Source organism: Taurulus bubalis, assembly GCF_910589615.1.
Source record: "Taurulus bubalis genome assembly, chromosome: 20".
Classification (NCBI taxonomy): Eukaryota; Metazoa; Chordata; class Actinopteri; order Perciformes; family Cottidae; genus Taurulus; species Taurulus bubalis.
Window position 1 is genome coordinate 8,849,863 of NC_136608.1, and position 54,722 is coordinate 8,904,584.

The 54,722-nt window shown below is 41.3% G+C and overlaps 2 protein-coding genes across 3 annotated transcripts; one reads left to right on the forward strand and one right to left on the reverse strand.

The window, feature by feature from the left end:
* Positions 1-2,877: 2,877 nt before the first annotated feature.
* Positions 2,878-20,008, reverse strand: fgl2a (fibrinogen-like 2a; the record flags this gene model as incomplete). Of its 2 annotated transcripts, XM_079235840.1 has the most annotated exons (6): positions 2,878-3,002; positions 12,356-12,679; positions 12,776-12,946; positions 13,606-13,825; positions 18,387-18,591; positions 19,400-20,008. In XM_079235840.1, the coding sequence occupies 5 exons, from the start codon at positions 20,006-20,008 to the stop codon at positions 12,364-12,366; spliced, it is 1,521 nt and encodes a 506-aa protein (XP_079091966.1). In that variant the 3' UTR covers positions 2,878-3,002; positions 12,356-12,363. The 2 variants fall into 2 exon arrangements, with proteins under 2 accessions (XP_079091966.1, XP_079091965.1); XM_079235839.1 differs by lacking the exon at positions 2,878-3,002 and having other exon boundaries at positions 10,993-12,679.
* On the forward strand, positions 9,734-51,504 carry ccdc146 (coiled-coil domain containing 146; the record flags this gene model as incomplete). The annotated part of the gene is made up of 23 exons (XM_079236084.1): positions 9,734-9,737; positions 10,239-10,435; positions 24,258-24,340; positions 25,208-25,423; positions 28,038-28,095; positions 30,101-30,183; positions 30,432-30,525; positions 30,634-30,707; positions 31,557-31,784; positions 31,906-31,995; positions 32,333-32,429; positions 33,997-34,089; positions 34,498-34,665; positions 35,351-35,439; positions 36,771-36,935; positions 37,201-37,276; positions 38,081-38,229; positions 38,364-38,592; positions 46,823-46,933; positions 47,116-47,253; positions 47,811-47,936; positions 49,873-49,995; positions 51,304-51,504. The coding sequence occupies 23 exons, from the start codon at positions 9,734-9,736 to the stop codon at positions 51,502-51,504; spliced, it is 2,892 nt and encodes a 963-aa protein (XP_079092210.1).
* Positions 51,505-54,722: the final 3,218 nt, after the last annotated feature.

Below are 54,722 nucleotides of genomic sequence, written 5' to 3' on the forward strand. Positions count from 1 at the left end.
TCTGTCCTCCATGTGAAGATGCAACAGGTTAACTTTGTTTGGGCATTTTGTCTCAAATATTTTTCTCAGGTTGACCAAATCATCTCTGGACTTAGTTTACTGGAACTATACTTCTCTCTGTATTCAGCTGGTGGGAAGCCACAACAGCAGTAACAGCCCTTTGGATCCTTTTTAAAGTAATTTACTGTACATGCCTCCATATTTGTGGTCCACCAATGACACCACAGGAGAGCAGCTGATTGGAACAAGGTTGTAATGATGTCAAGACACAAGTTTCCATGCTTGTTGATGGAAAGCAGTACAGGCAGACCGAGAGGATCGAAGTGAAGGAAACTCCACTTGGTATTGTTTTGTAAGCATCGTTGAGTAAAAATATATAAAAACAAGTGAAAGAGGGCAAAGGATATTTTTCAAAATGAGGGTTAGTTCAAATGTGCAGCAGTATTTGAACAAAACCATAACAAATGTAAGTCACATGTCTGCAGCTGTATGGTACACTTCCTAAAGTTACAACCCAAAAGGTCTGAGAGAAATACCCAAGCCAAACAAAGCCAAACAAACCCGGAGAGAATCCTCCATAAAATCTTCCTGTGAGTGAAAAATTGGACTCTTTTTGCAAAGGATCAGCATTACAAGTTAAAACAGTTTTACACAGATCACAGAAACGAGTCCCGCGGGTTACCGGTTGAGGCAGTGTTTTCATCGCTATCTTTAATAGAGTTTGTGAACACACAGAAAGGCACACACACACAGACATGTGCACACAGTAAACTTTTACAACCTCTACAAGTCAGGAATTTCACAGAGTTTGGGCTGACAGCAGTGTTATGGTACGAACTAGGTTACAAGTGACGAGAAAGCAGTGTAGCATTTGTTTTGAGGCACAATTACAGCTGACTATATAATAACAGTTCCTGCTATGACTGCTTGTTTCATTAAACACTGATCCAAATAATGTTTTAAATATCAATGATGTTTTAATCATCTATGAACCCAGACAGGCTTGCATCTTGTGTCTGAATGCAGACCATTCAATTCAATGCATGGAGAATTGCACAGCCATCACACACATGCTCACACTCTGGCCGTCCTCCCACACAGTTGAAAGAGGGTTCAAAGGTCACAGAGAGATCCCGTAGCTGACCCCGGAGCTGAATATCTTCACCATGATCTGCAGCATCTGCTCAGTCTTACTCACCTTCAATCACCAACTGAGCACATGTGTTATCTTGTTGACTTGCTCATGAAATTGATGTGTCATTAGTAGCTTTTCAAGAACTTTTTTTTTAATGTTAATGTCCATTTTTCATTCTTTTTCCCTGTTTTAGCGTTCACTGGTTTGAGTCATCCGGAGGGCCTTTGCCCCTGTTATGGTTCCCCTGTTATCACTTCATTTCACTATGGCAAGGTTTAAAGACCTGGCCATTAATAGTGGAGTCTGGAGGATTTGAGAATGTGGGGGTGGGTTTGAGGTCTAAACTGCAATGGCTTTGCTGAGACCCGGCAGACACAGAGACAGAGTGAGTCATGACCTCTTTTCAACAAACCCCTGAACTCTGAACAGAAATATGTAGACACACACGTTTCTTCAATGGGGGCTGTTTTCAAGAAAGGCAGATTCATTGCTTTTCATGGACTTCAGATGTTTAAAGGAGCTTTATTGTTGTTTGACAGTTTGAAGACGTGTTCATCATTGTAGTTGCCTATATCCGACTACCTCTTCCTCAATCCTCGCTCTCTCTCTCTACTCTGTAATTTTGGTTTTGGGGTGTAGGCTTCTTCCGGAGGACTAAACAGAAAACCCTCCGTACTACATAGAAACGGTCTCTGACCACAGACAGGGGAAAAATACAGAATCCAGTTGTGGATATAGCATATCATGCAATAATAATTAACTGTGCCTTCTTCAGGATGGCAGCAAAATCCATGGAAAATTATAGTCTGTCTCTGTGGTTTGTACATTTAGTAAAAATCTACATAGCTTCATAGCCGCTTTATAGCTCATTGTTTTGGTTTTCTGACCAACAAATGTACTGTGTGGGCTCAGTCTCACAGGCCTGGTGGAGTTGTTGGAGTATTATCTGACCTAAAAAAAATAGCAATAAAAGCAAATAGTGAAATTATGTTTTTCTCGTGGCCAAAACACAACTCTAAATGAACGCTAATGTTGCTGCTTGTCTGCTAAATGTGTAGATAGGCAACAGTGTAGTGTTCATGTGTTGTTTCTGCTGCCTGCAAGTTATTGCAGTTTTAAATAAAAAAATGTTTTTAATTAGTCCTTCATGTTATTGGTCCAGTCAAAATCTGAGTGCTTTTAATGCTGCTCTACTGAAAAACCTCATAAAATATTGTATGATTACATTTAATAAGAGCTATTACTGTATGACTGTGTGGCCACTGTGCTGAAGACACAAACACATATTTCTACAATACTAAACATTAGTTTTCCAATAGAAACCTCAGCCAATACAGATTTTAATATAAGTTTAATATAGTTACTCCGAGAATTTGAAATGTCTGTTTTCCCTCTGATATGTTGCTGTTATTATTACGTTGGCAATGTGGTGTGTGTGTGTGTGTGTGTGTGTGTGTGTGTGTGTGTGTGTGTGTGTGTGTGTAAGAGTGTGTGTGTGTGTGTGTGTGTGTGTGTGTGTGTGTGTGTGTGTGTGTGTGTGTGTGTGTGTGTGTGTGTGGTGGTGTTTGTATGTGTACAAGCACTACAAGTGTAAATGAAAGACAGTGATGTATGATGATAAAGCAAGATGTGTTCAAAAACACAGAAGAAAGAGTAAACGAGAGAAATAGAAGATAAAACTTGAGAAAAAGATAGAGCATTTTGTAGAAACAGACCAAAATAGAAAGAAACAGAGAAAGTGGGAGATGATTTCATGCGTATATGTTCAATCTTAACCGCAGAGGGCTGCGTTTCCAAGGATGTGGATGGCTGTGGTTAGGATGAAAGAGAAGGAAGCCAAGTGGCCCTGAAGGAGTTCTCCCAGGATCTGTAGGGTACACGCACACACAAACACACACACATACGCACAAAGTCAACATGTATGTAAATGAGCGGCTATCCAGATCTGGTGAACAGATGTAGTTAATTATTTCCATCCCTCTCAACAGGCTATGAGCAACTCTCGGAGAAATCAACTTACACTGCACACATCATAGAGCTTTTCTTTCTTTCCTTCCTTCCTTCATTCTCTTCTCAGCAGACATTCCAGAGAGGTTAATAATCGCAATGATAGGTCAGCTACAGATGTTTGTAGGAGATTACATCTCCTCTGACGTGATGTAACATGCATGCGCGTCTCGCTTTCTATCTTTTTCTTCTATCTATCTTTTATGTCTTATATTATACTGTACAGATACATGAAAAGAGTGATCCATGTGTGACATTTCTACTTAAAAATTGTTTATTTTGTTATTTAAAACTTTATATTGTTGTTTTTTTGTTTATCTAGGATAAGTGTCAGGGAACCCTCTGACCTTCACCTGCATAATATCACTCATAATGTCCAAAAAGAGATGCATGATAACTGCAGAAAGGGGCAACACAACCACAATGAGACACACAGTGACCACAAAGAGACACAAGACTACAACAAAAAGAGGCTAAACAACAAGACTGTGTGTCTTGCTCCTATGTGAGAGAGTTTATGGGACCGGTTCTATGTCTGTGCCCAGGGGCCCTTTGTCTGATGTTTAATCCGCTCATGATTGAACAGCAATAGTCTGGTGGTATGCTAGTTTTGAAGGAATGTAGAGCTTGCATCCGGGAAGTAAATCCTCTTTGTATAGATACAGATTGAGAAGGAAAACAGTCTTGGCACAGCTGCAAAAATAGCCACGGTGCCACATGGATCAACTTTGAGCCAAAGCCAAACAAAACGATGTTTATGTAACTTGAGTGCATCGCCGTGAGAATCAAGTCAAAGTGACTCATCACTTGTGACGGATTGATTTGCTTTTGCTGCAGTGCGGTAAAACAACCTGACCCGCTATGTTAATTTCGATTCACCATTTAAACTCTCTTCAGTCTGACCTGTGTGACCCTTTGAGGTACTGCAATACACCCCCCTAATCCATGACCATGAAATCCTTACAGGTTTGTGGAGCACAGTAAAATATATACAGGACTCTATCCTTTTCCTCAAGGGAAACAAGAAGGTGGTGGTAATTTTACTCTAATCCCCAGGGACATTTGTAGGGTGTCCTTGGATTAATTCCACCTCAAAGGTCAAGGAGGATCACAACCTGGAATCAATTAACTTTCTTCACTACCAGTGACAGAGTTTAAAGATACTAGCTGGGTTTTATCTGACAGTAATTGAATATTAATAGAGTGTTTCTCTTGTTTTTGTGTTTGCGACAGTAGTCTCTTTTTTTGCCACTCATGGCTCGACTTTGTTCAGCTGGTTACAATCCAAAATCATCCATGTGAACAAAGACAGTGATTCAGTCAGTTCCAGGAAACTATAATTTGACTGGGCATTAAAGGTGAACAGCATTAGCTTAAATTGATTCAGCTTTTCATTTAGCATGGAGCTCTAGACTCCCCAAATTATTTGCAATTATCTTTTACAGGATGTTTTTTTCCATAGATTGTCTCCAGGAATTAGGATTTATGTACGCTGACAATAAATAAAGTCATTGTTTCATGGGTCAAAATTCATAATAACCTCAAATTTGTTTGGAAGCAGAATCATTCATTTTGGAGACACAATGGGAACACAAACACAATAATACTGACGGGAAAAAACACACTGAAGAAAATAAGAACAATCTAGTTCTGTAAAGTGCATCAGTAAAGTGGCTCTTAGGCTGAAAGTGTATAATAAAAACCAATTGTAGCTTAAAAAACAGAAGTAAGCCTCCACTTCCTCTCAGCTTATACAATGCAAGTGTATGTGAAGCAGTTGGCAATTTGTTTAATTGTATTGGACATCAACCAGGTGCATGTATGGGATAAACCATAGATGATTAGTTACTTGTTGCAGCACGTATACTTCCATTAGAAGTGTATTTGGCCTTGTGAGGAACAGAGTCCGGCTCTGTGAAACAAAAATAAAAAGATCACATCCAAGGTAGAAGGAGGAAAAGAGGCCTTTTCAATTGGTTGGTTCTCATATTGGAGCAAATATACTGACTCAGACTGATAACATGGAGAAGATCAGTGTGTGACCAGTGAGGGCAAGAACAATTTGTTTCAATACAACTTTATCAGTATTTAAAATATATCATCAACGCATACTTCTTGACCTTCATTGTCCGTTAAACCTTCTCCTTCTTCTTTTGGAACTGCAGGAACACCATAAAAATGGCCATAAAGTGCCATAAAATGAATATATTTTCTTCCTGACTTCCTGAACAAGGAAAGGTATGAAAACATTACTTTATCCAAGAGATCTGCACTGGAAAATCTCAACAATCAAGGGCTTAAAAAATCTAACGTCCAAAGAATTTGTCCCTGCATACACTCGTTATTAAACATGCACAAACACACACACACACACACACACACACACACACACACACACACACACACACACACACACACACACACACACATGGCAAAAGGTGACATGATATGATGCAAAATGGTCCAAAATGCTGTCATATTTTTAGATTATGCAAAACAAAAGAACAGCGTCATTTACTCCAGTCAAATCTGATACATGACATTACAATACAACACAGTGTGTCCATTCATTGTGTTCTCATCATTCATTGGGTTCACGCTTGAAGTAATTGAAGATCTAAACACCCTTCAAAGTTTAGGATTTGTTCCAAATGAGTGAAGAAATTGTTTAGAAAATGGGTACAGATGTTCTCACACACATGGCTTTCGTTGATAATTCTTAAATGCAAGGATACTGAAAACACAGACACAGCTGTCCAGTATCTGTTTGTTTTTTTTGTCTGGGAGAACTATGGACAGTGGTGAGTCAGAGGAGTCCCACCGGAGGGGGTCTGATGCCTCTGGTCTGCCCACTGACACACCAAGGAACACTGCTCTGGATTCTCCACAGAGGTCTAACGAATGACATCACACTCACAGTTTGCCAAAAGCACTTCTCAATTTCTCAGTGAGTTATGTTTTAGGTAGTGCACTAAATTCAGATTTGATGGTGCAAAATATTTATACAGAATGTCAACTCAGCAATATGAAGTCTGATCCAATAATGAGGAGTTGTATCTTAAGTTTCACGTTTCCATCCCTCTGGTGAAATGACTTAACGGTAATCATAACATCTCATACAGTTTCATCTCTTGTTTTCTATTGTACCTTCGAATACTAAGGGAAAGCTTTCTCACAGACACAAAAATACTATTAGAGAAGTACACAAAAGATTCAGACCGGGATTCAATAAAAAAGCTGGTTTCCAGGTTTTAAGAGCCTTTAAACATCTGTTTATAAACTCCCTCCAGACGCCTTGTCTGAAGGACAAAGTCTTTGAAAAGAAACGTTGGAACAGCAGATTTTGAGCATGGAAAAAGAACACTGCACTGTGTGTGTGTGCGTGTGTGTGTGTGTGCGTGTGTGTGTGTGTGTGTGCGTGTGTGTGTGTGTGTGTGTGTGTGTGTGTGTGTGTGTGTGTGTGTGTGTGTGTGTGTGTGTGTGTGTGGAGGGGGGTAATTAAGACATTTTAAACAGTAAAATCCCAACAACCAACCACACATGAAAGAGAGGAACCTGGAGGTGGTCGAGGTTGTGAAAAAAAATACCCCCAATCACCATTTGTGATGAACAATACAGCAGTAAGCCTGTTTTGTGCACAAGCTAGTAAGCTAACAAACACATGTGGGACATACACTCACACAACGTGACACTCGTGGTTGCTTTGGTTCTCAAGCTACTCTTAGAGTTCAGAAGATAAGAGTAGCAGCAGATCAGCATGCTGTTTGGATAAAAAACGGCTTTCAGGACGAATCTCAAACTATAGGTACAGCCATACTTTGACATACATGCTAACGTCGGCATGCTAATGGTATAACAATGATAAAGATGCCATGCAGGTGTATAGGAGGTATAATGTTCACCATCTTAGTTTGGCGTGTAACAGGCTAACATGTGGCACTAAATACAAAGTAAAGCTGAGGCTGATGTCAATGTCATTAGTTTTGCAGCTATTTACTCGTGAATTCAAAAATTGGCAGACGAATAGTAAAAGGATCTCTTTAGTTGCTCCCGTAAAAAGGGCATGAATAACAAACAGACCCAAATTGAGCTCCATAAAGCCGTGCCACTACATGCACATACACATCATCTGTTCAACATGCTGTATGAATGTCCCAGTCCTCAACCCTGCTAACTGCCCCTCGTGACAGATTCAACAAGCATCATCAACATCTGCTGCAAATTGTTAAACTTCACAGCTCTGCAAGAAACTCATGTGAATTCACGAATCTCATGTCAGCAATTTTGGGTGAAAATAAAACATAGTCATCAGATTTAATCAGGTTAACTGAGGTGAAAAGGTAAAGCAACATCAGAAAATGTGTATTTAGGGATTACAATTGTACAGTGTATGCATTTCAATGACTGGCTGATTAAGAAACAAATATTAACCTGAAGCAAAAACACTTTCAGGGTCCTTCTATTATTCCCACATACGTTTGCATAGGGTTGTCTAACCCAAAATAGCTATTCAACTGTGCTTTGTGCTTTATTTAGCCAAAAGTGGTAATACTAGGGGCACACGAAGGGGCATATTTTCAACACAAGGTAAGCAGGAGTCTGCCAGGATTCAGAACTTAGCATATTGACTTTTGGAACGGATTAAATGTTAATTTTGGAAACTTCCCCAAAAGAATATTCAACCCAAAGGCCTGGGAGATTTGTTCGGCTTTAACAATGGGTGGTAATATTAGGTCTACATAATGAATAGGTTTAATAAAAGACTTTCAGTTTTTCAAAAGTCTTTTTAAAGTAATTCTTTACAAGGAGGATCTCTCTTGCATTTCCTGCCTTCATTCTGATGGAGTTTTTGCCAAACATTAAAAAACAAAATGAGCCATTATAACAGACGCCAATCTATGAATAGAGTGTCAAACTAAATTGCAATCACTGGAAGATCAATTTTTGGTGTGTTAGTCAGTTGTTGACTTTGCGCACAAATACATTGCATAATCTTCTCTGCCACAACAACCAAATTGCATGGGAGTGTATCCTCAGCTGGTCCAGGTTAAGGGGAATTGAAGTTGCATAATAGCAAAAGGCATTACTGTAATGATGCCAGCTGAACTCAGCAAGATCATGTAAACATGCAAGCCAATGCAAACATTAACACTCAATCAATGCATGTGTTGTATGCATATTCATTTACATGCCTTTCTTCCTGCACATGATGATCCACTCATCTTCAAAACATTGTAAACGCACTCTGGACCAAATGTTAAGCCCTATGGTTTTGTGAACTTTTGTCGACAAAAAAATAAGTAACTCTGAAAACAACCTTTGAAGAGAAGGGTAATTTGTGCACCAGACAGTAAACCCAAGGTAAATCAGGGAAGTAGAATACAGTTTAGCCTCCCATAATTCATCACAAACAGAGATTCAAGGCTGACCGTACTATTAAGGAGAAGGTGCTTCTTGCTTTTCAGCACCCAGCCTTTCAAAAAATAAATATAGTTCCATGTCTGCTTTTACTTATGATAATGTTAAATGAAAAAAACTTAAAGGGATTTCTATCTTGTTCCTACACATTGTATGCGTAGTACACACATATTGGGTTGCACACACATACATTGCTGCGATAAAACATCCCTGCAGCTGTTTCTGTTGCAGAAAGTGAGTAATGGGTCGTGCCAGCTCCCAGAGTGCACTGTGGGGAGGAAGTGAACAGGAGAACAGCAGTGTTGCATCATCACCACCCCATTCACCTTGGATTCAGGTCAGATGAATCCAATTAAATGTTAGTACTTCCATGCAGCGTGTTCAGGGTCAGCTGACCTTTGATGCTGGTCTCTGTTGGCAGTGCAGGACACATGTTGAGCAGTAACGTGTACAGTAAGACCACAGTTAATTACTATGTCACGCCACCTGCTGGACAGTCACTGCAAGTGTAGGTTTGGGATATTTGTTTGGGTTGTTTTAAACTCCTACATATTTTGTATATTATCAACTCGTAACTTTAAGAAACAACAGCTAAACGTTGATTTATTTATAGATAAGTCATGTGAAAATACTGGAGGACTTCACCTGACGTTATTAGGGACGTAAAGCTATGACTGTGTTGCTAAGGAAAACACAACAAGCCGTCCAGCCAAAGAGAAGTCTGTGATTGAGTTTCTGCAAACACGAACTACTCAATGCGAGTGTAGGTCTTGAAGTTAATAGGACTGAGGGACGGAGTCGTGAAGACGAGGGCGAGGAGTCAAGACATTCAAAAGTAAGACTTTTGCACAACTCATTATTTCTTTTGTCCAAGCAGATACGAACACCGACACAAACTCAGTGACGTTACATGCAAATGAAAGTCGTAAAAGCTCGCGCGTAAAGGTTTCAACTCACGGCTTGTGCACACGTCCCAACTGTAGGACACACACCCGCCAAGAGAAATGTCACACAACATTTTACAGGTGACTGTTTAGGGCTTTTAAATGTGTGAAAGTGCTCGCCAGTTTCGCTGTCTCTGCTTCAAAGACACTTCGAACATTAAAGCTATGTGTGTTAGGCCCCCGATAAAGGCCGCAATATAACAAACGACACATTTGATGTTGGCCCAACATGGGTTTGTTTCTTTTCCAACTCGAATGTTTCTCATTAAAAGGAAAAAAAGGAGCACAACGCTATGTATTTAGTGATACCCGTTTTTTTTTACTCTTCCTGTAGTTCATCGTCATATCATTATTATTATTTATTATGGGTTTCTGTTTCATGCAAAGAAGACTTCAATCCCTAAAATTCCACTTTAAATGTACCTATACTCTCATGTACCAGTGTGCCTTGCTAGTATTTTCGGTTTGCTAATATTTCCAGGATGTTGAGTGGCAGCACCTTTTGCTTCAAATGACCTCTCCTGATTTTTTTGAGCTCACCTCTGATACAATTACAGAGAGAGTACAATTTTGCAAGATACCCATAATGCATTGCCTATTGCTGATATTTGTTTAGTGTCCTCGCATCGCTCTTTCTCTCCTCTTGCTGTTCATCTTCCTCCAATCATCGACCCCTCTATGTGGTTATATAAGATTGGTTGATCGACTGTATCTTTCTCTATGTTTTGCATTAGTGAGTCTATTTGAGGAGCAGCAGGATAGTAGGAATCCCAATGGAGGAGGAGTGGAGATGGAAGAACAAGAGGAGGAGGAAAGGGGGATGGAGGAAAACCCTCTCGTGGCTCTTGCACCTGATGCTGCACTCCCAGAGGAGCAACCCTCTGCTGGTACTGATGTCACTGCTAGCCCTGCTTTCCAGTGCCTAGATGAGGTAAGACTCATGCATGTTGATAAAGGATCACATTTCTTGTGAGTGGCATTTCGGAGGTTTAATAGACATTTGAAAGTTGCAGAGACATTATTTACTCAAAAAAACAACTAAATATTTTTATTTTTCCAGCTGGCACTGGCTTTGTGTGCCTCACAACGTTTCCTTTAAAGCTTAATGTTTCAATAAAAGTGAAGACTTGGAAATTGAAATTATCATGTGGATGAGCACAATACGGTTTTATTAACTTGATTGTCACATACAGTAAACAGACATTAAAGTCACAGGCCCACAATTTGGTCATTCATCTTCTCTGATGTCGATATGAACTCATTCTTTGAGTCGTTTTATTGAGTCAGCACCTCATTAACCCATTTATTATGGGCCTCATCCCTCAATTTTTACAGGCGTCCAATAGCCCACACCTCTGGGATTTATCCTCCTGGATACTCATTCTAAATGTGTATACATCTTTGTATACATTCATTAAGACGCTTGCATAAAGATGAATGGACATCGATTTGGTTGCAACCTACCAAACACTGCAATGTACACAGCCGTGTAGTTAGAACTTTATTATTTTTTTATATAAAAAGTGCATATCTTTTGGCATGACAGTGGAATATGAATGATATAAAAGATCAATAATGTACACACAAAGCTCCAAATACACACATAATTACTATAAATGGTCACAATAATGCACACTTTATCATTGCTCAAATGTCAACACATTAGACCTTGTACTTTATGACCTATGTATTATATAAAAGCTATCATACCTCACAAAATAAAATAAATACTGTACACGTCCTTAAAGTGAAACATTTCTTTCCCCATCCTTCTCCTTCACAGTGTGTATAGAATGGATTAAATGATGCTATACAGTTTTCTAACATTAGGCGGCAGTATTGTACAAGTGGTGATTCAGGGATGGGTTTTTTTCAACATGTGAAAACTGGTGTATGACGTCCAGAGATGAGCAGTAGTTCAATGCCGCTAGAGATAATGGTCGAAATACAATTGGAACAGTTTTTCTTGCAGCAGTGTCCGGCTGCTGTCAAGAAGAATTTACTCGAGCATCAATAATGCAGAATGTAGTTGGAAATGATCCAATAGAAATGTATCTCAGTCTGGATATTCATACTGGGATGTTTTATATTGTATAGGATGACAGTATTTTAGCAAAGTGCCCCAGTGTAATTAAACAAACGACTCAGAAGCTGTTACTAGTGAGCTGCTGCCCAAAGTGTGTAGTATATCACCTCCGGTAGTTATTATTTTGAACGGTTTGACTCTGACCCCAGCATGAAGTCGTTTACAATGAATTTCAGAGCCACTCAAAACTGTATCATCAGCTCTCATATCCCTCACTTGAGTGGCTGCTGTTAATTATGAAACCATTTAGAGCGGAGAAAATGACAGCTCATTAGTTTTTACTACTACTGTGTGCTGTGCTGTGTCTCAGCAGGGTTTATAGCAGGAGGCAGCAGGACACCAAGTGGAGAAATGGCAGAGAAACAGTGAAAAATCTTTCACAGTAACCCTCCGTATAATATTATAGCCCCTGCAGGAGGCTGGCTTTTACACTGCATGTGTTTCTTTTTTTATTATTAGTCCATCATCATTCATAGTCCATTGTCCTTTAGTATCATCATTTTAATCCAACATTTTGAAGGCCACACTCACTGCAGTGGGAAAAAGTAATAGCACAGTTACATTGTTTTCTCAATTATTTTGGTGGCGACTGCATTCAAACGTTCTAAAGGGCTTAAAGTCGTTTTCGGTGTACTTGTGTGCATGTGTAAATGTGTGCAAATGCTCGACTATTCTCATGTGTATGAGTTTCTGAGTCTACATTTTCTGACCGCCTTTGTTTGTGTTCATCCATCTATCTGTTTGTCTGACTATATTAATATTCACCTGTCCTCTTAAGGAGCATAGTTCTTGGGCCGCATCATCATCTTGACAGTTTTGAAGGCCTGCCTGTAGTTAGTCGGGTAGTACTCTGTCGACATGTTGTGCCACGTTCCCCAGAAGATCCCGTTCCTCACTCCCTTGTATCTCTTGTGATAGTACTTCCCGTTGAGGTTGGCGGACATGCAGGCATCAAACCACCAGCCGGAGCTGTAGTAGGTGCCGCAGTTTCCGGAGGGGTACATGTCGTTGTCTCGGTCGGGCGTGGAGAAAAACTTCTGGTCATGGTTGAAGTGCTTGTTGAAACTTATGGCGTTCCCAGCTGTCCCGCTACAATAACACATGGATATATAGATATAAAAAATGTATTCCTACTTCTGAATATTTGATCACTCATGCATCCACACACAGAATCTCATATTTTACCTGTATCCACTGACAGACAGCCGGTAGCGAAGGAATTCATTGGCCACATAGAACTGGTCGAACTTTGCATACTCCCGAACCCCCTCGAAGTCCTCCAGCTCAATGCGCAGGACCATGTCTTTGGCTTTTGTCATCAAGTGGATGTGGTCATTGCCCAGCCAGAACTCACTTCTACAGCAGAGGGAGGAGGGGACAGGACAAAGTCAAACGAGAGATTAATAACAAGCTCACATGCTTGTATACTTGATGAGAAAGTGGTTACAGTTACTCCATCTAAATTAATTTATCACCAGAGGGGAGGAGAGGACAGCAGCAGATGCAAGGGGAGAGTGGTGTGTCAGTAAAAGAAGGATGAGAGAAGACATTATTCTTTCAGTGGAAGGTTACACAAGATCTGGAGGCGGGCTTATCAAGAGGTAATTATTGGGTAATTCCTACTGAAGTAGAAAGGAGAATAGAGAACAATTTGCTTGGGTTTATTTATTTTTCTTAAAGATGTACTCTGGTGTTTTTGTATTTCCCTTCCATAAATGTGGGAGACTTACAAGAAACAAATAAAAACATGACCTTCACATTTTCTCAGACTTTAAGTTTTCCAGTTCCTCACATTAACCGCCCTGCAATGTGACCGTTTTGTGGTCATATTTCAACTCTACCACCTTCTACCTACTGTATGTGGTATTTGAGCCTCCTATTGTTTATAAAAATATAATAAAGTTCAGCTTTAGCTTTTTCCATTAAAGTTTGTAAAATACCTACAACCACCTTCACATTTTTTCATAAAGAATCAGACCAAAAATATACCAGTGTAGATTGTACAGACTCATTACCTTAGGTTCCCGAAGCCTTTCTTATACTCGGCCCAGGTGCGGTTGAAGCTGACAGACCCATCGAGCCGTTGCTGTATCAAGGTCCATCCACCTCCAAAGGACTCCATGTCACAGAAGACCTCAAATGTGCCGTTGCGGGGATCAGGGGTCACCCGATACACACCGTTCTTGCTCGCCTCCAGCACATTGTAGTCTGAACAATCCCGAGGAGCTAAGATGACTGCTGGGAGAAACAGGCAAAGTGAGGGGGTAGAGAAAAAGAGAGCTGTTTTAATGAGATGTTACAGGATGATATTAAATAGTCTTTTCACTTTTCTCTGCCCAACCAAGAGACAGTACTAGAAACAGCTCCTGAGGCTGACAAAGAGTGAAGAAAGGAAAAGAAAATGTGTTAAATTAGCAGGAAATCCAGCTTTAACCAAGTTCCCATTCCTGCATACATTTCCGGGGCAGTGTATTCAAGCACAAAACAGTTCAGCATGTTCCATAACCAACGTGTCACCAGGTTATTCCCCAGCTCCACGTGTGGATCGAACTGAAGTTCAACACGTCATCAAGCATAAAACCCAGTTTAGTCTACTATCTTTCAGTCAGCAGAACGCTCTAAGCCATGCTCTGCTTCTCAACATGATGCTCCCCTTTCTGGAAATCACAAGCAGGACTCCAACATCAAAGAAAGTAAACGAAAGACTAAGGGCCACTGCTGAAGGATAAAAGTCAGTGACCTTCCCCTGTGCTGCACCACAGGCCCAGTCCATACAGCTCCACCACTTTATAAGATTTCTTCCCCCATATTTTTATACCTGCCCACTTATTTTTCAAACTCTTGCTCCTGTCCCCTGTGTCGCGCTGCAGGCTGCTGACCCCATCCGAAACCAAGGACCAAAGGCTGCTGTCAGTTAGCATTTGGGATTTGAAAGGAACAGATTTGTCAAAAACGTGGGAAAGTGTAAAACTGGATTAGAGAGGCGTACCCCCTCCCCACACGTTCGGCACCTGGGGTCTAAATCATCCTGACATTGGGCAGGCAGCATGTGGACTCCTGCTGAGTCTGTTTGACGCAGTCTTTTGCTGATACAGTTTTGTCATACTGTTAAATCAGTGGAGTGGCTTGGTAGATTATTAGAAAGCAAAGGCAGTGGGGAACCATAATTACAGAGGGCCAGACGTCAGGTGTCTTGAAGTGCGGGGAGGGGTGAGCACTAATGCTACTTACTGTCACTGTTAGTACAAAGTCAGTTTGGGGTTTTCTTCTCTCGTGATTCTCTGATGATTTGGTTGCGATTTTTGGTTGCTTTGCCTTTGCAGCCATCTTCTAAATGTCCCTGTCAAAATACGCAGAACGGTGTGTGTGCAAAATGGCTGCAGACGGGAGATCAGTCCATGTGGAGAGCAGTGTGGGAGACAAGCGTGAAGTTAAAAAGTTTATCCCTGTCACGTCAACGGCTCTGTCTGCACTTCAACAGCGTTGTCTTGTAAATTCTCCCAACGTCTCCTTCACTTGAAGTGACTGTAGTTCCTTCACTTCACATCTCGCTCTCCTTATTTGTCGTCATCTGTTTGGGCAGCTGGTATTCTCAGGCAGACAAGAGCCATCTCATTTGACTTCCTCTGGCACCGAGCCTGCCCTAAATAACTCTAATATCAGCCACTTACTGATGCTTTGACTGCTCTCATTCTTGCTTACCAACTTCCATAAACAACGGTAGCCTGCTCTCTTAAAGGCTGACAGCTGACATGCTTTCATAGACGACTCCCTGACCAAGCCTACCGCATTGTGTGTTTGGCTGACTGCACACAGATACATGATTGGCGTGAGAGGAAGACAACCGTGTTGTCAAGGAACCATACTCAACCAGTGACAACCAGTCAGCTAAGATTAGCACCTGTAATGGAAGGAAATGTGTATACAAAGTGATAGTATAATCTTCCCCAACGATAGCAGCTTAAATAGACGACTGTCTGTTTTGACAGAAAGAAATTCTCATCAAAAAGCAACACCCTTCCTTTGAGGAAGTTGTATGTCATCACATTTCAGACAAGCAGTTCCTGACAGCGTAGCGGACCGGGCATCCAATTCTTTGTTTATAATTGAGTTAATGTAGCTGAACAGAAACATGAATTACTCTCCAGTCACCTCAAGGCCCGTATAAGTCTTACAGGAGGAGTGAGAGTGAAGATTAGTGCTTGCAGCAGGGCAAAGTGGGTGAAATGAATGCTCACAGCAGTGAGCTGTGAGTGATAACAGCATCTTGACAAACGAACCGTTAGTCTTGCTTGAAGGTGATATTGCAATTATACATTGGCCTAAAATGTCTGGGTAATGTCTGTTTTATTAGCTCTTTCCTCATCAGCTGCTGTATTTTTGAGCTTGGAACAAATATGTTTTGGGATGAAAAATATGCCTTTTTTTAAACCCTCTTTGAGTGTAAATGTTGTTTGAACCGGGTAGTGTCGGCTAATGAGCCGTATGCCAGTGTGGCTGGATTATAAATCCCTGTGCCTGTGTGAGTGGTTATTAACATTTGCTTGCCAAGGCGCCATCACTACAACTCCTATCTGGATGAAAATACACATCTGTCTCATATAATATCTCCTGGAAATATTATCTTGATATGATCTTCAGACGACGTTGTCACCTTAGGTCTGCTTGCTTTGGATGAAAACTGACTTTTAAATTAGGTTTGTGCAATGCTACACTGATTTACCTCCAACTTGGCAGGGAAATCATTTAATCATGATTTGCTTCACTAAGCACTTCTGACTTCAGTGTCCATCGCATGAACTGTGGAGGGACACATCCATTAAGCATCTGCTGTGGCAATTTTAGGATTACGTGACTTCACATTGTAAATAAAATAGGATTGGTGTGACGTGAGTGGCATGAGGAAAACCTCTCAAAAAGATCTGAAGTGCTAATTTCATATCAATTGTTAATCAAAACAGCCATTACTGCAACTGTTTACTCATGTTGCGAAACTGCAAAGGTCTTATCATTACAGAACGTTTATTTCCATGGTAACAACAGCTGTCTCTTGTCTTTCTTTTTTTTGGATGAACGTCAGACACCATCAGGCACGATTTCCTAATTTGCGGCGGAATAATTTGCCAGCGCTTGAGTGTAACATGACAGATTGATGTACAAAGACAAGTGTTACTGACCCTGCGTGCCATCCGTGACGAATGTTGGGGAAACCGCCCACATTACTTCTTGTGTTGTTGTCAAGAGATAATGAGAGCTCGTTACTTAATGCCGGAATGAGCACTCAAGAGCATGACCTCCAGAGGAAGCGAGAGGTAGGGGGAGAGGCAAGCTCTTTTAAAAGGGGATTAAAAGAGAGAGGGAGACAGGGAAGCCAAGAGAAGAAGTGAAAACGAGTGGAGATGAAGGAGAGATGCCGAGCAGGTAAACTGAGGGTAGACATTTGAGGGAGAGAGGACAGCCTTGGAAGGGGAGCTTGAAGGAGAAAGTGGCAAGTTTTTGGGGAGAGAAAGCTGGGATTCCCTTCACACCACTGTCCCAGCTAATCTACTTAGAAATAAGCTCACATCTGTTTTCGACATAAAAGCCACAATATGGTGTCACATTCACATTCACTCATGCAATACTGGGATATTATTCAGTTTCAGTCTGAAAAGAGGGCCGCATTTCAACTGTGCCCTCATCCAAATAAGCTTTTCCATCAATGCAAAGCGGAATGTTTGGTATGCTCGGCTAGTTTGCGATCCCTCCTGGTACCATTTTATACATTCTCCATGATGGCGTTCCACTCCCATTAATCGCTGGGCTTCCTCTTCATAGAACTGAACCTGAATCGTCAAACTGTTGCCCTTTTTCAAAGTTCACACGATGTAGTAGCGTAGGCGCCAAGTATCTGTCTCTCTTGCTCCCTCCCGCCCCCCCTTCTCTGAGTTTCTGCGTATGGATAGTAGTGGAATGTCATGGCACTTGAATTTGTTATATAAGAGATAATTAGAATCCTCACTTTCCCCCTACTTGTCATATTGCTTCACTCATGTACAGTATGACCTCAGCCTCAAGCTATTTTGGTGTGGTCATTTTTGTTATGGCTGCACTTAGCCGAATGAGGCTTTGTAACCGTAATGTAGTGGACATGGGAAGCTTTTGCAGACCATTCTTTAGCAAAGTGTGACGTTGATGGAAAATTCCTCTTCTCATGATTTTTACATAATCTTTTTCACATCGGTAACAGAGAGCACATTTCGCAACCAGTTGTCAATGTCCTTGTCAGCCTGGAAGATTTCATTCCTCATTTCCCAGAAAGCAAGGTCTCAATGGGTGAAGGTGACCACCCAGAGTCGGGTTGCTTATAGTGATTACAAGTCGCCATGGCCACTTGGGCATGATTGGATAGATCCCATGCCAGGAAATTTACCTCACTTTAACCTCAAACTGCTGGACGTGTATGGTGCGCCGACATTACCATATCAACATCTGGTGATTTTGAGATAGTAGAAGAGAATAGAAGAGAAGAGATAGAAGAGAGAGAGAGGTCTTCTTGATCATGCTCGGAATGATTGCAAAAGTAGAAAAGATGGATGGAATGGAATATAAAACAATAGAATATTGTATTATAAAACAGAGGGGGGGTTTCAGTCAAAAGAGAATACATGTATAGTAAATAGCTGAGGAGATGGAGAGGTTTTTCAGAGTCAGTGTCGAACAGCAAAAGACGGTTTGCAGCATTCCATAAAGCAAAAAAAAAGCTATATGGAGAGAGAGAATGCTTCCAAAGTACTCTCAGTGAGAGCAGGCTTACACTGGGGGGTGTTCTGCACTGCACACTGGTTCGTGCACGTGGAGCTGAGTTTGTTCACCACTCCTGTGATGTTCTCCACCCGCCTATCCACCATAGCCTGCACATTGTCCATGTTGAGCAGATTGAGCCCCTCGAGACGCCCCTGCACAGACGAGATCTGGTTCCTCGCGTTGCGCAAGCTGGCTGACATCCTATTCAGCTTCACCTGGGAAGGGCCAGAGGAAGGAAATTATTCCCCTGCACAGAATACAAAGCAGGTGGATTACTGAAGTCACCAGCCCCCTTCATTGTTTCACCAGCCAATTTGAATTTTAGAATAGAAGTGCGTCTGCGCGCTGGTTGGACGTCTGCCAAAGTGCCTGTGAGAGTCAACAAACTTTGCGGCCGTTTGGCTGGTGTCTCACGCCGACACCGTGTTTACAGTACCAGGAATTTTCCCTGGTGGATTGGTGCCATGCAGGACTTTACATGTCTTTTAACATCTTGCCGGCTTTACATTCCAGCTGAGTACATTTGACTGGGAAAATGTATGTTGATAAAGCACACTCTAGTTCAGTTTGTTCAGGTCAGTGTCACTAAAACCTTCACAAGCCTGACAGTGACACTGGCTTATAGGAAATGACATGGCTTTGATGGAAATACAGAATTGGTGCAGTGCCCCTATTGCACTGTTTAGTACAGACCTCTAAATAATGTGCTTCTGGCACAGAATGTGTACTGACTTAAACAGTTTGAACAATGATTAAACTATTACGATATATGTGAATTTAGATTAGGCTGACAAAACATACACTCAAATTGTACTGACATCATTCATGAGAAATTCAAAGAAAGATTTTCTGAATATACATACTGGCGCTATATACCCAGAGGTTTTACCTTGTCTATTTGTAAAAAAGAAAAAAAAAGAAAAGGGAAAGAAAGCACTCATTCCTTGGTGAAGTGCTGCATTTTCCAATTAAAAGTGTTAAAAAAGTGTCTCTTTTTTCGTGAGACTGAACTGCGCCTCTTACCTGCATCTCCTGCATACTGCTCGGGCTCGGTGCAATTTTCCCCAAAATAGAACCATGCCCCACTCCAGCAGCGTCCACAGTAGCTCCAGGGACCATCCCATCTCCCCTCTCCTCTTGGCTGGACCCACCTTGCACGTCCTGTACTGTCAGGTCCAGCCTCACTTCTCCCTCAGCATCCCTCTGAATGGGGACCTGCGTCTGTCCCTGGTCCGCTTGCTGATGTCCAAAAGCTCCATTGCCCCGTGCCCCACGGCACTCCTGGCACCCGCTTTTCAGCTTGTTGACCACCTCCTTCAGACTCTGCAGCTCCTTCATCGTCTTCTCCAGCAGCCTGAACTGCTTGGGCAGCTGGATGGTGAGGGGAGGCAGGGTGAGCTGGTAAGGGCAGTCCTCCCCCTCCTCTGCCCCGGCACCGGAGCTCCCACACTGGCCCGAGGGTCTCAGTTTAATGGGGCAGGAGGTGGGAGTCCCAGATTCAGATCCTGGAGCATAGGATCCTTTCGCATCCCATCTCTGGTGTGAGGGGAAGTCCGCCGCCCGGATGGTGCGCGGCACCAAGGTGGCTGTGAGCAGGAGACTGGCACAAACGCAAAGCACAATTGTCCTCATTTTTTTCCCCTTCTGTGTGAGATTTCTAAAAGAGAAATAAGTGCATGTAAAGTAAAAGTGTCTGCAACTGCCTCTGATATGAACTCAAAGTGTCTGAATGTGTATAGTGGTGTATGTCTGTGCCCGCGGCTGTGAGTGTATGTCCAGTGTCCTATTGGTTAAAGAGTGTGTGTGTGTATGAGCACAGCCTACGGGAGGGAGAGTGCAGGGGAACTGCCGCTGCCTCAGATAGCTGTGTCATTAATATCAGGACGAGTGAGGGAGGGAGGGATGGAGAGAGAGAGGGAGAGGGAGGGTGCTGAGATAGAGAGGATGGGAGGGGCAGCACTATTGCGTAATGCAAAACACCATATCAGCAGCATTGTGTGAGAGAGAGAGAGAGAGAGAGAGAGAGAGAGAGAGAGAGAGAGAGAGAGAGAGAGAGAGAGAGAGAGAGAGAGAGGGAGAGAGAGAGAGAGGAAAGGTACTTTGCCTGCAGTCAGCGCATGGTGCCGTCCTGCCTCACTCTCGAGTCTGCTCATTTCCCCGAAGAGCGAAATGACTCAGTGCACAGGCACTTTCCACGTAACTAAATTCTAGGGTGATGTTTTTTTTCACGCTATGTTGTTTTGTAACTTTTATATGTCCGCAGCACACAAAAAGAAAGTCCTTGTCTTCTGACCCAGCTCAGATTCCTAAGTAGACTTAGTTGGGGACAAATAATGTAAAATCCATGGTTAGCCAACAGCAGCGGTAAAGAGGGTTGGTTTCAATCAGTACAAACAACGTGTCTTTCTGAATTTCCAAGCATAGACTGTATATATTATGTAAACTAAGTCATTGTGGACTCCATCTGGAAGCCTTGAGTTTTGACGGTCGCCATCTTGGTTTTTGGCCAAAAAAGACACTGTGAAAACAGCGAAGGTTCTAAAACAAAAACACGGACAACTCTTAGACCAGACAACGCGGTGGTGGCGACCTGTCAATCACAAGGCCTCTCTGTAATATCATGTGGAAATTCAAAAGTGATTTCATCCCAAAAGCAGGAAGGTACACCTGCAACATGTCCCTGAAATTAGATGCAAATTAGGCTCTCGTTTTTAAACCCCAAATGGTTCTGCTCGCCTCACAGGCTGTCAGTGGATATCATTAATTGAAACTGCTGGCTGCTCTTTATTTATTTTTGTTCTGCTTAATGATTCTTTCTTCGTGGAGTAGGGTCTAGTTTTTTAATGAAGGGAAGACATTGGTTGCACAGATTGTTACAATACACAAAGCATCATAAATGTCTTGTTTCGGGACCTCCTTGAAATGAGATGAAATCATCCGCTGCGTCCCAAAATATACATCAATCTTAATGTTGTGTTGACGTTCATATTTTGTTATTATGCACTATCCAAATATTTGGACAATTTGTGTGTTGATGCTTTGGCAACATTGTTGAAACGTTCATGCAAATATGGAGAGTATAATAATATATTTGATTTATATAGCGCTTTTCATTGTACTCAAAGACACTTTACAAACATTTTAAAATAATCATAAAATACTTATTCATATCCATTTTAGAAACTAGCCCAGGACATGCTTTGCCCAAAAACTTAATTTCCACAAATGACAATTCTTAATTCACTTATTATTCATACATATCCAGAAAACTGGAATATTTTCCTCATGGAGCATCTGAAAGAAATGATTAAGCAATACAAGCTATTCAAGTTGTTTATTCTGCATAGTAAACAATTGATTTTTCCATTTGCAGTCTGGATGTTGCCCTACTTGGAGTCTTGTTGTAAACTCATAGAACAATCCTTAACGGGGCACTGATCATTTGTTTTTGGGACATGGCTATTGTTGCAGTATACTGTGTGATTCATGTAATTGGATTTTCTTTCCGGGGCGTTGGATGTCTCATGCACATGTCCCGTTTCTAGAAAAGTGACACAATTTCTGATAATTGATTTCATCACCCGAAGTGGCTCTCAGTCCTGATGGGGGAAGGCACCAGGAAGGAAAACATTACAGCGCGAAACTTCTTCGAACAAAGTGATTCAATCTAGCTGGAGGCTCGATTACAGTTCAAACCGCCAATATAAGGACATACAGGTAGGGCTACACACAGAGAGGGATGATGGTCCTCTTCATCACGCAGTGAATCCAGTGCTGTGCCTCACTGGTCATTATTTTTTTCCCCCTGAGGGTGCCGAGTATTGAAGCCCACAGGTTGCTTTTGTTATACACTTCACATACCTGCAGCGCCACACACTCATATCACTGGGAGGTTTATTGCTGCTCTGCAGTACAGATCACATGCTCGAGGGGGAGGGGAGGAGTAGATGTACAGGTATGTGTGTCCACGTGTGGCTGCACAAATATCTTCCAGCGATTGTCTCTATCACACTTCAAAGATAGTCTGACACATGTGAGCCGTATGCAGCCGCCCCATAAAGGAAAAGACTCCAACGCTCTATACGGCTGAAGATAAGTCTTGGCTCCATAATTAGAGCGGCTGTCTGAAACCGCTTCAGGCTGCTTCCCTCAGATAAATGCCCAGCGTATGTCTGTTGCATCTCCGTTGTGTCCTCTGCGTGGTTGAAAACACAACATATTTGATGTGTTATTCAGCCTATTCAAGACGACGCAATATTAGATTACACGACAGTGAAAGAGATCAATCCGAACCAGATGACCCACTTACCATTCCAAGATGCAAAAGGGAGAGATTTAACCACACTTCAAACGTTTTAAACACAGATCATGGAGCACTTGTCAGGTGTTTTTGCTTGTAGTGGCGTGACCTTGGGCGACTGCTAACGCAAAGTGACTGAAAAACATCTGAGTAAATCATATTAACGAGAGCCCTAATCTACATTATTCACAACAGTCCTATCTATGTCCTTTCAGCCCTTGGAACGTGGTCAGCCACTTGTTAGACCATTTGACAATAGTCTGATAAACAAAATAATTAAATTAATCTAAAAACATAATCGGCTATCCCTAATGTTTGAAGTCTGGGTGAGTTATCAGTCCGTGTGTGTGTGTGTGTGTGTGTGTGTGTGTGTTTATAATCGGAGCGTTTGTGTGTGTTCATTGCCATTAGATTACCTGCTACACAGTCTGACCTGAGATATCCTCAGTTCTGCAGCTCTTTGATACAGACGAGGCTATCCCTCATTTCTCCCAACTCGACCAACCTGGTTCTGAAGATAAGAGGAAACAACACCGTTTCTATCACTGTTTACACACACAGAACTGCGTTGCCACAGAGAGAAATTCCTAGTGATAATTTTCCCTTTTTTTCCAACGCTGTTGTTCTCTTTGCTGTGTTCTCTTTTCTTTCACCAAGGTTTCACAGCTGCGTGTCTTTTCCTATCAACTTTTAAAAGTCATTCAGCGATAATGGTACCTGTAATCTAAAGGGCTGCAGTTACTTATCGTTATGTATGGGCCATTCTCAATGATTTTTCTTCTCTTTTTCAGATTGCAGATAGTTGGGGTTAGTTTTTCATGCAGATTGTGATCTGGCTTTCTGATATTGTGATATCTGCTGTGATGATTAAGGTTTATTCAGCGCAACTTGGGTCAAATCTTCTTTCCAGACATCAGGGAGTTGGGCTTTGTTGTGGTCGATCACACTTTGTGTTGGTGAGTCCAGGCAGAATATAAAATAGCTATTTTTTTCTTACAACAGAAATAAAGCAATGTTTGTGAAAAAGTTTAGACTATTATGAAATTTGAAACTCTTTTCGAGTCTAGTGATTTAGTTTTCAACTTCTGGAACTTAATTTTGTCACGAAACGATATTACAAAAGTGCTTACTGGTCAGAATTGCATCTGGTTCAAAGCAATATCGTCCTATTGGATATTATGTGCAGAAACAATGAGAGCTGCCCATAAAATGTGATATGCTATTAATATCTTAGCTTTTATACAGGCAGCTCTGGGTCAGATCAAAGCCTCTGAGACGGTGCAACCTGAGCTGGCAGACCCATGCAGGCAGATGTGTTGCCAATTTAGCTGAATGAAGCCAAAGTGTTGAGGACTGCTGTAATCTCTGGCTGTCACTGGACTCTTCTGATGTGGATGATTGACACGGGGGAATCTGTAAAGAAATAGCCATAAATATATTGCAGCAAGGAGGTTAGGAATGCTGGTAGCCCACTATCAACCATAAATAGTCAATCATATTGCATACTACCTGCAAATTCTTCTTTACGAACAGTTTTTAATGTCAAATGAATTGTAATATTTCTGTTTTCATACTCCTCAGATGTTGTCATTGGGCAAAATCAGCCCGACCAAAGTAGCCAAACTGAAATCCAACTACAGGCTCCTCCATGACACTCTGAAGAGGTATGTTTTCACGTTGAAACAGATAATTTGTCACTGTCATATTTGTGTATGCGTATGTGCATGTCATATTTTGGAGGTGTGTCACGACTGCAAAGATGCTGAGAATAAGAGCACTGGTGGAGAAGTGGAAATCTTGTGACAGCCAAAATCCAACTGAAGTGCCCTTGAAGAAGACTGCATTATCAGATCTAGTTGTACTGCACTCATATATTCTTTAAAAAAGCGTGCAGTAGCATCTGTGACAAGCCACTGGCTCCTGAAGAGACATTTTGATTGGGGTCACTTCTCACTCACTTAGTGGAGCCAGAATTTCTAATATGAGCCAAGAGGTGAAAGCGAGGATGCAGCTGATGCAATATTAAGCACCACAACTGACTGTAATAGGCTGAGAGTCAATCAAAAACATACTTATTTTGTAGCTTCATCGAATCCTTTATGGAACACTGATTCTCAGAATTGCCACCAAGGCACATAATAGATGAAGTCAAATTAACTTTTGAGACCCCAATTTATTGTGGAAACAGCACGTCTTTGTGTAATTTGTGTGTGAAAAGAAATAAACAATCTGAATGTGCACATATCTAATTGGCTCAGTAGTAATAAGTCTATCAAGGAAGTCAGCGGCTTCTATATGTTTACATGTATATTGGTGCCACAGCTTTTTGTGAATAACCTGATTCAGACGAGAGGTAAGGTTGATTAGATTATTTATTGTTGAATGCCATTTAACTAAGTTTAATATGGATTTATTTGATAGGTATTGATCAGTCTACTATTTTAATAATTACATTTGAGTTGGAATGCAGTTAGGAAATAGTATCTATATACTGCATACCGCACACATAAAATCATTGTTTCATCCCGTAGCACTCAGGATTCTGAGATCCACCTTTTGGGAGAGGCAAAGAGATACCGTGCTGAGCTGGAGAGGCTGCAGGCTGAAGTGGAGAGAACAGAGGAGGAGGGCACCTCTGTAGAGCCTGAAAGTGAGGTCAATGAACTGAGGCAACAACTCCTCCAGGCATACAATGAACTGAAAGCTTCTGAGGACAGAGAGTACAAGACACGGCACCAACTGCAATGGTGGGTGACCTGTGTGTATATTATATATACAGCACTGTATAGTATGCACGTTATTATTGCAATCACTCATGTTGCAAGTTCAATTTTAAAATGCATCAGATGAAAAATTATGTTTGATTTAAGAAAAACATATCTTACAAACTTCTCAAATTTGGCTGCAACGTGGTCTCACAAACGCACACACAGATGATTCCCACCACTGACGGGAAACCCAAGAGACGATAAGACACAGAAGTGAAACTGTACAGTCGGAGACCATATGCACGTATGGAAATACACACAAAAACACCCACAGACACACACAGGAAGTAACTAGAGACCAAACACCGAGGTGAGATACATTAAGCAACATCTTCACAAGTTGTCCTGGACTTTAGAGGGAGGTGAAGGTGAAGGAGTGTAAGACACACAAATACTATAGGTACTGTGTGTGCGTGTGTGTGCTTTGCTTGGCCTGCAGTATTTTTATCTGTGCCACTGAAACTTTTCATTGTTATAAGAAGAACAAGTTATGTTACTGTTGGGGGAATATTTTATTTCCTTTACCTTCCATGTTGTTTCTGTTACAGTAGACTTATTTTTGAAAGATTCATGTCATGTGGAAAACGTGATGAACACAGTTCATGACATAAATAACAGGTTAAAGTGGATTTTTATGTTTGCCACATGTAACTTGTTTGCTTGCCATTGCTCTCCGCACTGGTTAGTGTTTTGACGTCAGTCCTGGAGTCTGTTTCTGTTTCTCTCCTCTAATCCGCTCCCTTTGCTCCCATGAGTCTCTTTTCTCATCACAACCAATCTTCCTCTTTTCTGCTGCAGGTTTTTCTTTTCCTTCCCCCAACTCACTCAACACCACTATCAGCGCGTCCAAAGGGTCAAACACACCCACAGAAATGGAAATAACACACTCACTCGAGAATCTCCCACTTTTCTGTACACAAACTCTGCTTTTCAAGGGCCAAAGCGAGGTCACTGGAACATTGCTAAGCAACATCGTAACACGGACGAGGCTGCCAAACTTTTTAAATTCTGATCCCTGAAAACAAAGTTACAGGTTGCACATGTTACAGTGGAATTTGTACTTCTTGGAATACATTTTCAGTTGAAATATATATGATGAAGGGAACTGAAATTCTGGGTAATAAGCAGTAGGAATGTCCCGATTCCCCTACAGGCAGTCTAGTTTTATGTCGCTTTATATGTTTGAAATGAAAGTAGTCAAACTGTACACTGTGCAAGCAGTTGAAATGTCAGTTGAAGGGTTATCAATAAAATCCATTCAAATATCAGTTTGTGTAGCATTGAAAGCTGTTGAAATTGGCATTGACGTATAAGCACCGGAGACAAAGTGACTGACGTGAGCACTGAAAGTAGTCGAAGCGTCAGTAAGTGATTGGCTCATGTGTCCTGGAATGTCAGAGGAAGAAAGACAAATAAGTGAATTAAACTCTATTCCTAATCCTTATTTACTCAACGGCCTAATGTCCCTTTAATCCGATCTATTTTCTTGCCTGCATTGCATTTGAACCTGAACGGCATCGGCTTTTATTAAACCACTCACAGCACATATACTCACCACTGCGTTGCAAAGATATGATCCGTGGTATACAGTGATTTTTAGTGCAGAGCACACACACTGAGGCAGAGAGTTGAAGGCCCGATGGTAATTGAAATATTAAATGAAAACCACTTACAGAGCATTCTCAGAGGATGCTGTAATAGACAGGATTAGACACTGTGTGTGCATATTATTTGTGGCAGTGTTTGGTGGTGAGCTCTCTTGTCCTCTCATCATCTCTTCTTCGTCTTCTTCTCTTCCTGCCCTGCCTTTTTCATCTCCTCCAGTTCCACCTCCTTCCTGACTTTTCCTATGTTTCTTTCTTTTTTTTCTTCTTCCCTTTTCCCCTTCTTGTCCAAATGGCCAGCGGTCTGCATATGACGAGCAGATGCTCACCATGCAAATATGCCTTTTAAAATCCTTTGCGTCCTTTATCTTTAGCCAAACAGACACACGGGAATTCAGCACTTTTTCCAGTCACATATTTTAGCATTCATGCAGCTTTCTCTGTACATCAGTTAATATCCAATATGTCAACTTGTCAGGAAGATTAATATCATTTGCTTTGTGAAACGTGTCGCTGTACACTATGTGCTATTGTAAGGTTATTTTACAATGACAGAGCTGACTCAAAATTATTTCATACAAATTTTAATCAACTGCTCAAAAAGTGTCTGCCGCAGGGCGATGACAAATTCATCGGAATTGTGATTTTTATATGCACATTTATATTATGTGGGGTACTTGATTCATGATTCTTTGTGTTCAGGTATAATACAGCTTGTGTGTCCAAGGAAAGTCATATATATGTTATTCATTCACTAATAGTTTAAATGTTTCATAGCAACTTACTTTCACGTTTTGACAGCCAGGAGTTTAGCATGACAATTGGTTAACTGGAAACTGCTCACCAGTGTATTTATATAAACAAAACATTTTAATACCCGTTTCTCTCATTGTATTCCTTTTTCTGTTTAAACAGGAACTGAAACATGTTTATTTTTCTCCAATGTACTTCCTCTCCACCTAACCCCACCTCACCTCCCCACTATGCAGTGTCTGGGAAGAGAAGCAGTATCTGGAGAAAGAGAATGAGATTCAGCCGAAACCTGCTGTAAGTTCATCATTGCATCATCCAGGTGTAGTTTCAGAGACGTGGATTACTACTGCAACAGCGGTCTTCAGGGAGGATACATATGAGTTTTACTTTAAGCCTCCATCCAGGCTTAATCCCTCAATGTGAGGACTTGCCATTAACTTTTTGAAGCTGAAATATTTTATTTTACAATCTCCCATTCAGACAAAATGAGGGTATACAAGTTGTAAACGCTTTAATCCTTTTTACGGCTGTAGAGAGGTTACACTTAATAAATACATTAAGTCAGTAATGGCTGGTAATCATCCACAACTGTTGCAGCAAAATGTATAACAATATTCAGATGTCAGATCCAAAAATAGGCTGGTGTTTGGACAGTTGCCGATAGCACACTCTCTTCCAGTATAAATGTCTTTGTGTTGCTCCCAATCCAACACAAAGAATGTAATGTCAGAAACCTAACACGGTCTTCTAATATACATGAGTATCTGCATGTTGTATTAAAAGGAACAAATGTCCGTTTTTTTTCTTTCGCATATCAGAAACCCAGTATCTTCTTGATGCATACTCTGTAGTATGCTGTCGAGCATATTAATACTGTATTACGTTTATCAGAAGTCTACCACAATGCAGTGCAGTTTGAGCAGCATGGAACAACCCTGGGATGGGAAAGAAAACCTACCGTAGCGGTTTAATCACCAGCACTCAAACGTCTTGAAGAAAAAGAAAAGTACTAACATGAGACACTTAGGGTCGTCTCAAGGAGAATTGTATTCTCAATTCTATAATAATCACAAACTTCATCAAAAATGATGTTGCTTCTGCCGCGAATGTCAAAAGAAGATTCAAAATCATGATGCTGAAAATGTCCTAGGGGAAGACCCCCAGACCTCTCGCTGACTATTTGTAATAATTATGTCCCCACAATTGTTGAAACAAAACCTCGCCCTCGGCTTGTTGAATCAATTACGCAGCTTTAATTAACTTTTGGATTCGTAATACTTTTGGGGGTTCTGTTATGCAACTACTGATCACAAAATCAAAACTTTTGCAATGTATTACAAGTCTGCCTTCATGCATCTGGATGGTATCTTTCCCATAGTTATTAATAACTACAGTGCCCTTGGGCAACCTTCAAGGGACAACAGGAAAAAACGAAAATGAACATGCCCAAGTGTCCTTGTGTGGGGGTTACAGTGAGAGTTGCATTAAAAGCTTTGAAAAAGAGAATTTACATGCTGTTGTTTTACTCTCTAGGGAGCCGGTTTATGCAGTAAACCAGTTGCAGCATTTTGACTGCTCAAAATGAATTATCGGGTGGTATTCAGTGGGCAAAAGCATTGCATTACCACAGTGGACACGCACAGCACCAGGCCTCATGAGCAATTCCTAAAATGTACGACATCAGAAGTGTGTAAATGCAATGTCTGCCTCTGTTCGTGTGAATAGCAGAAGCTGCTGCCTTCACTAGAACAGTTTTGGCAATTAAAAAAAAAAGATTTTCTTGTGTTATTGAAACAATATGCTATATTGGGGCGACATGATTAAGTGTGATATTAATTCTATGGCACAAACGTGTCAATCATTATTAATAAACTATGCCTCACATACATTTGTAATTGTTTTGCTGTATGTAGATCGATACTGGAGAAAAAACACAAACTAGCTTTCAAGTGCATTCAATTTATTTTATTTTAAGTTTAATTAAAATCAGCTGCTTAGTTGCAGTTGTTTATATTTGTGCTTTTGGACATCAAACTAGAACTAGTCATAGCACTGAAAACAAGATTTACAGCTGAAACATCAGACGGACTTGGCTATGTTTTTCGTCACATTGAAAGCAGAAATCCATGTGCAAAGCCAAACCGTGTAAAACTGACTGAGAGTTAGGATCAGATGCTGAAATTACAAGAGAAAAAACAATGGGATGTTGCCTGTAGCCTGATTTCAATTAAAATGTCATCATAGACCTGATATGCTTTATATGTGATCTAATGTTCATCCTGTTTGGTGTGTCCTCCAGGAGCTGGAGAGCAGAACAAAGACCCTGCAGAACAAATATGAGGATCTGAGGAAAGATGTTTGCCAGAGACAACTGGAAGTCAGGTATTTTCTCTCGCTGTTGTTCAGTGAGCACATGCAGATTGCTCACGTTGCCCTGCAGATTGATACAGGTGTACATAATGACTCTTCATAACGTCGTCTTCTTGCACATCCATCTTTTAACTTTCATTGCTCATATTCTCCATTTTAACAAGAAGCAGTGCAGCTGACGCTTTTAGTGGTGTTAATCAAAGTTATTCAGATAACTAGGGTTCTTTTTTGTGTGTATCTCTTTCTCACTCGACGCACAGAAGTCTGACAGAAGATGTGGAAACCCATGAAATGCAGATATTGAAAGAACAGAAAGAGCTGGAAAACAAGACAGAAACCATAAAGCTCAAAGAGGTCTGTGTGCGTGTGCGTGTGCGTATGTGTGTGTGTGTGTGTCAAATGACAAATGACAAATATTGTGCTGTCTTACATTTGTGTGTGTGTGTGTATGTCTCTAACAAGGCTGAGAAAGCCCAGCTGATCAGCATCCCTGACCAGGTTTTTAAGGAGATTGAAAGGAAACGCTCTAAGAAGGAGTAAGTACATGTCGCCCTTTAATATTCTTTATACGTTTTAAACACCAGGAATAAAAATGAGCCAGTAAGGGCGTTTCAGTGAGACAACACTGGGAAGAAAAGACAGGAGACATATTTAGTCACTCCCTGTCAGTTCGCTCAAATCCTTCTATAATCTACCTCCTTCCTTTCATCTCCTATACACGAAAGAGCTATAATTTTCCACTTGGAGAAGACAATTGTTTTTGCTCAGTGTAAACGTTTGAAATGGAACAGGTTAAACAAACACATCTGTGGAAAAATTAAGCTAAATATTATTTATTTTCCTGCAAGATGCATCACTTTCCCAGGTTAATACTGTTTCGGTTTCCTCTCTCTAACATATCTTTCCAGTCACTCTTTTTGATACACAGTTGGCTTTGTAACTCTGCTAAAAATGTATGTTTCAGTCCATGAGGAGCTGAAAAAAAGATTCACTATTATAGTCGAATTCTTCTTGAAAATGTAAAGATCAATTCCTCTAATTATTTTGTAAACATGACAAACATATGCATTAGACATCATTATTTTTTGTATTCAAGTGCAGCCGCCATCAAAAGCCCCTTCATCACCAGAGAATGGTTCCACTGGCACACTGCAGCCTCTTTTATGTTAATTTCAAATTAATATTTGGCTTGCAAGTGATGTAGTGGAACTGCCTGTTTGAACCATGTGACTTTTAATTTGAAATTCACAAAGCTTAAGGGGTACTTGGGGGTATATGAACAATATTTGATAAGATATGCACTCTTCTAGTGCAAGTGAAGAGTAATGAACAGATATTCTTCTCTTGGTCTTACACTTACACTTCTTACCTCCTAAACACATTAGATCTGCAGTAAAAAAGATAGAAGCACTGAATACAGAGGAATTACAGATGGAGCAGCAAGTGAAGGAGGTGGACGAGCGTAACCGCTCTCTGAGGCTGAAGAAGAAGGAGTTGAACGGGGAGCTGGAGGGTCTCAGGTCCCAGGTAGATGCCAGTCAGAAGGAGTGCAGACTGCTGCTGAAAAAGCAGGAGGTCAACAGGGAGGAGGAGGCTGAGCTCATGGGGAACAGGTACAAACGTCTCACACAGTACAGTCACAGTCAACAATGGGCACTAAGGCGAGAGCCAGAGAGTTGGAAGAGAGGCTTTTGCTGTGTCTTTTCATGCACATCATTGTGTTTCCACCGCCAGAGGAATCCTGGAAATGAAGTTGCAGAGCGTCATGTGCGACAGGAAGCACCTGTATGAGGGACACTCTGTGCGGCTCAGGGAGACAAATAGGTACGGACTGATGTCAAACTGAGCTCCGTCGCACATGGAAATAACAAGACCCCTGAATGATTACACTCTGTCTGTGAGGGCTTTTACACCTACACCTGTAAACCTAAAATATACAGTAAATATATATATGTGTTCTTTCATATGTATTTGGCATTCAGTCAAAGAGCTTGTGGTTTTAGTTTCCTGTGTGGCTGTACTCTTCAGTCCGCACATGGACTTTTTCTCTGCATATTAATGTGCACATAATGAGCCTAATTTTGAGTTTCTTCATTTTTTTAAGGAGTTACAGCCTTATGGAAATGATACATATTGCAAATGTGCCTGTGTGTCTCATCAGGCAATCGCAAGCCCTGAAGAGGATGGAGCAGGCGTTGGCCATGGCCACTGAGCAGCTGGAGCACACACAGTCCGTCTACAATGATTTACAGGCGCAGGTGACCTGTAGATTGTTACTTTCAATGATTATTGAAGAAAATGTCTGCTCAGAGTATTCATGAGTAATCTGGCATTTTGGAGAATCATATTCAGAGTTTACCAGTAGACTTCACAATGTTAAAACACACACTCTTCCTGGTTTGTTGCATTATGTTTTACTGGTTTTGGCTGAAAAGCAGGTTTGCGAAAAATTGTAGCGTACATGTCACGGTGCCAGTAATCAGCACATTACATCTCCATTACACCAGAAGCATGTTTTTTTGGCGCTTCCTGTCATTTCTACTGATGCTCACAGTTTTTAAAGAGACATAAGAGAGAAGAAGAGGAGAGGGAGAGTCATGGGAAATGCGTCAGCAAATATCACAAGCACATAACAATATGAAAGGAAATCCCAATGACATTGAAAAACAAAGCAGTTTTACAATATAATTCACTAATTTCCACTAAATCTGCCAATCATCAACGACTCTTACATGAACAATAACTCATTTGTCTTTCTCAAATAGTATGGGATTGGTGGCTGTGATATTTCCACAAGGTCTGATATGGTTGTAAAATAATAATAAATAACCTTCTGACATGACAAGCTGTGATACCAGCGAAGCATTTTAAAGATGAAGAGAAAATACCTCATGCAGGAGGCTAAACTATTAGAGACGGAGAGAAAATGATGCTTGCCCCGAGTCACTGACTTAACTAATGTAGCCGTGAAGCTAGCCACGGGGGTGGCTAAGCTATGAGCAACATTTTATCTCCATCGTGAAAAAGATATGTCGTCCTTTTTGGAGTTGCTTTGAAATATACACTAGGCAGTTGCCAGTGCTGGAATGGCAACTTTTCCTGCAGGATGTTCTGCTGTTGAATTTGGCTTTCACCAAAGAGAGATGTGCATGTGCATCCATTTGTATAACAGCCAATAGTAACACTCACTGAAATGATCTGTGGTTGGCCAAATCTCCTGTCCAGGACTAGATCTCCCAAAGCCTGAAAACAGGAAAGAGAAGCTGCTGAAATCTAGTGTTCTCTCCGACCCACTTGAATTACAATATTCTCAAAGGTTATTGTGGAATTCTTTCCCAATGAAACCAGAAATACACTGCCCAGCTTTGAACCTACTAATTTAGTCTGCTTCTTCCTCTTCGAGGGACTAACTCGTTTTAAATATGGAGTGTAGCTCTTAACACTCAACAGGAGTCCTGGCAACCCTACAGAGAGGGGCAATCCCAACGCCTAAAGACATTAATTTTTAATTAGTTAAGTGTCACTGGATCAGAAAGACCTCAGAGAAACTCTGATATATAGTATTAATTATTTTGCGATCAATGTTTAATGTGGGATAAAATATGCACTGACTGAATTAGATTTTTTATAATTTTGCACTGGACCCTCATGGTCTTTTCTTCCTCAGTATGCAAAGTCGGATGGACTAATGTCCAACCAGGGAAGCAAACGATAATACATGTTTAATCTTTTTACTAAGATCCGGGGTCTGACATACAGCACATGTACGCTCTGCTAAAAATTCAGAATTTGAACAGACTTTTAAATTCTGACTTGAATTTCTAGCTCGATGCTGTTTCCAAACAAGAGGCCAGTATTCAGCAGAGGATGGAGCTCCAGAAAGATGTGGATGCTCTCAGAGTCAGCTTTGAAAAGCAGGTGGGACAATGTGCACGCCTGGGTGGACACGTTATCATCAGCAGCTGTACAATGTAATGCAGTTTACCGCAGTATCCCTCGAACAAATCTATCTTTGTATTGCCTGTAATTTCTTTTTTTGATGAAACCGTGATTGCAAAGTGTTGTTTCTAATCAGTTTTATCTCAGAGGTAAGGAAAAATCATTGCATTTCTATCTTGTCCTATTTCACGTAGTTAGGCAAAACTTTAACGACCCCTTTGGGGAAATGTGTGAACTTTACACAGAAGAGTTTCAATACCCGTCTTCCTTCTTGTAAAGGACTTTCAGTCCACTTTGCGGTCCAATTCTGCTGTCAGTAACCCTTCCATTGCACTCAAATTGTGGGATTTTTCAGCTGAAAACAATGTTAAACATGTTCTCAATCAGCTATCAGTAGCTGAGGAGGAGAGCCAGAAGATGCAGCAGTATGGGATGATTCAGGGGATGCTGAGGGAGTCAAACTGCCTCCGACAAGAACTCCATAACCTCAGATGTCTGACACAGATCAAAGTGGAAGAGAGGGGTCAGAAGCACCGGGAACTGATTCGAGCTGAGGTGCAATACAAACACACACACACACACACACACACACACACACACACACACACACACACAATTTCACTTAAAAAAAGGTTTAAATTTCATCATTAGTGCCTTTGAATAGCTGTTGCAGACACCAACATGTGTATTTCACCCCAATGTGTCAAACACATCAAAGGGAAACTAAAAGTAGGTTCATCTATTAAGAATGAATGTGATCAAAAATGATTTAAAAAAAAAACACAATTTCAAAGATTGCAAATGTCTCTACTGCCCTTACAATATTACTGTCACTACAATGTGATCATTTCATTTTGTTCTGCGAAATTGAAGAGTATAAGGGGGACAATTTTTGGTATGCTATTCCTCCTGTCTGCTGAAATCAAAACGAGCTACTTTTCTAAAACCCTATGCCTGGTAACAACCTGGTTTATCTCTTCCCTGATTAGTAAGTAATGGCAATGATTAGCTTCAAAATGAATCAATGAAATCAGAAAAATCTTACAGGAAAACTAGGTATTTTTTTTTATGTCTTCAACGTGTCGGAAAAAAGAGCTGCTATACTGAAAGATATACACTCACAAATCTGATTTGAAGGTTGATGTTTCTGAGCACACACACACACACACACACACACACATACACACACACACACAGAAGTGATGATACTGTGGTTTTACCTGTGTAACTCTATCCACAGCAGCTGAACCAGCACATCCAGCAGGAGCTGCGAAAAAAAGACCTCATCATCATGGACCACAACAAGCTGAGCATTATGCTGCAGCGCAGGTGTCACTGCTGTTTTCTCTTCTAATGTCCACGTCAGACACAAAGAGCTGCAAAACGACTGCGACGCAAAATGACCCAGAAAGCGGCCAAACAACTAGAAAGTGTGTGTGTCTTAGTCCTATGTAAGGGCGGTGGTGCACATCTGTGTCTCATAATCCACCCATAAGAAGAGTGTTCATGCTTCCAGGGTCAACTAGTACCTGCATTATATCTCCATGGTGTTTCCGATCAGTGTGGGAAGCAAATTGAATTCCTAGAGTATATTGATGTGACTGGTAATTGAAACTGTGGTTATTTGTTTGGCTCCTCTGATCTGTGCAACAGCTGGGATCACAATTAATTCAAACATCTGCACATGTTGTCAGGGTAGAAAAACCTAACTTACTAATTGGTCATCCTTCAGTGTTCAGAAACAGTCTAATGCATTTGGCACCACCCAGAACAACAGCCGACTCTTTCTACATTCAATTAGTTCACGACCGCAGACTTCAGTCTGATATGGATCCGCCCTTCAAAATGCATCTCGTCGAGCAAAAACAAAGCAGGGTGATAATTAAATGTCTTAGATGAATGACAAAGAGAAATGAAATTTAATTAGATGTCATACTGCATGAGACTTTCATTCTGTCCAAATGAGATTCACTGCTCATTTGTGATGAACATGAATGTGCCTTTTTAGTATTTTTACCATACTTTAGATGTGATTGTAACACTAAGTGATATTAAGATGGCAACAGGAAGATTATGGCAGTCCCATTTTTGTCCACATTGACTTTATTTGAAGCACGCCTAGGCCCAAAGCCCATAAAAGCAGATACGCAGCAATAACTGTAACTTTTACTTTTATTATCAAACACAATCGTACACCACAAAATGTAGTAAAATTCAGTCTGTGCATTTAAACCATCCCAGCATTAGGAGCAATGGGCAGCCTCTAGAAAAAGCTCGAGCTGGTCGGTGCTTTGCTCAGGAGGCAAACTGGCACGGCTCCAGCTGCCGGTCCATAGTCCACACGCGGGGTTGAGCCGGTGACCCTCTGGTCCCCACGGACTGAGCCACTGCTGCCTTGAGTCAGTTGAGTTGGCCTTTGACAACTTGGCGAGGGGTCTATAAATCCTACATCTTATATAAATTCTCCAGTAGATATCAAGATGCTAAACAAATAGAATAAACTCAATGTGTTTTACAGTTGACGAAGTAAATGCCAATCATCAAAAAAGACAGAAAATGTAAATTATAAACAAATGTCAAAAACCTGCTCTGGATTAGAGCCAGGTATTGTAATCCAGATGAAGAATTAGCTCATTGCTAATCAGTGTTTTCTCCCTTAGAGTTGTACAGTACTGTAAGCTGTGCAACATGATCACGGAGGAGAAGAATAAGTACGTCAACCTGAAGCAGATCTCCTCGCAAACGATCACAGAGCTGACGGAGCAGGTCAAAGTGCTGGAAAATGAAACCGAGATCCAGCGCTCCATTGTCATCAGCAAGGACCGGTGCGTACATGTGTTTTGTAGAGGGAGGGGTCAATGGTCCAGTCAAATAAAACCTACTCATGCCAAAAGAGGGCTTAGGAATCCATAGTAATATACTCTTAAAAGCAACGCAACAAATGCTGTGTCTGTAAAGGTTATACGGTTCAGTTTGTTAAGACCACACTTTTCTTGACTAGTGCATTTGATGGTAATCATCAGTGCTAAATCTGCATCTTTTTCATTGTATGTACTATTTCTGATAGTTTTCTTTGTGTGTCCATTCCAGATCACTCACGAAGGCCCGTATGAAGATCTCTAATAGCTCCAAAATAAGGGACAAACTGCACAATGACATCTCCAAGGTCCATGCACACACACACACACACACACACACACACACACACACACACACGCACACACACACACGCACACACACACACACACACACACACACACACACACACACACACACACAAAACACACACACACACACACACACACACACACAAACAAACAAACAAACAAACAGAGATGAGACCAGCCAAAACACACGGGGGGGTCTTCTTTGCCGTAAGGTAGTTTGATTAATTTGGCAGTTTAATTATGTTAATTAATTGATATGTTATTAAGATTAACTTTATCCAGGGGGGAAACAGAGCGAAAGAGTCAAAGCTGGAGTTGAGTTGTTTTGAATGAGCTCAACTTTTTGGTCTTAAACAAGATTGAAGAGGCCTTCGAGAAATGTTAAGGAGGCAAAGCCACATCCAGTTTCACTGGTATTTATCTCTCTGTGTTTTATAAGAGTCTTAAACCGTAAGTCTTGCACAGTTTATAGTTTACAACAGTTTGTGAGCATTTATGCTGTCTTCTGTTGAAGTTGTTTTAACATGCCTCAGAACTCATTTGTCTTTAAGGAATAACAAATGTTGGTTTTGCTGCAGTTTTGTTTCCACAATGAAGCTCAGCAAATGTTTGAGTGGTGCTTTTTTTGGTTTGGGCATCTGTATTTATGTTGATAACAGTTTTAAGAGTCAGATGTGTGCAGTGAAAGTTCAACCAATCAGAGTGAAATTCAAAAGCATCCTACATCAACACTTAGTTCCCTCATATGGCTCTAAAAACATATATCACACAATTTATTTATTTATTTATTTTCCATCTTTTAGGTTGCCTGGAAGCACCGTCAGGTCAGTCAGGAGTATGAAGACAACCAGCTGGAGTTGATGAAACTCGCTCAAACGATCAACCTCCAGGAGAAGGCACTTCTGGAAATAAACAGGAATCAAGAAACGGCTATACAGCGGCGCAATTTTCTGTATGTTCCTGATTTGTGAGCTTCCATAATGTTGACTACAGGATCGAAACTGTCAAATAACGTTTATGTCCCTTGGTGTATGTGTGTGTGTGTGTGTGTGTGTGTGTGTGTGTGTGTGTGTGTGTCACCTACAGTGGCATCCATCTCCTGGAGCACGACGAGGTGTTGTTCAACTACTATGAAAAGTTGAACGTCCAGGAGGCGGCCATTACTAAGGGGAATATGACACTGGAGACCCTGGAAAAGGAGATGAGAGACTTACAGTTAGAGATTAAGGAGGAGAGGAGACAGACAGACCTGAAGAAGAAGGAGTTGCCCCTCAAGAAACAACTGGAGGGAGAGATCACCACTCTGCAGATAGAGGTGGGGAAAGTATGCGTGCATACCAACATAAAACCCACGCATTCATGCACACCCATTAACAGATGCACAGCCAAAACAAAATCAAGTCTGCAGTTTGCATACTGATAGAACATTGGCAAAAAAAAATTATCCACTAAAGTTTCAGAACGGCAAACTAATTACTTGGAAAAGTTGTGGGCGGAAAGGTGCGTGCGTGCGTGTGTGTGTGGTAATTCCCGAGGATGAGCAATAGAGATGTTCCTTAGAAATCATTCCTTAATATAATCTCTGTTGTGTGAACAGTGACGACTGTGTCCCAACGCCTACTTCTCCTTTGTCTGAGTCTTCTCTCAGTCCTTGCCAACAAGAAATGAAAACACTTTAATGTGTTTTCAAACATAGTTGAACTATTGTCTGCTGTGAAAATAGCCTGCTGTGTAGTTACTTTTGTTACAGCAAATGTGTTCTGTGGTACTAATCAGTTTTGTGCTCCTTCTTTGTTGCAAAAGTGAAGTCGTCCTGCAAGTTATTTACTTGTATTGGATGAGCAATATTGTGTTCATGTTTTCCACATCTCGTCTGAAGTGCATTTGCTCATATATCCATGTATCTGTGCAGATTTTGCCGTTCAGTATTCGGCCGTCCACATTTCCCCCGGTGTCCAATCACAGCTTGACTACATGTGGCCGAGCTCAGTGGATTCAAAATCCTATTTGGATGAAGTCAAGCAATTAGTTCCTCCTGGCGTGATCAGGTGATCAAAGTACTGAAAAGACAGATTGTGTGTCTGCAAGATTTTCTCTGGAATCTTCTGGCAAATTATGTACAGGCCATTGTCCAGCTTTGTATGTGTGTGTGTGTGTTTCACCTTGTATTAAAAATAACACCGTTAGACATTTATGGGATGTCAGTGGGAGTCCTCGTAGGATCTTAGGAAGAAGATGATTGTGTGTGGAAGAGAGTTGTGTGTGTGTGTGTGTCTCGGGTGTTGCAGACTATTGTTTTAACTTTGTGTGTATCTTTGTCAAGTTCGGGGAACTCCAAAAAGAACAGCTAGGTACGAACTCATTAAGACAATACATGCAGACACCAGAAGAATCCCTTAGAGCTCCACTAATGAGCAGATCTCTGTTTTGAAGTACTTTCTGAGCGTGTCCTTGTAATGAGACTTTTGAATTGCTCTTGTAAATATATAGTGATGGAGGGGTTCCTTTTTTAATATAACGAACAGACTCAATGTTCATATTATACTTTGCGTACAGTGATTACCAGCAAAGGTATTTCTGTTGACCATATTCAAGATGAAGTTGACTTATTCTCTCCCAACACTACTGCACATACCCTCCATCACATTGTAAGAAAAGCCCAATTTGTGAGATTGTATGTTTTTTTGGGGTTTGTTCGCCATTACTGTACGTCTCTAAACTGTCTTTGAGGGCTCATCAAAAGAGGTCAATTCATTGTCCTCCAACTTCACTTTCTTCAGGTGAACCGTCGTTTGTTTGAACGTTCTCAGAGGTTTGAACAAAGACAGTAACGAAAGAGAAAAAAATAACTCTACGGACAGACATGCAGGAAGGAGATGAAGATCTAAACCAAGAGAGACAAACAAAAACAACCAAACACAAACAAGTTTACAGACACAGGCGGAGACACACATGAATAAATAACATAAAAACACAAGCAACTTTGCAATATCAAGAGTGACAGACGTGCACAAGGAGAGAGGCACACACACACACACACACACACATGCGTGCTGAGTTTCCCTGGCGTTGGGGGATTGGGTGTGTTGCTGCTCTGGATCAGAGTGACTGTTTTTGACTTGCTGCTGGACCAGACTGCTCTGATCTGAGTCTTGTGCTCTTTTGGATGAAGGCAGTGTTGGAACAGACCTCACCATGTGCAGCTTTTCCCTTTTCTCCATCTGTTTGCTCCTTCTGCTGTTTATGGTTTTGCTACAACAGGCCTCGTCAGTGACATCCTTTCACTCATTGTTAGTTTCTTAACTCTTTCCCTCCTCACATTTGTCCGACCAGCCTTCTGTTATTGGTCCCTCGAAGCATCTTGTTGGTTTTTGTTTCATTGCTAGAAACTATTTTAATTTCACCAGAAAGTCCCTAACCTCCCTTCCCCTTTTCACATGTGTTTTCCCGACGGCTGACCGACCTCACATTTGGCGGTAAATCCGGAACATTCCTTCTGTCCCTCTATCACTGTGGTCCTGACTGAGATTCATCATAAGCTATTGGATAGATTGCCACAAACATCTGCGCAGATATGCATGATCCCCAGAGGATAAACCCTACTGACTTTGATGATCCCCCGACTTCACCTCTAGCGCCACCATGAGGTTTTTCATTAGTGGTTTTGATGAATTATCTCAACAAATATTGAATGCATTGATATTAAATTTGATCCAGGCGTCTTCGGTTATATTAGTGATTCCTAATGACGTTCCCGTGGGCTCAGCTGGACGATGATTGTTGTGCTAATTAGCGAACGTTAGCTTGCTAGCACACTAAGCTAAGATGGTCAACAAGGTAAGCGTACTCGCTAAACATCGGCATGTCAACATGCTCGCGTGGCTGCAGACTCTTCGTCTTGTTTGGAAACACAAGCAACTCCTGGAACTCTCCTATACGATCAACAGTTGCTTCTCTGATTAGTGAATCATCTCCTCTGTCTGCCAATCATCCATCCACACGTTCCATATTTCTCCCTCTCCTTTTTGCAAATCATTTTCTGAATCACTGTTCTCCCTCATGCAGCCGTCTGCCTTCCACTGGGTGCAGAAAGAGAATCGCCAGGGTTTCTCCCATTGCAGGAGGCTCGCCGAATCAATTCATCCTCCTTGTGAATTCATTCTATATGCGAATTCAATTTCCATGCAATTGCCTTGCTGTCGGATTTGTTATATATATATATTGTGTATTTGTATTCATCTGTGACCAGTTTATCTGCTCATTGCAGACGGACCCCCCCCACCTCCCTCCCCTTACCTTTGATGGGGAATTTTGACAAAGATAGATCGGGCCATCTGTGACACTATTGAAGTTCAATATACTCTGAGGCTTTCATTTGCTCAGAGGAATTTTAATTGCCGCAAAGTAAACAGAGGTTGGTGTTGGATTCTGAATTGACTACTTGTTTACGAGTCGCCCGGCACGTCGACATCTAGAACACGCATACAGGTGCACACGCATGGGCACACACGCTGAGATCGGTGCAGTGTTTGTGAAATCGGGATGATACCCTCGCAGCAGCACCTGGATATTTTTTCAGACAGTGCTCTAATGACTCTAGCTATACGCCTGTTCCACAAAGTCACACACAAACATAATATTACCAACAGAGAGGTATTTATAGTGACACACACACAGTCAGTCAGTAATGGAGTAGGATTTATAATGGGGCGAGGCTGATGTCATACAGCTCTGTCCCTACGGCAGTGAGTCATGCTGTTCGTCTGTCCCTCTCTTAAATCTTTGTCTAACCTATCTTGAACTCATTACCATGGGGAAACCCACCGCGAATCAAATCTCGATAGATGACTGTGTTGTATGCGAGAGACTTAAGTGAGACAAGTGGAGGGAAAGCAGATAAGACAGGCGGCGAAATGAAAAGGCTGAAAATATTCTTTCTTGACTGTTGTTCTCGTTGAATGGTTTTATGAAACTCCACTCTACAACACTTGAAAGTGTATCAGTAACTCACTTCGATCTGGCTTGTCTACACGCTGCTGCCCGAACAGCCTCGAGCGTACTCGGCCGTGTCTTCAGACGAGTTGGGATGCATCCCCAAATGTTTGTCACGAGAGAAGTCCATCGGCAACATATATTTTTGCTCGACCAACCAGTAAAGTAGCTCTGCTCAAGACTCTCGCAGAAGATGGAATTGTCGCACTGGCTTTTCAGACGTAAAAAAGAAAATGTTCTTTTTACTTTGGTTGCTAATGCCCACTGTTGGAAGGATAACTCCAAATCACATGCAATAATTTAAGTTTGTCATGAAACAAACACTGAACTACCGCTTGAAGGCGACGCAAACACACAGGTAGACAAAGAAGACAATCTCACAACTGACAAGGGACAGACTAAATACACAGGGGAAGGCAGGCAATGAGGCACAGGTGGAAACAATGAGGGCGGGGCTTTGCAATCAGAGGGGAAGGCACACGAGGAGGGAGGAGTCTGGAACGAGAACAGGTGAAGGGAATAAACAATCAGGAAACACTGGGAAGACACACACAGAATACACAGGCTGTTACACCTTCGTTATCTTTCTCTTGATGTTTCATGAGCCTGTGTAGCCTGAGGTCCTCTGCCTACAGGAAGCTATACCTGCTAACTATTCCTGCATCCCAGTGAGAGAGTGAAAGTCAGGGCTTTTGTTGTCAGAGGTCTTCAAGACTGTGTGCAGTGATTTGCCAGAGGAATTCAGGCTGGCACAGCCAGTATCCTGCTCCAATTCTCTTCTTTACCACAAGATCATTTTCAACTCAACTTTTTGATTTCCATTTTTTTTTTTTATCTGTGTTTTTGCTTTTATTGATTTGATGATTTTATTCATCATGAAGCTTGTTTGCATGTTTCAACATGTGTTTGCAAAGGTTATGCATGAGTTTTCTCCCACCGCGAAGCCCTCAGAATCCGCCTCGCTGCATGTTGTGCTCCCTCTCAGAGGAAAAACAACAGCTGACTTGGTTGTTTGACATGACCTACCGGTTCGCTAATATCACGTGTGTTTCTGATATTATGTGACCTGCTGTCAATTATTTATGTAGCCAAATTAAGATGCACATTTTCAAATTGATTATAATTTATTTCTCATTTTGGGGATTATGAAAGCTTCAGTTCAGCTCCTCTGCTCACATGTTCTGCCAATTAACCTTACATAACCGTATTATGCTTTACCTCTGTTGTACGTTACTAACCTTTCTGCTTTACTGATCTGTCCCTTTTGTCTTTTATCCATTTTAATTGTGAGGAACTTTGTAACCTAATTCCTCAGAAGTGGTATGTAAATAAGGGTGTTATTTATCCCTTTATATTATTATACTGTTAAGCATGCAGTGTGCTATCAATTATGTGGCTTTTTAAGCCATCATGCTAAACCATTAACTGAGCGGAAATTATGTAAATCATATGCAAATTGCATTCTGCGTGGATGCTGTCACACGCACGTAGAATACTTTACAGCATTCATGAGCCGAGAAAGCAGCAATTATTTGTGACAGTCAGATGAAGAAAACAGAGAGGCGGGCGGGCAGAACAGAGGCACTGACACAGACAGATGAGTACAAAGAGAAAGACAAACATCAGCGCAAACGAACAGAGAGAGGTGGACGGGTATTAAAATGTTAAGAGCGAGGGCACAACACGTAGAGGAAAAGAGATTGAAGAGAGGAGAAGGAGAATGACGGAGACACGCTGTGTCCCATCCATCATGGAGTGTTTAGCGGGCTCCAAGTGCTTATGAATGACGTTGGGACACAGATCAGTCAGACTAGAAAGTGAGGACTGGGCACACGCAGATGGGTGTTGCGGATTCTAATGTAGTCTGAAAAGTTCATCTGCATTTACAGCTTGGAAATAAATGAAAACTTCTCAAATCCGCTGAATGTTCACTCGTCAACGCAAACACCAAAGATGTATATGCTGGTGGTTGTAAATACCAAAAGAAGAACTGGGAGTTACTATTCAGAGGGCAGGATTTTTTTTATAATGTTCGTACCTGTAATTTGATTGAGGAAATATCTGTGGATAGACACTATAAATAGTTTGTAATATCACTTAAATTCCAGCACTTCAACTTTGTGAAGGGAGGAGTGAGCCAAAAAACTGTTGCATCCGCCCTTTGGGCCCTTCTTGGCGCTTTTAATAAATGAAAAAAATTACATAAAATACTCCAATGCTGCATTATTATATATTTCCTGACACAAAAAATGTGAGGAATAAAGAATTCAGTGTGCTGTGTTACTATGATCGTTTAGTTTAAATAATGCATGGCTCCTTGCACCGGGAACAAGGTTTTGTTGTCAAAGTTATATTCTTTGTGAAAAGTGCAGATAGCCCTGGTCCCTGCTGGTCAGCCCCAATTCCTGTTTCTCTGCGTCTCCCATCTCCCTCTGATTCCGTCTTTCTTGTCTGCTTTCACATTCGATCTCTCCCTCCTTTTGTCACTCTGGACTTCATGCTGTCTTTCTTTTGCTCTTATTCATTTTATCTTCCTCGATATGTCAGCCTTTTATTCGTCTCTCCGAGTACATCTGCTCCGCTCTCATCTCTGCCTTTCAGATGCGTACTGCCGATGCCGTCTTGCCTCTCCGAGCATCTGTAACTTTAGCCTGACAAACACCTCAGTTAATCACATGACAGTCATCCTAATTAATTAAAACTTGGGTCATATGACATTGAGGGAGCACCGAACACTGGAGTCTGTTTTAATCAGACTCACTGTCTGCTTGCATGGGCTTCATTAATCTCTTCCATGAAAGGAGGCAGAATGGGAATCATCACTTTGTTGCACGCCGTCTTTCAAGTCTTACACATCATTTCTCACATTGGATGAACGCACGCAGACATGCAGGAGGATGCACGTACACACGCCGCATGGTTGAGTGGAGAGAAGCTGCTGTTTCATAAGCCAGGTCGTGGCAGGTCGGCCCCCTGCGTACAACATATTTCCACACACTGTTTGCTCCTCGTCTCCTCACTTTACTCTCTGCTGCCTGTCCACTCACTTCTTCTTCTACTCACTTATATTTGGCTCTTTCTCTCCAGGCTACTATTCATATTTTCTCATGTCTTTCTCTCTGATCTGTTTTTTTTTCCGTCTTTCTATTTTCTGCTGACGTTCTTTTTATGGCCCCTGTCATCTTTCCTTGATCATCTCGGCTGCATATGTTTTTATATATAGACAAGCTTTATTTTTGCTGTAATGGGGCCACTGGGTATGTGCTTTAACTTCCCTGTTGAGATACTGCAGCTACTTTATAATTGTTCATTTCCTTCTGCAGTTCCTGCAAAGGTCAGGAGGCCACTTATTAGTCTTTGTCTCTATAATCTATGTTAAATAGTAAATATTAGAACCAAATGCTCTGCATGAAGCAGACTGACCTGGTGCAGCATGTCCATATATCCTTCGAACAAATTTTAAAACTCGGTTTTGGACTATAGGTCAAAGCAAGCAGTTTATTCAATGAACCTTCATTGACCCTACTCTTGCTGTATGAGCTGTAAATACAAGACCAGGCTGCACCGTTCCATCAAATGGAAATATTCTCGATGTCTTGTGCATTTTAACCACATTTTCCCCAAATTCAGCCTGACATATTCGGTATCTTTTCAAAACTTTGGGTCTGCCACTAGAATTTTAACTCTGGGTTCTTTCGTGTTTTAACAAAGCCTGGACAAACAACATACGGTTGTGCGGACTGTTCTTCCAGATTCATCATAATCAAAAGACTTTTCCACAGCGCTACGAGGGATCAAAAACTCCACAGGATATCTTTTAATTAATGTATTAGATGTTCATTTTCTGTTATTCATCTTAACTTGCAATCAATAAATCATGTCGGCACTATATTTCACACTCTCCACCCCTCATGCACTAGTTGCAGCTGTTTCAGAATGAGACTGTTGGCTCACAGCTTGTATCTAAAATGCTGTCACTGTCCCCTCACATCTCTTGTCTTCCTACCTGCCGTTTGTCTTTCAACGCTATTTTAACTCATCTTGTTTTTCATTCGCTTGTGTATCCTTAACTCCCCATCTATTTATGCTGTCTTAAGGGATGTCAGCATATTTTAAAGTATAAACAGATCCTCAGAGGGATCCAGTGGCGTTATAGATTTCGGTTTCTTTCATCACACTTTGCCAGCGACTTGTCAACTACTCAGAAGTAGCTCCCATATAGGCACTTCATTCAGCTGAGAAAAGTCTTACGCGTTTTTTTAAATCCCCAGTGCAAAAGGATCTTAAACGCCTGGAGAACAAGACACTCAAAACACAGACAGTAGCAGACTGACTCTCGATTTGATGCTTTTCACGTTGTTTACTGGCTCATTTGTGTGAAATGTGCTCTTGTGGGAAATTACTGTATTATTTTCATTACTAGAACGCAATGACAGTGACATGATGACGACAGCTTTGCTGATAGTGCGGGTCTATATTATACATACAGCGTTACTTACAAAGTGACAACTTAGTCTTGTTTTTTGTCTCGCAATTCTCTCTTTGTCTCCCAGTTGTCAGAAGCCAGGGACAAGACACTTGAAGGTGTGACCCGAACTGTTGATTACAAAGAACTAAAAGGCAAAGATCTGTCAACTGTAGACCTGGTCAAGAAGATCGAGCAGGTAAACAACATTACAAGATGTTTAACGTGTGTGCACATATTGCAGAGGAGCATTTATTTTATTTATTTTTTTCAATCATGGTATCTACTTAAAGAATTATGGTCTTATTTTCATGCTTTTTTTTTATGATGAGACACATTCCTGAACAAAGGGCCATAATCATGGCGTCCCTATGCATTTAGCTGGAGGTGAATCTAGCAGAGAGCGAGAGGCAGTGGCTGGAAAAAGATCTCCTCGTGGACCAGGTGACCCGGCTCTCGAAGCCACTCAGCGAGCAGGCGGAGAACTGCCATCAGGACAGACTCTCGCTGGCCAAGAAGGTAGACGGCAAGATCCACTTTGACACGGACAAGAGACGAGGCTTAGCCCAAGTACACACAGACAGAAACACACATAAACGCTCAGATTAACACACACATGAAAGGACACTTGTTATATCATTCACCTGTTTCTTCACAGTTGTTTTACCTCCCTCTGTGTCTCTCTCACGAACACACTCGCACATTGTTTGAGGAGCATGAGCGGTCCATGTGAGGAGCACGCAGGTTGGGCATTAAGGAGTTCACCGAACTCCTTAATGCCTGCGGCTCTCTTTCTCTCTCACTGGCTGTCTGATATAAATAGCTTCAAGAACAAGGTTCAACAAGGTTGTAATAATTTAGGAAATACAATAATGACATGAATGAAGATGAATTTGGCATTGTAATGTACTGCATCATCATTTGGCGTCAAAACAGATCGAAATCAAATCAGATATTTTGAACAATTAACTTCACAACTTTTATCTTGTGTGTATCAGATCATAACTCTGAGTCTAAATGCAGCTTGAATCTGTATGATTCAGCTAATCTGTGTGTTTTGTGTTGCCTGTCTGTAGTTAAACGAGCTCCGAACTCTCATAATCGACACCAACCACCGCATGATGGCCGTCTCTGCAGAACTCTCCATGAAGCAAGCTGTTGCTTTGTCTCTCCAACAAGAGATCAAAGAGAGAGAGCTCCAGGTCAGAGATGGTCCCAGCCGCTCACAGCTCAAACCATGCACCAGTAACAGTGGGATCTTGGATGAACATTCAGCCCTCAGTCTCCCACTGTCTTTCTTATTGTTCCTGTCTCTCTCCACTGACCTCAATCGAAGACCAGTAACGTCTCGCTGTGTCCCATCATTCACCTCAAACCTATTTGTCTTGCTTATTTGAACAGAAAAACTAATCAGGAGGCAAACTGAGACAAAATAATATTCATTAATCATTTTCATTCAGAAAACTCCAAGGGGTACATGACAATGAAATGTCAATGAACGAAAAAGAAACCATGCAAGAATAAACTAATTAATGAATGCAATGAACGCACCCGGGTGAGGTAACTTGGTCATTCCCTATATCGTCTTATTGTTAGTGGGAAGTCTCTTTAAGAATGGCTTTAGTTTCACATTTCCCACACCCCATCTTGTCTGTGAAGCTTCTGACAGTCAGGCTTTCTACTTCAACATGACATGGTGAAAGAACGCTTGTTGTTAAATGACGAGCAACTAACAGCACTGTATCTATATTACGTGTTATTGGTGAGGATTAGTAGTCTTGCACATATAACCACCTGAACCTGTGTGAAGTTAGCATGTGTTTGTTTGTGTGGGGGCGTGGCCTCAAAGCTCACTTCTGACTGCCAGTGATTTTCTCTGCCACGGCTCCCTGATGGTCTCGTGGCTTTTGGAGGACAGAACATTAGATTCTTTGTGTGAATTATAATTACTAAAACTTCGATGACAATCGGCAAAGAAAATGACAGCGAAAAGACCAGAAATATATATATTATACACATACATCCCCCACCACACCGACGACTCTTTATTCAACAGGCTGTTATTAAGTGAAAACCCCTGGATGACACCATCCTCGTTGTTAGGTACAGGTTAGGTATCTGCAGGATTCAGGGCTGTTACAATAGATGTTTTTTACACTATTATCGTGGCCAAAATAATTCGTGATATCGATATTTTTACAATATTTTAAGAAAAAAGAAAAAAAGCTGGCACCAGCAGCCTATGAGCAAATTCCACCTCCATAGCAACCAACAGAAGTTCCACTATTGTTCACATTCAAGCCACATAACCTGATTTAGCTACCTAGCTGTCTGCTCCTACACGTGGTGAAAATAACAGTAAGTCAGCCTCTGATTGACCTTTGCTTATCAAATGAGACATGTAGGTGTGAAAAAATATTCTGATGTTCAGTTGAATGCGATTGTGGTTTAGGGGTGAGGCTAAGGCTTAAATTACAATAAGCTAACTGCCTTGCATCTCTCCTGGCTTGTAGAAAGCAATCATTAGTTAAAACCCTTTGTTTTGCACCACTCCATCATTTATTGTTTTATTGTTTTTCTGGGCGTCAACCTCGATAAAAAAAGTAATAGTAGTAGTAATCAGGTGCCAGATCGTAAGCACGCATCCAGGATGAAGCTACCAAAATGGAGGACACAGCGCCGGGAAAAAAACTAAAATATGGCGAGACATGGCGTGCACTTCTGGTGTCGTTGACCCAGGGAGGAGGGGCTACTTTGAATGTTCAAAACTTTTAAAAAGTATTTATTAAATAATAAAAGTTAAATCATCATTTAAGCAAAATATTTTGTCTGTCTCGATTAAAGATTAAACTACTAAAAATGAGAGGATTTCCCGAAATGCCTTCCAAATGTATCAAGAGACGTGTGCTAATAACCTGAAGAACCCCTGAGGCTGATGTATGCCTGCAGCTGATGTATGCCTGCAGCACGCCGCTGCCACAAGTAGAAGTAGAAAATGCAGAGGCATAACTTCGCCCAAATTCTGACAGTAATGCGACCATCTGTTTTCGGGCGCAGTTAGAGTCGAATTGAGCCAGGAGAGTGCAGAGTGATAGGAATACAAAGTGAACGGTTCTCGCTCTGCCCCTGTGTTCCCAGATGGACATGTGCCAGAGGCAGCTGGAGCAGGGCCTGCCACCATGCCCTGAGTTAGAGGCGGAGTGGAAGAGGATGCTCCGAGACAAGAAGAGGCGACAGAGGGACAAAGAGGAGAGAGAGAGGGTAAAGACACACACACACACACACACACAAAGATCACCGGTCAGGAATTGATTAAAGCACTGAGGGGCATGGAAAGAAGATAGAATGACAAAAGGAAAAAAGAAGTGTAGGGGGGACACGACGTGGAGCAGCAATCGATTATGATTCTGAGGGACAATAGGGTACACCTGGACATGCACAGACTCAGACGGAGAAGTGAGTAGAAAACGCTCCGCACACAGAGATTAGACAGGATGGAGGGTTGTTTTCCCCACATGCACAAAGACGAGGCAAGAAGAGCAAACAAACAGAATTAGACGCAGTCTACACAAGAGAGGCACACAGACGGGGATCAGTTGTGTCTGAAGCCGGTCTGTTGTTGTAGCGATTTGTATTTTCTCACCCAGTTTATTTCAGCTGATAGCCAGTGGCCCAGAAAGACGCCACACTGCTCTGCATGCACAATGCATAACCAAAAAATACAAAACCGGAAGAACCCTGCAGAAGCGTGTGTATCTGATTTAAGAATTCACGCTTTTTTACTACATTTGAAGATTTATTATTTTTTAAGGGCCTCTTTTTGAAATGTAAATGTGTTTTTCCTGAACCTGATGAGAAGAATGTGTTTTGTCCTGTTTATTTATCACCTTTTTTTTTGCATTCGAAATCCATTATTCCTTGTTTTGTGTGGAGTCCTTAGATCACATGCCAATAGATAAACTGTTCATATGCATGAGAAAATCGCCATCTCTTTGAAGTCCAGTTAGATTTAGGCACAGTTCATTTGCATGCTGTTGTGGGGTGAAAGTCAAAGGGAGGGCTGTAGTGTCGCGAGGACATGTGCACACTGGGAGAGTTTTTTCCATTTTTTTTTCTCAGCAGAAGGCAGCCAGGGTTACAAATTGATCCATCATCCATATTGGCTTCACATCAATTTTTTCCAGCCACTGCCTGTGACAAAAACAGTCTTTTTATGATATATATATATACTGTGTGTTTACTAAAAACTACAGTACCCAGCTGTTTACTCTACATCACAGCAGCTTTCAATTGATGTTGTTGTTCATCACTTCTCATCCTGTGGGTGTGTCAAAGTCATCAGCGCATCCAAAATGGATCAAAATTGAATCAGTGGTTGTGATTCTTGTCTCATGCACTCAACTGTTCTCTCCTTTCTTTGTATTATCTTGAAATTTAAAACATGAATTTGTTATTCCATTTTCATGATTGAAATTCAGGAATTCAAACTATTTAGTCCAAGGTCTCGCAGTCTTGCATCAAATATTAAACCTGCCTCTGGTGTGTGTGTGTATGTGTTTGTGCGTGCAGCTTGCTGAAGAAGAGGAGTGGAACCAGCTGCCTAATGGAGAGTACACCACGGCTGAAATCCGTCCGAATGCGTACATCCCCCAGTCGAACGCGCTCCCTCTGCCCAAACCCTACGGAGCCCAGGCCCCCTTCAAACCCACCCAGCCAGGAGCCAACATGAGACACTTCCGCAAACCAACGCTCAAACCCTTAGAGATATAGAAAACAATACCCATGTATTCATAAACCTGTGGATGAATTACATTTATACAAATATATTTCAGTGATTTACCTCATTTCTATCTCACACTTCCATCTGCTCTTTACATAACTCTGTGCCACTCCCTTGTCCTCCTCCCTGCATCTCGTGTATGTTTCTGTCCTCAGTGTCCAGCATACCACTGTTGTATTGTCATATGAAAGCGTACTCGTGGACTGCATCTGGTACTCATTTTGTTTCCCTTTTTTTATTTTTTATTTACTGGCAATAGCTTGTTTACACTCTTTCTTTCAGTAACACCAAATACCGGAGGAGAGTGGAAAAGAAGATAAAGGGCACGGGGCAGATGCAATGTGTGTGTATTGTTACATCATGTCCTCCAATAAAAAATTAATAAATCACTTCTGTTCTTGTAATTTGATCTTCCTCTATAAAAATTATTTCTTTAGAGACGCTGGAATATTTCTGCATATTCTTCAGTCGTGTTGCCTTTTCATCCTGCACACTTGTAATCTTGCTGCTGGTGAATACATTTGAATGGGTTTAAGCTCTAACCCAGGCTAAGAGGGCCTGCTTAATGCCTGAAATGATAAATGTAAATATAGAGAGGAAGACCCGGCAATGAAGGAGCACAGGGAATGACAAAGGGAGAGGAGAATTTTAAATGAAGTGGAACAAGAAATGGCAGTCGGAGAAGAGTTGGTGGAAGAAAATGGATAAAAGTGGAGCTCTAAATGGGGTGGGGAGTTCAGAGATGGTCACTGGTGACTAAAAACAAAGTAATTCACCTTTAAAACGTCGACAAATGTTCTGGAAGTCGTTCTATCTGCTGATCTTGGCTTGAGGGGAAATGTAGTCCACATTGTGCAGCTCGCAAGCACCCTTGTGTTTGTGAACCAAGTTCATGTGCAGGCCATTACTGTGAGCAGTCATTTCACAACTTCTGCAGTTTTTAAAGTAGCTCAACCAATGTGGAAGTATATGAATCAAAATATACACACACTTGTGTTTAGGAGGGAAATAAACATCCAAGTGTAATTACAAATTGGTGTGATTGAGCTTTTGGTTCATTAATTTCCACAATAAGCTACGGCTCAGGAGACACCTCCCACCTGCATGAATCAGCAGTAACAGGTGCATTAAAACTAGTTAGGGAGCTAGAAAAACAGCCATAATAATGAACTAAACAGTTGAAGTAATAAGCTCCAAGTAAATGGATAGATATTTAAAATGATTAGCCAAAAGTAATAGGTAAACCCCTGCTGTAATCTTAGTTTGCGATACATAATGTGTTAGCTAACCACTTGACAGGTTTAAACAGGAAGCAGGTCGGGTTTATTAGATTTTGAGGCAGCCCTGTCCACCCAGGTGTGTGTGTGTGTGTGTGTGTGTGTGTGTGTGTGTGTGTGTGTGTGTGTGTGTGTGTGTGTGTGTGTGTGTGTGTGTGTGTGCGCATCCGCTGCAGGCTGATGGTGAAAGCTGTCAGATTAGCGTAGCCTCTAACTGTTTGTGCTTATTAGCCGGCTACATAACACTGCCTGCATAACAGAGTTTTGGAGGAGGCAATAGAGAGGTGGAAAAAAGTGATTCATTCACATTAAAAAAGAAGAGGAAACATGAAAATAAATCAAAATCACCGGAAAAGATGGTGTAATGGTATTGCAAAACAAACATAAAAGCATGATGGGTGCGTTCCTCCCGAAACGTGGCGTGTATGATGACTGATGCTGAGATTATTTCCTGAGTCTGTCCAAAGCACTTTCATATTCTTGAGAATCTATGAGTTTATTTCCTCCTGCGCGGAGCCTTCAAGCTGTTTGCCTGTGAGTTGAGGTCATTGCCTCATTCATCTCAAACTCAACAATGTAACTGGCACTCGGTTTGTCAAGAGTTCAAAAGAAATTCAGAGGAAAGCCGAGGCCCAGCTGTTGCTACAAAGCTATCTGTACACACATTCTTTATAGGTATGGCAGTATTTCAAGGAAAATACACAGCATTTGAAAAAACAAAAAAAATCTTTTATTTACAAACTTATTTTGTGTAAACATAAGACACGGTGATTCTGAAATCCCTTTTTTTCCAGGGGAATGTTGTAATATATTAAATGAAAGCACGACATGAGATATAAATCATCATTTAGTCTCAGATGATGCCAACATTTAGACACTATAAAAAGGATTATGACCACATGCCACACACACACACACACACACACACACACACACACACACACACACACACACACACACACACACACACACCATTTACTGTAAGATCTCAGTCATGATAGAGGATGCAGGCACCTTATTAAAACCACATGTTTGAGAGTGTGTGTGTGCATGTATGTGTGTGGACAAACTTTTTATTTTTTATTCCTAAATTCATAAGGCCTTATCATTAACCCTGTACTGTCCTGTTTGATTTGAAAGGCATGTTGTAGACTGATAACACAATGGGCTAAATAAAGTTACTATAAAGTTATTGATGTCTGCTGTTTTCCTCTCATGTATTAACTCTATACTATACTTTTTAGGACCAAATGTAGCCAGTTAAAGACTCTTTTAGTGACAATGTTTAAAATTAGAAAAAAATTGCTGAAGGGTTTTGTCGAAAAACATATCTATATTTCTCAAATATAAAGAAATCCACAGCATAGGTATCTTACCATCGTTAGTATCAAACACATTTTAAACGATGCCCGGTCCTTATTGTCCATTCAGCATCGGTGAATCCTCTACATATTCCAGACACTCTCAGTTGTCTCAAAATCCATGGCTTTGGCATAAAGCCACAGTGTATTTCCTGTGAAGAGCATGTCGTTTTAAATCTGCCGGGTCGCCTCACTGAGTTATACGAAGCCCCTTTCAGCAGTAAAGATTGCTCATAACTCAGAGTTAATATCAAATTGAATGTACAGCATCCACTGACTGGCCATATCAAGCTACTCTGTCCATAAAGCTTTTGTCAGCATGTAATCAAGTTGATGGGGTGCAGCGGCATTACGGCGAGCGCAGGAGGATAAAACAAAAGTTTGATTTATAAATACCGTTTGCAGTATTTGACATCAGTGTCCATAAATTGCATGAGAGAAAATGGAGAAGTTGTGCAGAGAATTGTTGCTGCTACAGTTCACATAAAAAGCTGCCTGCAGTCATTGATTTTCAATAAATATTTGAAAAGCAAGTTTCCCTTGAATTGAACTAAATCACTAACTGAAGAC